At 45.9% G+C, this 72,089-nt stretch overlaps 1 pseudogene; it reads right to left on the bottom strand.

The window, feature by feature from the left end:
* Positions 1-28,147: 28,147 nt before the first annotated feature.
* Positions 28,148-47,754, bottom strand: LOC121547855 (annotated as a pseudogene).
* Positions 47,755-72,089: the final 24,335 nt, after the last annotated feature.

The raw sequence follows: 72,089 nt of genomic DNA, 5'->3' as shown, positions 1-72,089 counted from the left end.
ACCCTGAACCCTGTTAGGCCCTTTCTCGTGCATAGTATTGCTTCTATCATCCCTTGGTGTAGGATGATCCAGTCATACTGTTATCCAGTCTCTGCCACTCTATCTCTCTCTAGCTCTCTCTAACTCTCTCTCTCTCTCTTTCACATGCAGCAACTGAAAGGGCCTTTTTAGTATTCCATAAGGCAAACAGCTTCTGGGAAGGAAGGGGTTGAAGAGTCAAGAACAACATTCCAGACTAGACAGAAAACAAGTGCCTTTGAGATGACAGGCCTTTGGGTGAACGGGTGTCCGGCAAAAGAAAACAGGGGGGAAACATCCCAGGGACACAAGAGAAGAGAGAGAAGGGAGAGGAGAGAGAAAGCTTTCAGAGGGGCAGAGAGAGCACGGTGCCCCAAAGTGCTTCATATACTTGAAAGGCTTTGTCTGGCGGAGCCCTGGGGTAACCAATCCCCACTCAGGATGAGGGCCATTGGTCCAGGAAGTAAACAAGGCCCTGGAAACAGAGGGAAGTGTTTAAGTCAGTGGAGGATGGGATGGATGGATAAAAGAGGAGGGTTGTGGGAGATGAGGGGCGTTAATCAAGTGATGAAAAAGTTTGGCGGAGCAATGTGGAAGAAGAACGAGGGGGAGGAGGGGTAGGAAGTGGGGAAGGAGAAGGAGGGGTGGAGAGGATGTGAAAGCTGAAGGACAGATAATTGATAACAGATTACATAGTCGTTAGTATCAGGTGCAAGCTGAGCAACTCACCAGGATGTTGAAATCCTGAGCTAATTGCACCATGGGTAGCATAGGCCCTGGCTGGGGATCTTTGTTACTCCAAGCCTGCATCCCAAATGACACCCTATGCCCTATATAGTACACTACTTTTGAAACAGGGCCCATAGGATTCTACGTAAGGAAATAGGGTGCCATTTGGGACACAAGCCGGGGTTCCATCTCCAGACAGCCTGGCCATTAGACAAGTCATTATAATCCAATTGTAAGGACTGGGAGACAAAGACAAAGACAGGCAGTTTCTGAGAATGGGCTTTGGTCATTTGTCAAAGTCCAGTGCATAGATTAATATTTAAATATCTAGCTCGAACATGAGGGTGAAAGGCTTTGCTTTGTAGAAGTTTTGAAGCTGGATTCTGCTGGAATACACATGCACAAACACACACACACACACTTTTTACATCTGTCAGAGCAGCAAGAGAGTGAAGCGCAGAACAGTTGATCATGAAGCCTCTTCATCAGAGCTGAACAGCTGTCTGGAGGAAACAGCAAATCACTGGTAACTGGGAGGAGCTAGGATCATTATGGCCTCTTCAGAGAGAGAGAGAGAGAGAGAGAGAGAGAGAGAGAGAGAGAGAGAGAGAGAGAGAGAGAGAGAGAGAGAGAGAGAGAGAGAGAGAGAGAGAGAGAGAGAGAGATGAGGATGTTTTTCAAGTGCCAGTGGGTGCCTAATTGTTAGATCTAATAAGTTCCATATTAGCAGCTGCATGTTGCAGTCTGAGGTAGAGCAAGGGAGCCAACCCATATGTGAAAGGCTGCGTTGAGTACAGTATATTATGTGGTCAAGCCTGGGGTGCAGACTTTCAGAGTAATTCAAAACAAAACAAACGTGTATATGATGAATTGGTGACAGACTTTAATTAATACACTATATTTGTTATTGTCGCTTTTCACATGAATATATTTCCAGATTATTTTCTACTCCCATCCTAAATCCGCTCTATCCCTCCAGCCTTCTCTCCTCTCTGTCCACTCCAGGGAGAACAGGACGTTTCCAGATGGTTTAGCACTTGTCAGCGTGACCCCGTGACCCCAGATGCTGTCCAGATGCGGGTCAGTGGTGGGGTGCGGGCCTCTGTCCAACTGACTTATGGCCCGTCGTAAAAACTCTCAATGGAAAGAAAGGAGAGAGCCGAACTCTAGACCCCACCTAGCAGAATGAGCCGCATGAAATCGCATAAAGATTGAATTCCGGAGTTCTGAAGTTCAGCCTTTGCTTCGTAGGTTGTGCTTGGTCTGTTTTTTATGATGTCACCAGTGGTAAACTCAACACGTTAGTCTGAGACAAGCCATGTCACAAGGTGTTCTTAGTCAATGTATGGTTAAGAAGTGAGGGGCAAGTTAGAGTTTCCAAAAGTTTCCAAAGAGAACAAGAAAACACTGCACTTTACTATGGTATGACTGTGAATAAGAATTGCCATGTTCTAGCACATCTCTTGGAAAAAACATAAGATTTCAAACAATTGACTAGTTGAGATTGGATTGGCTTTATGCAGACATCAAAAAGGACCACAGTGTCACCTTTATCCTGCATAACATAACCAAAGCAGACTCTATCCAGTTATTGTTAATCAATACAGATATACTGCTGACTCTCCCAATGGACACATTCCACTCCATGAATTGGCCTACATAGCAGAAGCGACCGTACCATCTGTCAAGTGAACAAGTGCTGCTGTATAAATGTATAAGGTGCAGCGTCGAGTCGAGTCAGACTGCTCGTTTAAAGACATGTAACGTGGTTCTGTTTTTCTTTCGTAATTAACCACCGTGGTTTCAATGGTCCCCGAGCGGCGGATGACTGGGCTAATAGAAATAAAGTGTGTTTAATGGCCAACAGTGACAGGCTATATTCTTTACCTCTTCAGACCCCTGCCGGAACACCCCTTCACCGCCAGCGCCCATTTTCTAAGCAACAGCTATAAAAGCCAATGAACCATAGGAATATGTTTGCCATATGGCCTTTTATTGTTAAGCGGAGAAATAGGAGAGAAGGAGAGAGAAGGTATAAAGGGGTGTGGAGTTTGGGGGGCCCGAATTCCCCTGATGCCGGGGCCATGCCGGGATCCTGTAAATGGCAGCGGTGTGAACATTATCCAGATGGACAGACGGAGTGTGTGTGTGAGTGAGTGAGTGAGTGAGTGAGTGAGTGAGTGAGTGAGTGAGTGAGCGAGTGTGTGTGTGAGCGTGTGTGTGTGTGTGTGTGTGTGTGTGTGTGTGTGTGTGTGTGTGAACTGCAGCTGCAACAGTTCCTGTGAAGAGGAGATCTCTTTATGTAGCCTCTGAGGGCTCGGCCAACGGGGGGTTAAACAAACCAATAGCTCAGTACCATAGAAAAACAATCCACCCATTATGGTATCATTGAATCTGAAATCCCGTTCTAGTGATTCGATTTCTATGCTCTGTACACCATTGTTCTAACCAATCAGACTAATCACACAGGGACACACATCTGACCACTGCCTATCAACATCTGTGATTTTGACTTATGGTCTACCTTTAACCATTGAGTATGTGAGGCTATGCATTTGGGTGTGTGGGTGTGTATTCACATATACTCATGTTTGTAAGTACATGTAAGTGGTGTGTGTGTGTGTTCTTTTGGTTTTACTATACTTGTGAGGACCAGAAGTCAAAAACAAGGAAAGTTCAGACAAGTGGGGACATCCCAGGTAACAACAAATGTTCCCACAAATGTAGAGAACATTCTCATTAGGTCATTAACTAACATTTTCATAGGAATGTTCCGGTGATGTGCAAGGGATGTTTCCAAGAGACCATTCCCTTAATGTCAAATAGAACTTACCCAGAACATGGTTACCATGTTCTCAGAACATAATATATTAATGTTCTAGACAGGTTTCATGGGAACTTGGCTAAAACATTCATGTGCCCAGTTTATAATTGTATTTATTAAGGATCCCCATTAGCTGCTGCCAAGGCAGCAGCTACTCTTCCTGGGGTCCAAACACATTAAGACACTTATATTACACATAAAACAAAAGATAAAACAGTACATCATATAACACTGTCACACCACCACATATTCACAACACAAAATGTATGACACCATTATACAACAATATTACAATGTACGTGTGTGTAGAGTGCGTGTGCTAGTGCCCGTGTGTGTATGCGTGTGTCAGGGTTGGTAACAGGCTGATTGGTTGGCTATTTGCGCCAGTAAAGGGGGCTTTACTATTCTTGGGTAGCGGAATTACTTTTGCTTCCTTCCAAGCCTTTGGGCACACACTTTCTAGTAGGCTTAGATTTAGGTTTAGGCAAATAGGAGTGGCAATATCGTCCGATATTATCCTCAGTAATTTTCCATCCAAGTTGTCAGACCCCAGTGACTTGTCATTGTTGACAGACAACAATAATTTGTTCACTTCTTCCACACTCACTTTACGGATTTCAAAATTACAATGCTTGTCTTTCATAATTTGATCAGTTATACTTGTTGTGTAGTGTCAGCGTTTGTTTGTTGCTGGCATGTCATGCCTAAGTTTGCTAATCTTGCCAATGAAAAAACCATTAAAGTAATTGGCAATATCAGTGGGTTTTGTGATGAATGAGCCATCTGATTCAATGAATGATAGAGCTGAGTTTGCCTTTTTGCCCATCATTTCATTTAAGGTGCTCCAAATCTTTTTACTATCATTCTTTGTCCTTTATCTTTGTTTCATAGTGTGACGAGTACTGAGGATATGAAGAGGCAGGACGCAGACACAGGAATCAACAATGTAAAGGTTTACTTAACACTGAGCAAGAGAACAACAAAGAGTGAGTACACGACAAGACACTAACAATCACACACAACACAACACTGAACACTGTCCAGGGCTATATAGGGGTGGTGATGAGATGATGAGGTGCAGGTGCACTGGAGGTGGTTAGGGTGCGTTGGGTTTCCATTCTGGTGTTGCCGAGATGGTGCGCTCAGACCGGTGGCTCAGTAGACCGGCGAATCAGAGCGCCGGAGGGGAGCAACAGGAGGAGACGTGACACATAGTGTACTTTCTTCTTCTTTTTATTCAGTTTAGTCACATGATTTCTCAATTTGCAGTACGTTTGCCAATCAGTTGTGCAGCCAGACTTATTTGCCATTCCTTTTGCCTCATCCCTCTCAACCATACCATTTTTCAATTCATCATCCATCCACAGGGTTTTAACAGTTTTTACATTCATTTTCTTAATGGGTGCATGCTTATTAGTAACTGGGATAAGCAATTTCATAACTGTGTCAGTTTTCTGTGGGTTAGGAGAATATTCCATCAACGTTCTCAGAATTTAAGATGTTAATCCACTAGACATGTTTCATGGGAGCGTTGCATGTTATGTTACTGTTGCCATGCCAATTGAGGCCCTGATTGGTGAACCACTGATCCATTCATAGCTCTTTGTCTGTTGGCAATGTTAAGGATACTCACACACACACACACACACACACACAGTGCTTTTAACGTAAAGTGTTTTAAAATTACATGTTTGACACACACATGATTACATTGTGTATGTTCAATTATACAGTAATTATTATTCAATACGTCCTCACCTGGGGCTTGGGCTTGATTCAGGGAATGCCAATCAGTTAATCTGACTATTCTCTCATCGTTGATTTTATTTACTTATTTCAGCATTTTAAGGACTTTCTGTAGATGTGTAATGTTTCAATTTTCAATTTTATTTTATATAGCCCTTCGTACATCAGCTAATATCTCGAAGTGCTGTACAGAAACCCAGCCTAAAACCCCAAACAGCTAGTAATGCAGGTGTAGAAGCACGGTGGCTAGGAAAAACTCCCTAGAAAGGCCAAAACCTAGGAAGAAACCTAGAGAGGAACCAGGCTATGAGGGGTGGCCAGTCCTCTTCTGGCTGTGCCGGGTGGAGATTATAACAGAACCATGCCAAGATGTTCAAAAATGTTCATAAGTGACAAGCATGGTCAAATAATAATCAGGAATAAATCTCAGTTGGCTTTTCATAGCCGATCATTAAGAGTTGAAAACAGCCGGTCTGGGACAGGTAGGGGTTCCATAACCGCAGGCAGAACAGTTGAAACTGGAATAGCAGCAAGGCCAGGCGGACTGGGGACAGCAAGGAGTCACCACGGCCGGTAGTCCCGACGTATGGTCCTAGGTGCTCAGGTCTCTCAGTTGGCTTTTCATAGCCGATCATTAAGAGTTGAAAACAGCAGGTCTGGGACAGGTAGGGGTTTCGTGAACGCAGGCAGAACAGTTGAAACTGGAATAGCAGCAAGGCCAGGCGGACTGGGGACAGCAAGGTGTCATCATGCCCGGTAGTCCTGACGTATGGTCCTAGGGCTCAGGTTCTCAGAGAGAAAGAGAGAACGAGAGAATTAGAGAGAGCATACTTAAATTCACACAGGACACTGGATAAGACAGGAGAAGTACTCCAGGTATAACCAACTAACCCCAGCCCCCCGACACATAAACTACTGCAGCATAAATACTGGAGGCTGAGACAGGAGCGGTCCGGAGACACTGTGGCCCCATCCGAAGAAACCCCCGGACAGGGCCAAACAGGAAGGATATAACCCCACCCACTCTGCCAAAGCACAGCCCCCGCACCACTAGAGGGATATCCTCAACCACCAACTTACAATCCTGAGACAAGGCCGAGTATAGCCCACAGAGGTCTCCACCACAGCACAAACCAAGGGGGGGGGCGCCAACCCAGTTGTTGGGGTATAATACCCTGTTTTAATTATACTCCTGAATCACTATGATAAATAAATTATTGTTTTAAGTGTACTTTTAACAGAGCTGAGATTTACTTCAAAGTGCATTCACCATATTGCTTACACCTATATGCCATTTAGCAGATGCTTTTACCCAAAGCGACTTACAGTCATGCGTGCATACATGTTTAGGTATGGGTGGTCCCGGGGATCGAACCCACTACCCTGGCGTTACAAGCGCCATGCTCTACCAATTGAGCTACAGAGGACCAAGTTGTTTCAGATCTACACAAGTGCCTAGGGCCTAACTATACTGGCCCAATAAGCACATGCCCAAAGCATTCCTAGTCGATCAGCAAACATTTTTGTGAAAAACCCAACGATAAAGCATTGCGTTCCTATTTTGTTGGCAGTAGGTACACTTGATCTAGCAGCTCTAATGCCGGGAAGGCAAAGTATTCCCATTTTGAATCATTTCATGTGTCTGAAGGTAAAACTCTGCCTACCCGGCAGGCCCAGAGAGCAAATCAAGTGCACCTATAGGCCTACCGCTGGCCAATCAGATGGCTCAGATCACCGTGTCTGCACAGTTTCCTCCTAATCATCATGGCCACCTAATCATCCCAGATTCCAATTGGCTCATTCATCCCCCCTCCTCTCCCCTGTAACTATTCTCCAGGTCATTGCTGTAAATCAGAATGTTTTCTCAGTCAACTTACCTGGTAAAATAAGGGTACAAAAATGTATAAAAATCCTCGAGCCATAGACTGTAAAAAGAAACGTTGAGTGCACAGCAAAGTTGATACTGTGAGATTTCAAAATGTTTAAAACCATGACTAGAGAGAGACTCAATGAATACAGCAAAGAGCTGCTGTTTTTATGAGTAAGTTCATGTTTAAGTTGTTATTCAGCACTGTCAGTCAACACTTTGTTCAACATCTTTATAAGCCACTCATGCTACAATATCGAGGAATATTTCACTTTCTCTGGTCATAGGAGTAACATACTGAAGAGTATTAGGGCCAAGTGAAGAGAAAGAAAGAAAGAAAGAAACAGTGATGGGTGGTAGTACTTGGATTTATTTATTTTGCATGGATAGGACTTTTAAAAAAGTGGCAATATTTATCGAGAATAAAGTCAAAATAAAAGTACTTTACCCCACTGGTTTCCGTTTTTACGTCATGTAAAAAAAAAATCGGAGAGGTAGATCTCGGCTTGTATTTTGACTCAGAAACTGATCTTGGTTGGTGACCACTGCCCTAGAGATATCCCTGATTGGGAAAGTGGTTAGGGCGTTCATCATTGGTGCTGCGAGACACGCTTGGGGAGTCACCCTACTCTCACATTCTTAGTAATATATGTTAATGTCATTTTGGTACTGGTATTCCCTGTATATGGCTTAATTATTGTGTATTTTATTCCTCTTGTGTTACAATTTTATTTTTTTAAATTATTTTTTTTACTCTGCAAGCATTTCACAGTGAAGACTACACCCGTTGTATTTGGCGCATGTGAGAAATAACATTTGATTTGAGGATTTGATTTGATATGTGGTGTGGATTTCAAAAAGATGATAGAGAGTTCTCTTTGAGATACTCAGCTATCTAGAAATCTACCGATTCCCATCATTCAATGAGAAACTAGTTTTTATTAGATCAAACAGGTGTTGACAAATCAAACTTGCCAAATAATGACATTAACATATATTACTAAGAATGTGAGAGTAGGATGACTCTACAGCAGGTCTCAAACCCAGGCCACTTGTGACAAACACCCTAACCACTGTCCCAATATGGAATATCTCTAGAGCATGTGCTTATTGGGCCAGTGACTTTGGAAAGTATTCAAACCACATTTTGTTATGTTACAGCTTTGTTCTAAAATGTATAAAATATTTTTTTTCCCTTATCAATCTACACAAAATACCCCATAATGACAAAGTGAAAACAGGTTTTTAGACATTTTTGCACATTTATAAAAAATAAAAAACAGAAATACCTTATTTACATAAGTATTCAGACCCTTTGCTATGAGACAAAAAAAAAAGCTCAGGTGCGGCTTCCATTGATCATCCTTGAGATGTTTCAACTTGATTGTAGTCCACCTGTGGTAAATTATATTCATTGGACATGATTTGGAAAGGCACACACATGTCTATATAAGGTCCCACAGTTGACAGTGCATGTCAGACCAAAAACCAAGCCATGAGGTCAAAGGAATTGTCCGTAGAGCTCCAAGACAGGATTGTGTCGAGGCACAGATCTGGGGAAGGGTACCAAAAAATGTATGCAGCATTGAAGGTCCCCAAGAACACAGTGGCCTCCATCATTCTTAAATGGAAGAAGTTTAGAATCACCAAGACTCTTCCTAGAGCTGGCCACCCAGCCAAACTGAGCAATCAGGGGAAAAGGGCCTTGGTCAGGGAGGTGACCAAGAACCCGATGGTCACACTGACAGAGCTCCAGAGTTCCTCTGTGGAGATGGGAGAACCTTCTAGAAGGACAACCATTTCTGCAGCACTCCACCAATCAGGCCTTTATGGTAGAGTGGCCAGACAGAAGCCACTCCTCAGTAAAAGGCACATGACAGCCCACTTGGAGTTTGCCAAAAGGCACCTAAAGACCCTCAGACCATAAAAAACAATATGCTCTGGTCTGATGAAACCAAGATTGAACTCTTTGGCCTGAATGCCAAGCGTCACATCTGGAGGAAACCTGGCACCATCCCTATGGTGTAGCATGGTGGTGGCAGCATCATGATGTGGGGATGTTTTTCAGGGGCAGGGACTGGGAGACTAGTCAGGATCAAGGGAAAGATGAACGGAGCAAAGTACCGAGAGATCCTTGATGAAAACCTGCTCCAGAGCGCTCAGGACCTCAGACTGGGGTGAAGGTTCACCTTCCAACAGGGCAACGACCCTAAACACACAGCCAAGACAATGCAGGAGTGCCTTCGGGACAAGTTTTTGAAGGTCCTTGAGTGGCGCAGCCAGAGCCCAGACTTGAACCCGATCTAACATCTCTGGAGAGACCTGAAAATAGCTGTGCAGCGACGCTCCCCATCCAACCTGACAGTGCTTGAGAGGATCTGCAGAGAAGAATGGGAGAAACTCCCCAAATATGGGTGTTGCAAGCTTGTAGTGTCATACCCAATAAGATTTGAGGCTGTAATCGCTGCCAAATGTGCTTCAACAAAGTACTGAGTAAATCATCTGAATAATACTTATGTAAATATGATATTTGTAAACATTTCAAAAAACCAGTTTTTGCTTTGTCATTATGGGGTATTGTGTGTAGGTTGATGAGATGTTTTATTTATTTAATCAATTTTAGAATACGGCTGTAACGGGAAAAAATGTGGAAAAAGTCAAGGGGTCTGAATACTTTTCGAATGCACTGTAGTTAGGCCCTGTCCAGAAGAAACTCTAACCCCTAGGCACTTGTTTAGATCTGAAACAACTTGATAGGTGTAAGCAATAGGGTGAATGCACTTTGAAGTAAATATCAGCTATGTTTAAAGTACACTCAAGTAAAACTTTTATTGATCACAGTGATTCAGGAGTGCCATTTAAACAGGTTAATATGCTACACCAACATAAGACAACTATACAGAAATCCCTTAAATTGTTGAAAAATGTCAATCAAATCAGTGATGAGGGAATAGTCAAATTAACAGAAAGCTGACACAGACGTGGTGGCGTAGCAGGATGAACTGAATGCTGTGAACCAAGAGGTTGTGAGTTCAAATCCAGGGTGACGACATGTTGAATTGTAATTTACTATATAAATGAACATGCACAATGTAATTTGAGAACACTGTGTGTTAAAATAAATGGTGTGTGAGTATCCCTAACCTTGCTAACAGACAAAAAGAGCTCTGAATGGATTAGTGGTTCACCAATCAGGGCCTTAATGGACTTAGCAACGGTATCAAGGCATGATGTGTAATGATATTTTTTGGGCCGGTAGACCGTTTCTTAGGGACCATCAGGCAACTGATACACAGAAATGTTCTTGCAACGTTCACATAGAACATTAATATCTTACATTATGAGAACATGCCATTCTGAGAACATGCCAACCATGTTCTGTGTATGTTTGATGGAATGTTGATTTAATATTCTCCTAACCCTCTGAAAACTGGACACATTAATGTTCTTGCAACATCCCATGGAATGTGTCTAGAAAATCAATCAAATAAAATCAAACTTTATATGTAACATGCGCCGAATACAACAGGTGTAGACCTACCATGAAATGCTTACTTACAAGCCTTTAACCAACAATGCAGTTCAAAAAAGAGTTAATTTAAATAGTCCGGGTGGCCAGTTGATTAATTGTTTAGCAGTCTTATGGCTTGGGGGTAGAAGCTGTTAAGGAGCCTTTTGGTTCTAGACTTGGCTCTCCGGTACCGCTTGCCGTGCGGTAGCAGAGAAAACAGTCTATGACCTGGGTGAATGGAGTCTTTGACAATTTTTTGGGCTTTCCTCTGACACCGCCTAGTATATACAGTGGGTAGAACAAGTATTTGATACACTGCCAATTTTGCAGGTTTTCCTACTTACAAAGCATGTAGAGGTCACATTGTATGATTTTTAAGTAATTAATTTGCATTTTATTACATGACATAAGTATTTGATCACCTACCAACCAGAAAGAATTCCGGCTCTCACAGACCTGTTAGTTTTTCTTTAAGAAGCCCTCCTGTTCTCCACTCATTACCTGTATTAACTGCACCTGTTTGAACTCGTTACCTGTATAAAAGACACCTGTCCATACACTCAATCAAACAGACTCCAACCTCTCCACAATGGCCAAGACCAGAGAGCTGTGTAAGGACATCAGGGATAAAATTGTAGACCTGCACAAGGCTGGGATGGGCTACAGGACAATAGGCAAGCAGCTTGGTGAGAAGGCAACAACTGTTGGCGCAATTATTAAAAAATGGAAGAAGTTCAAGATGACGGCCAATCACCCTCGGTCTGGGGCTCCATGCAAGATCTCACCTCGTGGGGCATCAATGATCATGAGGAAGGTGAGGGATCAGCCCAGAACTACACGGCAGCACCTGGTCAATGACCTGAAGAGAGCTGGGACCACAGTCTCAAAGAAAACTATTAGTAACACACTACGCCGTCATGGATTAAAATCCTGCAGCGCACGCAAGGTCTCCCTGCTCAAGCCAGCGCATGTCCAGGCCTGTCTGAAGTTTGCCAATGACCATCTGGATGATCCAGAGGAGGAATGGGAGAAGGTAATGTGGTCTGATGAGACAAAAATATAGCTTTTTGGTCTAAACTCCACTCGCCGTGTTTGGAGGAAGAAGAAGGAGGAGTACAACCCCAAGAACACCATCCCAACCGTGAAGCATGGAGGTGGAAACATCATTCTTTGGGGATGCTTTTCTGCAAAGGGGACAGGACGACTGCACCATATTGAGGGGAGGATGGATGGGGCCATGTATCGCGAGATCTTGGCCAACAACCTCCTTCCCTCAGTAAGAGCATTGAAGATGGGTCGTGGCTGGGTCTACCAGCATGACAACGACTCGAAACACACAGCCAGGGCAACTAAGGAGTGGCTCGGTAAGAAGCATCTCAAGGTCCTGGAGTGGCCTAGCCAGTCTCCAGACCTGAACCCAATAGAAAATCTTTGGAGGGAGCTGAAAGTCCGTATTGCCCAGCGACAGCCCCGAAACCTGAAGGATCTGGAGAAGGTCTGTATGGAGGAGTGGGCCAAAATCCCTGCAGCAGTGTGTGCAAACCTGGTCAAGACCTACAGGAAACGTATGATCTCTGTAATTGCAAACAAAGGTTTCTGTACCAAATATTAAGTTCAATTTTTCTGATGTATCAAATACTTATGTCATGCAATAAAATGCAAATGAATTACTTAAAAATCATACAATGTGATTTTCTGGATGTTTGTTTTAGATTCCGTCTCTCACAGTTGAAGTGTAGCTATGATAAAAATTACAGACCTCTACATGCTTTGTAAGTAGGAAAACCTGCAAAATCGGCAGTGTATCAAATACTTGTTCTCCCCACTGTAGGTCCTGGATGGCAGGAAGCTTGGCCCCAGTGATGTACTGGGCCATACGCACTACCCTCTGTAGTGCCTTACGGTCAGATGCTGAGCAGTTGCCATACCAGGCGGTGATGCAACCGGTCAGGATGCTCTCGATGGTGCAGCTGTAGAACTTTTTGAGGATTTGGGGACCCATGCCAAATCTTTTCAGTCTCCTGAACTTGAAACTCTCGACCCGCTCCACTACAGCCCTGTCGATGTTAATGTGGGTCTGTGAGGCCCCGCCATTTCCTGTAGTCCACGATCATCTCCTTTGTCTTGCTCACATTGAGGGAGAGGTTGTTGTCCTGGCACCACACTGCCAGGTCTCTGACCTCCTCCCTTTAGTCTGTCTCATCGTTGTTGGTGATCAGGCCTACCAATGTTGTGTCGTCAGCTAACTTAATGATGGTGTTGGAGATGTGTTTGTCCAAGCAGTCGTAGGTGAACAGGGAGTACAGCAGGGGACTAAGCACGCACCCCTAAGGGGCCCCGTGTTGAGGATCAGCGTGGTAGACGTGTTGTTGCCTACCCTTACCACCTGGGGTCGGCCTGTCAGGAAGTCCAAGATCCGGTTGCAGAGGGAGGTATTTAGTCCCAGGGTCCTTAGCTTAGTGTTGAGCTTTGTGGGCACTATGGTGTTGAACGCTGAGCTGTAGTCAATGAACAGCATTCTCACATAAGTATTCCTTTTGTCCAGGTGGGAAAGGGCAGTGTGGAGTGCGATTGAGATTGCGTCATCTGTGGATCTGTTGGGGCGGTATGCGAATTGGAGTGGTCTAGGGTATCCGGGATGATGCTGTTGATGTGAGCCATGACCAGCCTTTCAAATATAATATTGTATATTCTGGCAACCATGTTCTGTGTATGTTTGGTGGAACGTTGAAGGAATATTCTCAGAACCCACAGAAAACTGGACACATTAATGTTCTTGCAACGTCCCATAAAACGTGTCTAGATAAGCTATCATTGCTACGCTGACGATACACAACTAATCTTCTCCTTTCCCCCTTCTGATAACCAGGTGGCGAATCGCATCTCTGCATGTCTGGCAGACATATCAGTATGGATGACGGATCACCACCTCAAGCTGAACCCTGGCAAGACGGAGCTGCTCTTCCTCCCGGGGAAGGACTGCCCGTTCCATGATCTCGCCATCACGGTTGACAACTCCGCTGTGTCCTCCTCCCAGAGTGCGAAGAGCCTAGGCGTGACCCTGGACAACACCCTGTCGTTCTCCGCCAACATCAAGGCGGTGACCCGCTCCTGCAGGTTCATGCTCTACAACATTCGGAGAGTGCGACCCTGCCTTACACAGGAAGCGGCGCAGGTCCTGGTCCAGGCACTTGTCATCTCCCGTCTGGACTACTGCAACTCGCTGTTGGCTGGCCTCCCTGCCTGTGCCATTAAACCCCTACAACTCATCCAGAATGCCGCAGCCCGTCTGGTGTTCAACCTTCCCAAGTTCTCTCATGTCACCCCCCTCCTCCGCACACTCCACTGGCTTCCAGTTGAAGCTCGCATCCGCTACAAGACCATGGTGCTTGCCTATGGAGCAGTGAGGGGAACGGCACCTCTGTACCTTCAGGCTCTGATCAGTCCCTACACCCAAACGAGGGCATTGCGTTCATCCACCTCTGGCCTGCTGGCTCCCTTCCTCTGCGGAAGCATAGCTCCCGCTCAGCCCAGTCAAAACTGTTCGCTGCTCTGGCACCCCAATGGTGGAACAAGCTCCCTCACGACGCCAGGACAGCGGAGTCACTCACCACCTTCCGGAGACATTTGAAACCCCACCTCTTTAAGGAATACCTGGGATAGGATAAAGTATTCCTTCTAACCCCCCCAAATTGTAAAGTGGTTATCCCACTGGCTATAGGGTGAACGCACCAATTTGTGAGTCGCTCTGGCTAAGAGCGTCTGCTAAATGACGTTAATGTGCCCTTGAGCAAGGCACTTAACCCTAATTGCTCCTGTAAGTCGCTCTGGATAAGAGCGTCTGCTAAATGACTAAAATGTAAATGTAAATAAGTTCTGCTTGACATTAAGGGAATGTTCTCTTAACGTTAACACCAAAACATGCTAAAAATGTTCTCAGAAGGTATTTTCTAACATAAATAGAATGTTCCCCTAACTAGCGGAAAACTGGACACTCAAACATTTTGGGAACATTACTGGTAATATTACAAAAACGTTCTCTCTCCCTAGAATTGTTAGCTGGGATTTCGCCGGTACCCTCAAGGAAAAAGGCAATTTTGGGGTTTAGGGTTTTGGTTACAATTAGGGTTAGGGTTAGAATTAGGGTTAGGGTTGGGAGTTAGGGTTAGGTTTTGGGTTAGGGATTTGGGGTTAAGGTTAGGGTTAGGTTAAGGGTTAGGATTAGGGTTAGGGGTTAAGGTTACTACAAGCTTCACTCCATTGATCTACTGTATGTGCATGCATGTAGGTGGAGTGTGAGTAGCGGACACCTTTTGGTAACATGATATCTTCGCCAGTCCTACTCCCATTCACAAGGGAGCGATAGGAGACATTTTCATTTTTGTATTTTTATTTTGTGAAAACAAGGAAAAGTCACCTTCCCTTGCTAGTAGTAGCTAGCAAAAATTGTTGGTAGTAGCTAGCTGGCAGCCTGGCTAGCTGGATTTAGCCTTTCTAAAAACAAAACAAGCTAGCTAGCCTTTTTATCTTCCTACATCTCCATGTGAAATAATCAGATGTATAATACAAAAATATGTTTATTATTATACTTTCCAGTGCAACCTAAAACATTATCCCAGTTTGTTATGTTGCTTGTGTGTTCATTGCCATATCAGCAAAAAATATAATGTCATCATGTTTTGGTCATAAAGAAAAAAGCACATGGTTAGCTAGTTGGCTACATCAGGTTCTACCATTTCACAATAGCCTGTAATCACTATTTATTACTTCTAAACAAAATACATTTTTGGGTGGATTCTTGTTGATGGTTTACTGTTTGAACAGTCGCTGAGATTATATTTGGTTCAATATGAAATAGGCTACTTTGATGAACCAACACTGCCCCCACAGCTGCGGCGTAATTATATGGCATGTCTCAATTTCCAGGTAGTAAAAAAGTACTTTGAATGGTGGAGCGCATTACAAGGAGCCGCCCCTTTTGTGACGAAAAACGACATTGCAACATTCCAAATCCTGCGTCTACGTAGAGGTTGTAGTAGATTTTAGGGAAAATAGGATTTTGAGTGGGAATTAATTGCTTGGTCCCCACAAGGATAGTGAAACAAACGTGTGCGTGTGTGTGTGTGTGTGTGTGTGTGTGTGTGTGTGTGTGTGTGTGTGTGTGTGTGTGTGTGTGTACCCTTGAGTGTCAATACAAACAGGGACTTGAAATGTTTGGATCCTTTTTTAATGTAAATTTGATTGGTGGATTCAAATAAAGTATTTAAAATGAATGTGTGTGTGTGTGTGTGTGAGTGAGTGTGTGTCTCATGTGCTTTGTGTCAGATATGTTTAGTATGTCTGCATGCATGTGTGCCCTCTCCCTCTCTACTCCCTCGGCCATGCTGGGCTCTTTGTCCAGGGAGGGATTCCACAGCATGCCAGCTATGTGGGCTCTGAAGGGTAGTGTACCAGTGGGAAGGCTGATTACCCTTGTCATACTAACCATTAGAGCCAATGCTATCCTACCATCAGCCCAGTGTGTGTCCTAAATAGCACCCTATTCCCTAGTGCACTACTTTTGACCAAGGCCCATAGGGCTCTCGTCAAAAGTAGTGCACTATGTAGGGAATAGGGTGCCATTTGGGATGCAATCCCAGCCTGCATACCAACTCCTGATGGCCATGAGAGAGAATAAGAGAAAACCATTGAGAGGATATTACAGCATTTGTCTTTGTTCCCCTAATCACTGTCTACACCATGTAGATTAATGGTGATTGGCTTTTCTATTTTTTATTCAGTCAGAGGCATCCACCATCCCATCCAAAAGGCTTTTGAATGAAGATACAGGAGATAATTAGGTTTACTAATCAGTGTTTCATTAGCCTTTAGGGCTGCGTCCAAATGGCACCCTATTCCCTATATAGTACAGAGCCATATGGACCTTGGTCAAAAGTAGCGCACTACATAGGGAGCCGTCTGGGACACAAGCCTTGGTCCAGCCTCTTTCTGTCTCTGACTTTGTGTATGGCTGTAACATCGCCTGTCTGTCATTTCTCTTATCGAGCATATTTACTGTAGCTCTGTTGTTCAAAGGAGAATGATCTGGTAATTATGAGTTCTGTATGGGCATTTTAGCACAGTAAATAAATCACAGGGATACTCATCTGAGTGTGTATGTCCTACAGTACCCTCTCCAGGGGTCTAGGGCATTGGGCTCTTTGTTTTGCTTTGAACTAGTTGTGGTTTCACCAACTGGCCAGATAGTGGCAGTATAACCCATATGATCATTTGGCTTTGGAATGGGGTACTTGCAATGCGGTCTTTACTGTGTCCTGTACACAATTTCCCCCTTTATTCTCCTCTAGGCTTTAGCTCAGTGGACTAACAATATTGTGGCACGCTGACAACCTAGGTTAAAACCCAGACGGTCCCTCTTGCTTTAATTCGATTTTTAAGGGGAAACCTGATGATGCATTATATAAGTTAGTCCTATATTTTTACAGAATCAGTGGCAGTGGCTGAGTGATGGAGTGATGGAGTGAGGCGTGCAAAAAACAATTCATATTAGCTCCCTTTTATTGCTTAAAATGCGATAAAAAACAAACACTGACCTAAAATGTCAATACTCGAGTAGTAAAAGAACATACCCAAATACATTTCTCAAAGAAAAGCGGCATTGGTGCGAGAATCAGCACCAAACAATCAGAGAGAATGCCGACACCAGGAACACGACTGAGCTATCTACAATGTTCGAGTAGGAGATGGAAAAATAAAAGAGGCAATCACGAAAGCAGTCGAAGCGGAACTAAACAAGTCAATTCAGGGGCTGAACAAATATTTTTTCCAAACTCAAAATTGATGGGAAAGCCCAGGGAGCACGGGTTACAGAATTGGAAAAGTCAGCAACTGCTATATCGGTCTGCTAATACAGGACTAGTAAAGGCCCAGTGCACAACTAAGAAATTAGTTAAAATATACAATTCTCATTTAGGTTGATGTAATGACATATGCAATGTCTGAGGTGTACTTGTTGACATTCTAAAAATACATAAACAACTTATTTTATGGTGCAAGGCCAACAGTTCACCAAGATATAACATGATACAGACATCAGTAGGCTGCAATGCAGTACATCATCTTTTCATTACCAAATCATGCGTCATTACATTATAGACAGGTTGGTTTTTTAGCAACAAAACAGACACGTAAGCAACTATGGGGCAAAACAGACGGGGTTGGCTTAGATTGTTAACAACATGTAGACTATATTTAGTCTCCAAATGTTTATTGAAAACATATATACACATTTGCACAATGAGCACTTGTTGTCTCTTAAATACATCGTTACAGTTGTTGGTTAGTTAGGTAGCGAATGTTTGCCATATTAGCATTGACATGAAATCAGTCAAAACACCTCAAAACAAGACATGGTATCAAGAACAAGATGAAACGAGCTGAAACGAGCCACCTATGATTCCCCACATGGCAGCTTCTTGTCATTGTTGCAAGTTATCTGACCATTCAGAATCATGACAAAATATGCCTTCCGCCAACATCGAAGTGCGCACATCATGTTTCATGACATTTGTTTAGATCCTGAGGCTGTTCATTTTGGTTGTTCAATAAGAATAGTTCATTACAAAGGAGATGAAAGCATGTCAATTTATGTTCATGTAATGTAAATGAAATGCCTTTGATTGATAACGCCTACATTCTGTATACTGAATATATACACAAAATGTTTAAGTGGTCTAGTTGGAACTATTTTACGATTGGTCTACAACACACTGATCATTTCAATACATATTGGAGAAATACAGTGCATTCGGAACGTTTTCAGACCCCTTGACCTTTTCCACATTGTAACGTTACAGCCTTATTCGAAAAAATTGATTAAATTGTTTTTTTCCCCCTCATCAATGCGTCTTGACGATGGCGCTGGAGGGGATGGCTGCCGTTTTATGGACTCTTAACCAACCGTGCTATTTTGTGTGTTTTTTCGTATTGTTTGTAACTTATTTTGTACTTTTACATTTACATTTTCGTCATTTAGCAGACGCTCTTATCCAGAGCGACTTACATAATGTTGCTACTACCGTCTCTTATGACCGAAAAGAGCTTCTGGACATCAGAACAGAGATTACTCACCTTGAACTGGACAAATACTTTTTCTTTAATGAGTCGGACGAGAGGGATTTGCTCCAGACACCCAACAGGGCCCTCATCCCCGTCATTCGCAGTAGAAAGAAAAGGAGATATCGCGGAAGGAGATCGGGGTGCTTGCTAAGGAGCCGGCGACGAATGGCTAATCTGCCTTTGCCATCGATACTATTGGCCAATTTACAATCGCTTGATACTAAAGTGGACGAACTACAGGCACGAATATCCTACCAACAGGACATTAAAAACAGTAATATCTTATGTTTCACAGAGTCGTGGCTGAACGAAGACATGAATAACATACAGCTGGCGGGTTATACACTGTATCGGCAGGATAGAACAGCAGCCTCTGGTAAGACAAGGGGTGGCAGTCTATGTATATTTGTAAACAAAAGCTGGTGCACGATATCTAAGGAAGTCTCATAGTTTTGCTCGGCTGAGGTAGAGTATCTCATGATAAGCTGTAGACCACACTATCTACCAAGAGAGTTTTCATCTATATTCTTCGTAGCTGTTTATTTACAACCACAAACCGATGCTGGTACTAAGACCGCACTCAATGAACTGTATACGGCCATAAGCAAACAGGAAAACGCTCATCCAGTGCCCGGGGACTTTAATGCAGGGAAACTTAAATCTGTTTTACCTCATTTCAACCAGCATGTTTAATGTCCAACCAGACGGAAAAATACTCTAGACCACCTTTACTCCACACACAGAGAAGTTCTCCCTCGCCCTCCATTTGGCAGATCTGATCATAACTCTATCCTCCTCATTCCTGCTTACAAGCAAAAAGTAAAGCAGGAAGCACCAGTGACACGGTCAATAAAAAAGTGGTCAGATGAAGCAGATGCTAAGCTACAGGACTGTTTTGCTAGCACACACTGGAATATGTTCCGGGATTCTTCCGATGGCATTGAGGAGTACACCACATCAGTCACTGGCTTTATCAATAAGTGCATCGATGACGTCGTCCCCACAATGACTGTACGTACATACCCCAACCAGAAGCCATGGATTACAGGCAACATCCGCACTGAGCTAAAGGGTAGAGCTGCCGCTTTCAAGGAGTGGGACTCTAACCCGGAAGCTTATAAGAAATCCCGCTATGCCCTCCGACGAACCATCAAACAGGCAAAGCGTCAATACAGGACGAAGATCGAATCGTACTACACCGGCTCCGACGCTCGCCGGATGTGGCGCAGTGGTCTAAGGCACTGCATCGCAGTGCTAGCTGTGCCACTAGAGATCCTTGGGGCGGTGCACAATTGGCCCAGCGTCGTCCAAGGTAGGGGAGGGAATGGCCGGCAGGGAAGTAGCTCAGTTGGTAGAGCATGGCATTTGCAACAACAGGGTTGTGGGTTTGATTCCCACGGGGGGCCAGTATGAAAAAAAGAAATGTATGCACTCACTAACTGTAAATTGCTCTGAATAAGAGCGTCTGCTAAATGACTAAAATGTAAATGTGGCAGGGCTTGCAAACTATTATAGACTACAAAGGTAAGCACAGCCGCGAGCTGCCCAGTGACACGAGCCTACCAGACGAGCTAAATTACTTCTGTGCTCGCTTCGAGGCAACTAACACTGAAACATGCACGAGAGCATCAGCTGTTCCGGACGACTGTGTGATCACGCTCTCCGTAGCCGATGTGAGTAAGACCTTCAACCAGGTCAACATTCACAAGGCCGCAGGGCCAGACGGATTACCAGGACGTGTACTCCGAGCATGCGTTGACAAGTGTATTCACTGACATTTTCAACCTCTCCCTGTCTGAGTCTGTAATACCAACATGTTTCAAGCAGACCACCATAGTCCCTGTGCCCAAGAATACTAAGGTAACCTGCCTAAATGACTACCGACCCATAGCACTCACATCTGTAGCCATGAAGTGCTTTGAAAGGCTGGTCATGGCTCACATCAACACCATTATCCCAGAAACCCTAGACCCACTTCTAGACCCGCCCTAATAGATCCACAGATGATGCAATCTCTATTGCGCTCCACACTGCCCTTTCCCACCTGGACAAAAGGAACACCTATGTGAGAATGCTGTTCATTGACTACAGCTCAGCGTTCAACACCATAGTGCCCTCAAAGCTCATCACTAAACTAAGGACCCTGGGACTAAACACCTCCCTCTGCAACTGGATCCTGGACTTCCTAATGGGCCGACCCTAGGTGGTAAGGGTAGGTAACAACACATCCGCCACGCTGATCCTCAACACGGGGGCCCCTCAGGGGTGCGTGCTCAGTCCCCTCCTGTACTCCCCTTTCACTCATGACTGCATCTCCAGGCACGACTCCAACACCATCATTAAGTTTGCCAATGACACAACAGTGGTAGGCCTGATCACTGACAACGACGAGACAGCCTATAGGGAGGAGGTCAGAGACCTGGGAGTGTGGTGCCAGGACAACAACCTCTCCCTCAACATGATCAAGACAAAGGAGATGATTGTGGACTACAGGAAAAAGAAGAGGACCGAGCACGCCCCCATTCTCATCGCCCCCAGTAACATTGACGGGGCTGTAGTGGAGCAGGTTGAAAGCTTCAAGTTCCTTGGTGTCCACATCACCAACAAACTAACATGGTCCAAGCACACCAAGACAGTCAAATTAATAGTGGAACAGTCAGTCAGTCTGTAGATGATTGCTGAATGTCTTCTCATTGTCAGTAACACGGTTCAGAGCATAGAGACCTGCCATCTCCTTCTTCATCATGGGAAGGTATCTGCTGGCCGACATATCACCTGGAGGCGCTGGGGAAGCAAAGCGGTATCAATATAAGTATGATCAATTTGCAGTGAAAGTATTCTTCAAACGTTATCTCAGAATAGTTAAGAAACTCAGAGACAGGCCCAGATTAAATGTCACAGCCTTATTGATCGGATTGTCATAATTCATTTTATTTTATTTAGCAACAATAAGAATTCTCTTTCACACGAGTGCTACATATTCAACAGAAAATCTAAAATGCTATTGACCTGCCTGAAAGTCCCATTGCCTCGGTACAGTTTGTAGACCATAGTGATGGGATGAGAGAGAGGGAAGACATAGCCAGGAACCAGCCCAGCCCGTAGGCCCACCACGGGTACACATAGGTGTTGTTGAACTTCAGAGGGTTGTACTTCAGCAGCGAGAACACAAAGGTTCCCTGGAAGAGAAAATAGATGTCCAAAATATGTTGTTTCGTTCTTATCTCGTCTTATTTATATTAACAGCATATGGTATTGTAAGCAACTGCACTTGTGAAATGATATCCATAAATGTAAGTAAAATAATGATAAAAAATGGACTTACTGTGCACATTGTAGGGGTGAAGTATAGCCAACAGTACTTCACCAGAGATGAGGGCCTGTAGCCAATCATATCCTCAATGTTGTCACAGAAACATTCACCACCTTGGCCAGAGACAGATAGGGGTACTCATGAACAGTTTACTTGTTTTTAAAGGGATAGTTAAAGGAACTATAACTATGAATTATAACAAAATACTTTCAATAATTTTAATGAGAATAAATCTGGTGATGAAGCTAGTTTTTCCATATTGGTCTGTTTATGCTTACATAGTGTCATTAACGTGAGCTGCTGTAGATGTGTAGAATTCTACAGCTGCACCATCGAGAGCATCCTGACTGGTTGCATCACCGCCTGGTATGGCAACTGCTTGGCCTCTGACCGCAAGGCACTACAGAGGGTAGTGCGTACGGCCCAGTACATCACTGGGGCAAAGCTCCCTGCCATCCAGGACCTCTATACCAGGCGGTGTCAGAGGAAGGCCCTCAAAATTGTCAAAGACTCCAGCCACCCTAGTCATAGACTGTTCTCTCTGCTACCGCACGGCCAAGCGGTACCGGAGTGCCAAGTCTAGGTCCAAAAGACTTCTCAACAGCTTCTACCCCCAAGCCATAAGACTCCTGAACAGCTAATCATGGCTACCCGGACTATTTGCACTGCCCCCCCACCCCCCCCCTTTTACGCTGCTGCTACTCTGTTAAGTATTTATGCATAGTCACTTTAACTCTACCCACATGTACATATTACCTCAACTACCTCAACTAGCCGGTGCCCCCGCACATTGACTCTGCAACGGTACCCCCCTGTATATATAGCCTCCCTACTGTCACTTTATTTTACTGTATATATAGCCTCCCTACTGTCACTTTATTTTACTTCTGCTCTTTTTTTCTCAACACTTTTGTTGTTGTTGTTTTATTCTTACTTTTTTTGTTTAAAATAAATGCACTGTTGGTTAAGGGCTGTAAGTAAGCATTTCACTGTAATGTCTGCACCTGTTGTATTCGGCGCATGTGACCAATACAATTTGATTTGATTTGATTTGATTTGATGTGTAGATAATCCTTGCTACCACAGATTTGTTGAAAGATATAATGTTAGCCATGGAGAACAGCAAAAGCATTGATACTGCTCTCAACAACATTGCTGCCCTGAATTTAGAAGGCGCTATCGACAAAGATCAATGGGAAAAAATTGATGGAGTACATTTTTATTTGTATCTCAGAAAGGCATTTGCATTGCCAGTTACAGCCTAATGTTAGCTAGCTACAGTGCCTTGCAAAAGTATTCATCCCCCTTGGCGTTTTTCCTATTTTGTTGCATTACAACCTGTAATTTAAATGGAGTTTTATTTGGATTTAATTTAATGGACATACACAAAATAGTCCAAATTGGTGAAGTGAAATGAAAAAAATAACTTGTTTCCAAAAATGCAAAACAATAAATAACGGAAAAGTGGTGCGTGCATATGTATTCAACCCCTTTGCTATGAAGCCCCTAAATAAGATCTGGTGTAAGCAATTACCTTCAGAAGTCACATAATTAGTTAAATAAAGTCCACCTGTGTGCAATCTAAGTGTCACATGATCTGTCACATGATCTGTCACATGATCTCAGTATATATATACACCTGTTCTGAAAGGCCCCAGAGTCTGCAACACCACTAAGCAAGGGGGACCACACAGCAAGCGGCACCATGAAGACCAAGGAGCTCTGCAAACAGGTCAGGGACAAAGTTGTGGAGATGTACAGATCAGGGTTGGGTTATAAAAAAATATCAGAAACATTGAACATCCCACGGAGCACCGTTAAATCCATTATTAAAAAATGGAAAGAATATGGCACCACAACAAGTGAGGGCCGCCCACCAAAACTCATGGACCAGGCAAGGAGGGCATTAATCAGATAGGCAACAAAGAGACCAAAGATAACCATGAAGGAGCTGCAAAGCTCCACAGCAGAGATTGGAGTATCTGTCCATAGGACCACTTTAAGCCGTACACTCCACAGAGCTGGGCTTTACGGAAGAGTGGCCAGAAAAAAGCCATTGCTTAAAGAAAACAATAAGCAAACATGTTTGGCTTTCACCAAAAGCAATGTGGGAGACTCCCCAAACATATGGAAGAATGTACTCTGGTCAGATGAGACTAAAATTGAGCTTTTTGGCCATCAAGGAAAACGATATGTCTGGCGCTAACCCAACACCTCTCATCATCCCGAGAACACCATCCCCACAGTGAAGCATGGTGGTGGCAGCATCATGCTGTGGGGATGTTTTTCATCGGCAGGGACTGGGAAACTGGTCAGAATAGAAGCAATGATGGATGGCGCTAAATACAGGGAAATCCTTGACGGAAACCTGTTTCAGTCTTCCAGAGATTTGAGACTGGGACGGAGGTTCACCTTCCAGCAGGACAATGACCCTAAGCATACTGCTAAAGCAACACTCGAGTGGTTTAAGGGGAAACATTTAAATGTCTTGGAATGGCCTAGTCAAAGCCCAGACCTCAATCCAATTGAGAATCTGTGGTATGACTTAAAGATTGCTGTACACCAGCGGAACCCATCCAACTTGAAAGAGCTGGAGCAGTTTTGCCTTGAAGAATGGGCAAAAATCCCAGTGGCTAGATGTGCCAAGCTTATAGAGACATACCCCAAGAGACTTGCAGCTGTAATTGCTGCAAAAGGTGGCTCTACAAAGTATTGACTTTGGGGGGGGTGAATAGTTATGCACGCTCAAGTTTTCTTTTTTTTTGTCTTATTTCTTGTTTGTTTCACAATAAAAAATATTTTGCATCTTCGAAGTGGTAGGCATGTTGTGTAAATCAAATGATACACCCCCAAAAAATCCATTTTAATTCCAGGTTGTAAGGCAACAAAATAGGAAAAATGCCAAGGGGGGTGAATACTTTCGCAAGCCACGGTAGCTAACATCGAACCTAGTTGGTTAGCTTTAGCTACCTGCAGGTTCATACTAGCTACAGCATTTCATGCATGGTGGCTACCTATGACAATCTGTTTGTCTCTATAGGTTGAGATTATGGTTAATTGTCTAAACAAAAGACTCCTCTTCACCAGATGATTACATGACCAATCAAGTTAGCCAAGTGTGTCTGGGGGTGATTATGCCCATCTATTGTATTTCATTAACATGTGTCCTGTAACACATCTAACATTATGAAGCAGCGCTACAGTCCTGTAACACCTCTAACATTATGACGCAGCGCTACAGTCCTGTAACACGTCTAACATCATGAGGCAGCGCTACAGTCCTGTAACACATCTAACATTATGACGCAGCGCTACAGTCCTGTAACACATCTAACATTATGACGCAGCGCTACAGTCCTGTAACACGTCTAACATTATGACGCAGCGCTACAGTCCTGTAACACGTCTAACATTATGACGCAGCGCTACAGTCCTGTAACACCTCTAACATTATGACGCAGCGCTACAGTCCTGTAACACGTCTAGCATTATGACGCAGCGCTACAGCCCTGTAACACGTCTAACATTATGACGCAGCGCTAGAGTCCTTTAACATGTCTTACATTATGACACAGCGCTACAGTCCTGTAACGTCTAATATTATGACGCAGCGTTACAGTCCTGTAACACGTCTAACATTATGACGCAGCGCTACAGTCCTGTAACACGTCTAACATCATGACGCAGCGCTACAGTCCTGTAACACGTCTAACATCATGACGCAGCGCTACAGTCCTGTAACACGTCTAACATTATGACGCAGCGCTACAGTCCTGTAACACGTCTAACATTATGACGCAGCGCTACAGTCCTGTAACACGTCTAACATTATGACGCAGCGCTACAGTCCTGTAACACGTCTAACATTATGACGTAGCGCTACAGTCCTGTAACACGTCTAACATTATGACGCAGCGCTACAGTCCTGTAACACGTCTAACATTATGACGCAGCGCTACAGCCCTGTAACACATCTAACATTATGACGCTAGCGCTACAGTCCTGTAACACGTCCTAACATTATGACGCTAGCGCTACAGTCCTGTAACACGTCTAACATCATGACGCAGCGCTACAGTCCTGTAACACGTCTAACATTATGACGCAGGGCTACAGTCCTGTAACACGTCTAACATTATGACGCAGCGCGACAGTCCTGTAACACGTCTAACATTATGACGCAGCGCTACAGTCCTGTAACACGTCTAACATTATGACGCAGCGCTACAGTCCTGTAACACGTCTAACATTATGACGCAGCGCTACAGTCCTGTAACACGTCTAGCATTATGACGCAGCGCTACAGCCCTGTAACACGTCTAACATTATGACGCAGCGCTAGAGTCCTTTAACATGTCTTACATTATGACATAGCGCTACAGTCCTGTAACGTCTAATATTATGACGCAGCGTTACAGTCCTGTAACACGTCTAACATTATGACGCAGCGCTACAGTCCTGTAACACGTCTAACATCATGACGCAGCGCTACAGTCCTGTAACACGTCTAACATTATGACGCAGCGCTACAGTCCTGTAACACGTCTAACATTATGACGCAGCGCTACAGTCCTGTAACACGTCTAACATTATGACGCAGCGCTACAGTCCTGTAACACGTCTAACATTATGACGCAGCGCTACAGTCCTGTAACACGTCTAACATTATGACGCAGCGCTACAGCCCTGTAACACATCTAACATTATGACGCAGCGCTACAGTCCTGTAACACGTCTAACATTATGACGCAGCGCTACAGTCCTGTAACACGTCTAAAAAATACATAAAAAGTGTCCCATCCACTTAGCCAGATGTGGCTGGAGGGTGGTTATAACATTTCCTTTTCATGACCCATCAATTTAGACAATTGTATCTGGGTATGCATCATCTAATAATTATAAAATATTTTCTATTTTTGATATTGCTATGGCAAGTAACTATTTCACTGTGCCATTTACACCTTCTGTATCCTGTGCATGTGACAAATAAACTTATTTGATATAGTGTGTGTTTACCAGAGACGGTAATGTGAAGAACAACATGACCTGCACCGAAGTCAGATTAGCATATAGGCCAAAGACTAGATAAAGTGTATTTTACTAAGAGTTTTTCTTTATTGTCGGCTACTGCTTTCACCACTTTTAGTCTTGAAATCTTTGGTTGTTTACTCACTCTGTTTAGCACATAGCCTCACATGTGAATCCTTAAAGAGATGGGTGGGGCTAAGATTTAAGAGGGTGTGAACGATGCTGAATAGGTGTAGACAAAGAAGAGCTCTCCAGTAGGTCTACCAAAACATTCAACAGCCATGGCCAGTATGAAAATGTATGCCCTCACTAACTGTAAGTCGCTCTGGATAAGAGCGTCTGCTAAATGACATAAATGTAATGTAATGTAACATTTTCTCAAAAGTGGGGTTACAGGTTTATCACCTTTCAAAGCAGAATTATTTTCCCATTGTTCCTCAACTGCAGTGTATGATATACCATTTTGTAGCTATGAGTCTCTACTTTTATCCAATGTAAAAAACACAATTTCAAATGTTGCTACATAAAAACAAATCGAGGCGGTCGGTCATATATGAACACTTGAGATAAAGGTTTAACGCTATGGGGCATATTTTTCAAATCTGTTTTGCATAGGCTTATTTAGTAGGCCTGTTTACTTTTTAAATTAGAATACATTTGAATAAACTTTTAATTTAATCTGAACACATTTTAAAGAGGTCTGATGACAAGGTGAAAACATTGATGTGGAGTGTATGAGACAGGGGAATGGCAGTGAAAGGTAGAAGACAGCCTGCAGCGGACTGCGACCATACTATTCTCACTGTCTTGTCTTCTTCAGTATTGCTCATGATCTCCCCACATTGAACAACCATACCTGCAAGCGGTTTGAATTTTCTGTGTTTGAATTGCAGTGATGGATGTTATTTATTAGCAGCACTGTGTGCTTCTTAACATAACTAAACTACAGAGGTAGTAGCTCCTGCCAGGATTATTGTAACCCAGCAGCCTCCACTATACTGTGTTCCAGGTGTTGTGGCAGTTGGCCCATGGCAGGCCAACAGTGAAGGATGAGAACAAGTAGAGGAAAGCCCAGGCCAGGATCACAATGTAGGTGGTACATCCATATATAATGATCACCTGGGTTGCGTAGCCCGTTCCTGATGAAGATAAGAAGAGAAACATAGCTACATGCACATAAAACCTAACATTACATAATTTAAAAAAATGAATGGGGCCCTATGTAACTACACAGAAATGTTAATGAATTAAGAGCACTCACGCATTGTTTGTTTCACAGGATTCATATAGAAATGAATAGATGTGTCTCAGCACTGATAAGGAACAAACACCCTTAGGTCTTATAAGGTGAGGTGCTGACTAATGGAAAAGTCTAAACTTTGAAGAAGAACTGAAAGTCTCACTCTAGTCTTCATTGCAGAGTGATTTATTTGACTTCACCAACATTTCAACTATACGTTCTGATGAAGCTAGCATAATCCTTAGCAAGACCATGCTACCCAACATCTACATGAAAACATTTGACAGATAAGACATGTGGGAAGCGGATAATAAAGGTTCATTCTGCGAGAGTTTGTCACAATAACAATGTACCTGTGCTGCAGAAAAGGCATTTGAAAAGTAACTTTTTAGTGCACAGAACTCACCGCAGAGATCCTATTAAATTACTATAGTAATTTAATGATCCTCACCCTCAAACAGCGGGCAGATCTTCCTCCAGCAGGTGATGCCCCCCAGGCTGGTGAACTGACCCAGAGCCATCTCCAGGATGAACAGAGGGATGCCACAGGTCACCAGGTACAGGATGTGTGGAATGAAGAAGGCACCTGCAGAACAGGCAGGAGTCACACATATTAGGCCTCTGTTCACTTTAACCATTAGTTGACAGCACATAAATAAAAGGGTTAGGTTTTTGGTTAGAGTGCACCTACTGTACATGCAGGCAGGGCCGTAGCTACCATTGAGGACACGGAGGTCATGACCGAAGGTTTTACATATACAGTGCTATGAAAAAGTATTTGCCCCCTTTCTAATTGTCTCTACTTTTGCATATTTGTGATACTGAATGTTATCAGATTGTCACGTTCGTTTAAGGACGGGTCAGACCAAGGCGCAGCGTGAAATGCGTACATGTTTATTTAACCGATAAACATACAACAAAACAACAAACCAAACCAAACGTGAAGTCCTAAGGCTGAACACAAAACAAGCCTACACACGGAACAAGATCCCACAACTAATGTATGCCAACGGGCTGCCTAAGTATGATCCCCAATCAGAGACAACGAGCGACAGCTGTCTCTGATTGGGAATCACACCCGGCCAAACATAGACATACAACACCTAGAATATAAACATAGAAAACACAACATAGAACACCACACCCTGACTCAACATACCAGAGTCCCATAAGTCAGGGTGTGACAGTACCCCCCCTCCCCCAAAGGTGCGGACTCGGACCGCACAACCTTTACATAACAGGGTAGGGACCGGGCGTGACGACCACATACTCGCCGCCTCCCTTTTGCGCCCCTGGTCTGGTCTGGACCTCGGCGCGCTGCTTCCCCTCTCCTTCCTCCCACGATACTCCAAGCCCTGTCTGGACCCTGGTGTGGGAGACCCCGAACCTGGAGAGGGGCTGACGTCTGGGTCTGGACTGGAGCCGCTGACCGGAGCTGGACTGGGCACCGGTGGAGCGGACTACTCTGGCTCCGGAGTGGAGCCGCTGACCGGAGCTGGACTGTGCACCGGTGGAGCGGACTGCTCTGGCTCCGGAGTGGAGCAGCTGACCGGAGCTGGACTGGACCCCGGCGGAACGGACTGCTCTGGCTCCGGAGTGGAGCAGCTGACCGGAGCTGGATCAGGCACCGGTGGAGCGGACTGCTCTGGCTCCGGAGTGGAGCAGCTTACCGGTGCCGGACCAGGCACCGGTGGAACGGGCACGGCCCGTGCCGGACTGGACACACGCACCACTGGTCTGGTGCGAGGAGCAGGCACGGGCCGGACCGGACTAGGAACACGCACCACTGGCTTGGTGCGAGAAGCAGGAACGGGCCAGGCCGGACTGGCGACACGCACCACTGGCTTGGTGCGAGGAGCAGGAACAGGCTGGGCCGGACTGGCGACACGCACCACTGGCTTGGTGCGAGGAGCAGGAACGGGCCGGGCCGGACTGGGAACACGCACCACTGGCTTGGTGCGAGGAGCAGGAACGGGCCGGACTGGCGACACGCACCACTGGCTTGGTGCGAGGAGCAGGAACAGGTCGGGCCGAACTGGGAACACGCACCACTGGCTTGGTGCGAGGAGCAGGAACAGGCCGGGCCGGACTGGTGACACGCACCACTGGCTTGGTGCGAGGAACAGGAACAGGCCGGGCCGGACTGGGAACACGCACCACTGGCTTGGTGCGAGGAGCAGGAACGGGCCGGGCCGGACTGGGAACACGCACCACTGGCTTAGTGCGAGGAGCAGGAACGGGCCGGGTCGGACTGGCGACACGCACCACTGGCTTGGTGCGAGGACCAGGGCGTATCTCCGTATACCTGGGTTCCTTTATTAACCCCCACTCCTTATGCTGCCTAACCAACTCCTCTCTCCATGCCTCTACTTCCTCCTTTTCCCTACGAGCCTCCTGCAGTGCCTCCTCTTGAATGGATCTCTCCCGCTCTTTCTAGCTATCAGCCCCCGTAATATGGTGTCTCCTACTGTTACCCTGCAGATCCGATCCTTCTCTCTCTCTCGGCACTCCTCCGGGAGCCCCCACGAGTTAGGGAACAGAAACTCATCGTCGTCATCATCCTCCGACTCCTCAGTATAATACTGTTCCCACTCTTCTTCCCATGGTCGTAGGGACTCAATCTGGAAACCCACCGGGTGCAGTGGTCGGGGCTCTTCTCTCTCGCTCCCCGACCACCCCTTTAGCCCCCCAAAAAAATGTTATTGGGGCTGCTTCTCGGGCTTCCTCCTCGGCCAGCTTCTGTGTTGCTGTTGCTCCTCTCCTGCCTGGGCTTCCTTCTTCGCCCAGGGTCCTTTTCCCACAAATATCTCCTCCCAAGACCAAATCTTCCCCACCTGTGTCCAGGGTGTTCGGTCCTCCTGGGCACGCTGATTGGTCCGTGTTTGGTGGAATCTTCTGTCACGTTCGTTTAAGGACGGGTCAGACCAAGGCGCAGCGTGATATGATCATTGTCTTGCTGTATGACCCAGCTGTGCTTCAGCTTCAGCTCACAGACGGATGGTCTGACATTCTCCTGTAGAATTCTCTGATACAGAGCAGAATTCATGGTTCCTTCTATTATGGCAAATCGTCCAGGTCCTGAAGCAGCAAAGCATCCCCAAACCATCACACCACCACCATGCTTGACCTTTGGTATGATGTTCTTACTGTGGAATGCAGTGTTTGGTTTTCGCCAGGCATAATGGGACCCATCTCTTCCAAAAAGTTGACTCAAGTTTGCCAAAAAGCACCTGGATGATCATCAAGACTCTTGGAAGAACGTTCTATGGACAGATTATTCAAAAGTATAACTTCTTGGACGACATGGTTCCAGTAATGCCTGGCGAAAACCAAACTCTGCATTCCACAGTAAGAACATCATACCAAAGGTCAAGCATGGTGGTGGTGGTGTGATGGTTTGGGGATGCTTTGCTGCCTCAGGACCTGGACGACTTGCCTTAATAGAAGGAACCATGAATTATGCTCTGTATCAGAGAATTCTACAGGAGAATATCAGACCATCCGTCTGTGAGCTGAAGCTGAAGTGCAGCTGGGTCATGCAGCAAGACAATGATCCAAAACACACAATCAAGTCTACATGAAAATAGCTAAAAAGCAACAAATTTGAAGTTTTGGAATGACCTAGTCAAAGTCCAGACCTAATCCCAATTGAGACGTTGTGGCAGGACTTGAAACGAGCAGTTCATGTTTGAAAACCCACACGCCACTGAGTTAAAGTAGTTCTGCATGGAAGAGTGGGCCAAAATTCCTTCACAGCGACGTAAGAGACTGATCAACAACTACAGGAAGCATTTGGTTGGAGTCATTGCAGATAAAGGTGGCACAACCAGTTATTGAGTGTAAGGGGGCAATTACTTTTTCACACAGGGGAATTGGGTGTTGCATAACTTTGTTTATGAAATAAATATGTAATTGTTGTGTTATTTGTTCACTTATGTTCCCTTTATCTAATATTAGGTTTGGTTGAAGATCTGATAACATTCAGTATCACAAATATGCAAAAGTAGAGAAAATTAGAAAGGGGGCAAATACTTTTTCATAGCACTGTATATAATTTTTAAATACAATTAGAAACTATAAAGAAAATCAATTACGGGTTTGGTTTTTTAAGAGACATGTTCTTTGAGTCGACCCATTGAGTTCAAATTTAGCTTTGATTAACCTTCATATCTTATGATAGGATATGATCCAATTTTGAGCTTGATTTAGTAATTATATTCCCATTGCGTATACCAGATGACTCCTCAGCCAGGCTTTCCATCCATCAGTAACGAAAGGCTCACGCCACTGATACACTCAACTATCTCTGTCTGAAACCAAACCAGTATATTTATTAGTTGTAAATACACACCGAAAAACGACATTTTCAAAGGAACCAGCACAATGACCATGTGGTCATCTGACGTCACACAGTTTTCAGGGGATCCAACTAAACTATCAGAAAACAAAGGTACCAAATTGTACTTAAAGTGGTACAAACACTTGTCACTGTAGTGGTACCCTGTAAGGTAGGTCCATTGTACCATAAGTTATAGGTACATAATTGTACCCTTGCAGTTTGTACCTTAAAAGAGCCAAAAAGGTACAAATTTGCCTTTTTAGGGTACCACCACAGTGACAAAGCCGTTAGTACCTTTTAAGTGGCAAAAATGTACCTCTTCTCTATACCATGTCCCTCATGTGTACACGCCTCTCTGCCATCCCACTTCTGACACCAATGTAGCAAATTCGGGGGGTACCCCAGACTGGGACTCGAACGTGGGTCCAGCAACACCTTCACAATTACGCCAAGAGGTCTGTACCTCTTGTAAGGTCGCTCAGTGTTCGGTTAAGGTCGCTACAATATTAATGGCATGCTTTTATATAAGCCTTTATAAAGACTTCAGAACTGGCAGCGGACATGCTCAAGCTTTAATTAACATAACCATAGACCACTGAAACCCAGGATAGTCGATGTCCACACCCACATGGACATTTAATTAGCATAATAAAAAAATCCCTATCAAGTGAAAGATATCTGTTTTTTTGCATGGGCTGCGTCTCAATCCACCACATCCGCCGATGTCGGCCTTCCACATCTGCAGTGGAAGTTGGCAGAGCTACAGCTGTGTTTGTCAAACCAGGAGACAACAAACTAATATGACCCCACTATGGAAAGATGAGACTGCCATGATGGTGTTCTCCATCTTGCTGTACGACCCCCACCATTTGAAGTCGGTACCACCGATGTGCCAACTTCTGTCTGTAGAATCCAAACGATTTGGGCTACAAACAAATAAATAAAAAGCAGAGACTCTCACGAACACGTACATGTCAGTTGTTTTGCTCTACGACGCCCACAAACCTCATAAGATTCGTCTGAAGGTAACCCGGCACCAGGCCAAAAAAAGAATGAAAGTGAATAGGGCATTTCCACGTCAAAAGGTATACGGATCATTCCATGGTAAACAAATAATCATCTTTACCCTAACCATACCCTTATTTTCTGAGAGTGTAAAGTATTTGGATACAGCTTTGTTTCTTTGTTTTCTTATCTTCTTTGTTTCTTCAAAGACCTCTAGATCAGCTAAACAACAAACCAAACCAATCCTTTTGGTTCCTCTTTTTGCCTGACCTCACCTTTGACCAGGGGTAAAATCATCCATTAATTAATAAACAAGAGAGAGAGAACTGGGATAAAAGTGTGACATGCATCACCTAACTGCCACCGCCCCCGTCCTCCCGAGGCACACCAACCTTTGGTTGAATGGTTCATTTTACCCTGTAGGCACCTGCAACTTACCACAGGTGAGCTAAATAACAAAGTAAACGAGAATCTCCTGCCTCCAACCGAATATATGTGAATTTGGAATAATGTAGTTCAGGCCATTTTCTGACTTTGAAGTAAAACATCTCAATTTCAGTTTAGATCTTTCTTTGTCCTTTGCAGTCGTAAATCAAACAAATACAACTTATTTTAGAAGAAATAGTGAATTGTGCAAGGGTTCCCATATATTTGAGCGCAACTGTACCTATTTCTTATTTTTACTAAACCGACCCATAAATATATTTTGGAAGTTCAAAATAATATTTTGGAAGTTATAAAGAACCTTTACAGGGACTGAACCGAAAAAAGAGATCAAACTCACCCAGTCTAAAGAAAATACTTTCAAAGGTTTACAAATGTATGCACATATTTGACCAACAAGCAAAAAGGAGAATGTTGATTCACCCCCACCGTTCTTGTAACAAAGATATGGAAACCTTCATATATTTCTAAAGTCCAACATTAGCACCAGCCACAGTTAGAATAAACTCAATTTTGTTATCCCACTGGCGCGCTCCTTGACCATCTGTGTTATGATTTAACTGGATAGAACCCAAATGCAGACAAGTACACCAAGCCAGAGAAGTTTTAACAGGTTTATTATAATGTTCAATAGTCCAGGTTTCCAATAAATGGGGAAGAGCAAGTCCAGGTTACAGGGAGGGTACAGATCCAGGTCAGGGCAGGTGTGGTACCGTAATGTCCTAGTGTCCGTGGTGAGTCCAAAGGAGAGGCCCGATAGTGGAGAGCAGGATGGTGGTGGCAGGAGTGAAGCGGAGGCAGGAGTCAGGTTCCAAATATCTGTGGCACAGGAGAAAAGTAAATAAACAGTCCAAAAAACACAAGAGCGAAAACAGACAGGTTGAGTCGGCAGCGAGACTAACATGGTTGTCTTGACTATGATCTGACGATGAGTGGAAAGTTTGACCGGGTCTTAAAGGCTGAGGTGATTATGGTGAATGAGCTGCAGCTGGAACCCTGACTCCCGCACACCAGACTTCACTCCTGCAATCAAGGACAGACAGAGGGGAGGGGGAGAGCAGAGAGAGAGCTACCTAGCAGCAGTAGGCCTAACAGTACCCCCTCTACGGACGCCACCTGGCGGCCGACAGGGTTTACCAGGATGTAACCTATGAAACTCACGAACCAGAGCAGGATCCACAATGAAGCTCCTGGGCACCCAGGAACGTTCCTCAGGACCATAACCCTCCCAATCCACCAGGTACTGGAAACCCCGACCCCGGCGGCGAACATCCAGAAGTCGCCGGACAGTGTAGACCGGACCCCCACCCACGATCTTGGGCGGAGGAGGGGGACGAGAGGGCGGGCACAAAGGGCTAACCGACACAGGCTTAATCTGGGAAACATGAAAGGTGGAATGAACCCGTAGGGAGGCAGGAAGCTGTAGCTTAACCGCGCAGGGGTTAACAATAGACAGTATCTTGAACGGTCCTATAAAACGAGGCGCCATCTTCTTCGACTCCACCTTCAATGGAAGGTCCCGTGACTTCAGCCATACCTCTTGACCAGGAGAGTAACCGGGAGCCTGGGACCGGTGACGGTTGGCTTGCCTCTGCATGTACGCCGAAGCTCGGGACAGAGCTACCCTGGCCTTCCTCCAGACCTTGCAGCAGCGGCGCATGTGGGACTGCACCGAGGGTACCGCAAGTTCCCTCTCTTGGGAAGGGAACAGGGGAGGTTGATAACCCAGAGCACACAGAAAAGGAGACAAACCAGAGGAAGCGTTAGTCAAGGTGTTATGAGCATATTCCACCCAGGGGAGCATGGAGCTCCATGACCCAGGGTTAGACCCAGTGACACAGCGAAGTGCGGTCTCCATCTCCTGGTTCGCTCTCTCGGCTTGCCCGTTGGTCTGGGGGTGATATCCAGAGGACAGGCTGGATGTAATGCCCAAAGCTTTACAGAAAGCTTTCCACACCTGGGAGACAAACTGGGGACCCCTGTCAGAGACAATATCCGTGGGTAGACCATGAGAGCGGAACACATGTTCAACCAAAATATCAGCCGTCTCTCTGGCAGTGGGCAGTTTAAAAAAAATGAGCGAACTTAGAAAAACGATCAATCACCGTAAGAATGACAGTCTTACCAGATGAGGGGGGAAGTCCAGTGACAAAATCCATAGCGATATGCAACCAGGGCCGGCTGGGTATAGGTAGAGGTCGTAGATGACCAGCGCTGGCCTGGGTGGAGTTTTTACTTCGTGCACATACCGCATAGCAGCAATGAAGGCTCGAGTGTCCGCCTCCATCGTGGCCCACCAGAACTTCCGTCGCACAAAGTCAAGGGTCCGCGAAACTCCAGGGTGACAGGTAAGGGGAGACGAGTGAGCCCACTGAAGTACCTGGGAGCGAGCAGACTCAGGGACAAACATCCGGTTAGGAGGACCCCTCCCAGGGTCAGCTTGATGATGTTGAGCCTGTCTAACAATCCCCTCGATGTCACATGTGATGACTGCAATACTGCAGGTAGGAGGCAAAATGGGTTCAGGGTTACTACCAGTATCAACAGCCGAATGAACACGAGACAGGGCGTCAGGCTTGACGTTGCGTGACCCAGGACGGTAAGACAGAGAAAAATTGAATCTCCCAAAAAATAGTGCCCACCTGGCTTGACGGGGGTTGAGCTGCTTCGCTGACTGGAGGTAAGCCAGATTCTTATGATCCGTCCAAACGATGAAGGGTTGTTCCGCCCCTCCAACCAATGTCGCCACTCCTCGAGAGCCAGCTTAACGGCCGAGCAGTTCACGATTTCCAACATCATAATTCCTCTCTGCCTGAGAAAGTTTCCTTGAGAGAAAAGCACAGGGATGCAGTTTGTTATCTTCAGGAGAACGTTGTGACAACACTGCACCTACCCCAGTGTCGGATGCATCCACCTCCACGACAAACTGGCGGTCGGGGTCCGGCTGCATCAGAATGGGAGCCGAGGCGAAGCGATGTTTCAGTTCTTCGAACGCTGATTCGGCCCCCTTCATTCCAAGCGTAACGGTCGTGAGATGGAGGTGAGAGCGGTGAGTGGCGCCGCAATGCGGCTGTAGTCCTTGATGAACCTCCTATAGAAGTTCGCAAACCCCAGGAATCGTTGAAGTTGTTTGCGGGTAGAGGGAGCTGGCCAGTCCGTGACAGCAGAGATCTTAGCTGGGTCCATCCGCAGCTCCCCTGAGCTATGATGTAACCCAAAAAGAGGTCTCAGACACATGAAATTCACATTTCTCCATCTTCACAAACAGTTTGTTCTCCAACAACCTTTGCAACACCTGGCGCACATGCAGTTCATGTTCCTGGGAGGACTCTGAGAAAATCAAGATATCATCCAGATAGACAAAAACAAACCGATTCAACATGTCCCGAAGGACATCATTGACTAGTGCCTGAAAAACAGCAGGGGCATTAGACAACCCAAAAGGCATAACCCGATACTCAAAATGTCCCAAGGGTGTGTTGAAGGCAGTCTTCCATTCATCACCCTTACGAATGCGCACCAGGTGATACGCATTTCGTAGATCCAGTTTCGTAAAGATGGTAGCACCATGAAGGAGGGGAAAAGCAGAATTAATCAAAGGCAGAGAATACTTGTTCTTAATGGTGATGTTGTTAAGTCCACGGTAATCAATACAGGGTCTGAGGGTCTTATCCTTCTTAGCAACAAAAAAGAATCCCGCTCCTACAGGTGATGAGGAAGGACGCATAATACCTGCCGCCAAGGAGTCCCGAATGTAGTTCTCCATAGCCTCCGTCTCCGGCCGGGAGAGATTGTACAGGCGACTGCTGGGGAGCGGGCTCCTGGCTGGAGGTCAATGGCGCAGTCGTAAGGCCGGTGAGGAGGAAGAGAAGTAGCTCTGTGTTTGCAGAAAACGGATGCCAGGTCATGATACACGTCAGGAACAGCAGAAAGATCCATGGACTCCAGTGGAGGTTGAGGCACAGTACTGGCAGGAGTCTGAGCAGAACACAAACAATTCACATGACAAAATGTGCTCCATGAAACAATGCTACCTGTCACCCAATCAATGTGTGGATTGTGTTTTATGAGCCAGGGGATACCAAGGACCAGGGGAGTCTGTGGGCAGTCGATAATATGGAATTGAATGTTCTCCTGATGATTTCCCGACACTCTAAGACAAACAGGAACAGTCTGATGGGTAATGCGGGTCAACAATTGTCCATTTAGACCCTTAGCCTGCAGCGGACAGTCCATAGGAACAGTCTCCAAATCCATTTGTTGAGCCCACTCTCTATCCAAAAAGCTTTGTCGGCACCAGAGTCAATCAGCGCACTAACAGAGAAATTCTGGGACTGCCACTGGAGGGATGCCTGGAGCAGAATGCGGGAGAAGAGGAAGAATCCGCTGCTCGGCTCACCAAAACTTCTCCCATAAATGATGAGCCGGCCCCTTTTCCCGGACGAACTGGGCAGGAAGGAACGAAAATGACCAGCTTCTCCACAATACAGGCAGACCCGAGCCTGAATACGACGTGCACGCTCCTCTGAGGACAACCGTGCACGACCCACCTCCATGGCTTCGGGTTCAGTGCTCCTCGTATCGACTCGGGGAAGACACGGCTCTCTCCGTAGGGGACGATGCAGGGGAGGAGTTTGTTGATGACAGACAGGTTGCTTGGAACTAACACTCCCTCCCGGCGGCGCTCCCGAATCCGATTATCCAACCTGATAGTGAGTGAAATAAGATTATCCAGCGTAGGCGATTCATCATATGACACCAATTCATCTTTTAAAGTCTCAGACAAAGCATTGATGAACACTCCTTGTAATGCCTCGTCATTCCAACCACTCACTGCTGCTAAAGTCCGAAACTCCACTGCCATCTCCGCCACACTACGAGCCCCCTGCCGAAGAGAAAACAACCGTTTCGCAGCCTCCTTGCCTCGTACGGGGTGGTCAAAAACCTTCCTCATCTCCGTGGTGAAGGCCACGTAAGCGTTGCAAATGTCCGACTGACTCTCCCAGACCGCGGATCCCCAGGCACGAGCGGAACCGCTTAGTAGAGTTGATAAGGTAGGCACACGGGCTCTTTCTGAGGCGTAGGTGAGGGGCTGTTGTTCAAACACTAACGAGCATTGAGTCAAAAAAATCGCCACAGGTTCCCATGTTCCCGTCATAGCGCTCTGGAGCAGGAACAAAAGGCTCTCTGATCTGGGCTGAAGGGGTAGTAAGGACAGACACTTGATTGGTGAGTAATTGAACCTGATTAAGCAGCACCTGACTGTCCTCAGCAATCGTCTTAAACAGGGTATCATGTTGGCCAAGTAGAATGCCCTGATTGGCTATGGCAGTCCAAATTTGAGTGCACTCTGGGGTGGTATCCGAGCTACTGTCTGCTGGGTTCATGTTGGTCAGATCATACTGTTATGATTTAACTGGATAGAACCCAAATGCAGACAAGTACACCAAGCCAGAGAAGTTTTAACAGGTTTATTATAATGTTCAATAGTCCAGGTTTCCAATAAATGGGGAAGAGCAAGTCCAGGTTACAGGGGAGGGTACAGATCCAGGTCAGGGCAGGTGTGGTACCGTAATGTCCTAGTGTCCGTGGTGAGTCCAAAGGAGAGGCCCGATAGTGGAGAGCAGGATGGTGGTGGCAGGAGTGAAGCGGAGGCAGGAGTCAGGGTTCCAAATATCTGTGGCACAGGAGAAAAAGTAAATAAACAGTCCAAAAACACAAGAGCGAAAACAGACAGGTTGAGTCGGCAGCGAGACTAACATGGTTGTCTTGACTATGATCTGACGATGAGTGGAAAGTTTGACCGGGTCTTAAAGGCTGAGGTGATTATGGTGAATGAGCTGCAGCTGGAACCCTGACTCCCGCACACCAGACTTCACTCCTGCAATCAAGGACAGACAGAGGGGAGGGGGAGAGCAGAGAGAGAGCTACCTAGCAGCAGTAGGCCTAACAATCTGTTGGGCATCCTGCGGTGGCCCTGGTAAAACCTAATGCCTGCCTGTAGAGAGAGGAGCTGCCATACTGCATGTGAGAGAGAGAGGGTCCGGACCCAAGAGCTGGTGGTGGAGTCTGTTGAGTTCCTGCTTGGAGATCAGTGGTTGTCTGCTGCTGCTGCTGAAGCTTTTATGAATAACATCATTGTCAAGATGGGGTGGTGGTAGCCTTGAGGTTAGAGAGGCGGGATGCCTGTGGAGCAATCAGCAGGGAGTGATCTGACAACTGGAGGGTTACCTGCTTCAATATCCCGTATTGTATAATACTGTGGTGCCCTTGAGCAAGGCACATTAGCATAAACAAAAACACAACAAAGGCTTCTCACCAGTGAAAACACTGTGAAAACAACAGGCTGGTCACCAGAAGGGACCATTTCTCTAGAATTTGTTGGATGTTGGTAACACCGCTGTGGGGTAGTAAGCCTCATATTGAGAAGAGGGTGCTTACAGTAATACTGTTTATGACTTTGGTGATTGGAGTCTTTGACAATTTTTTGGGCTTTCCTCTGACATCGCCTAGTGTATAGGTCCTGGATGGCAGGAAGCTTGGCCCCAGTGATGTACTGGGCCGTACGCACTACCCTCTGCCGAGCAGTTGTCATATCAGGTGGTGATGCAACCAGTTAGGATGCTCTCGATGGTGCAACTGTATAACTTTTTGAGGATCTGGGGACCCATGCCAAATCTTTTCAGTCTCCTGAGGGGGAAAGGTGTTGTCATGCCCTCTTCACGACTGTGTTGGTGTGTTTGGACCATGATAGTTTGTTGATGATGTGGACACCAAGAAACTTGAAACTCTCGACCCGCTCCACTCCGCCTATTCGGCCCGCCTTTCCCTGTAGTCCACGATCAGCTCCTTTGTATGGTTCACATTGAGGGAGAGGTTGTTGTCCTGGCAGCACACTGCCAGGTCTCTGACCTCCTCCTTATAGGCTGTCTCATTGTTGTCGGTGATCAGGCCTACCACTGTTGTCTTGTCAGCAAACTTTATGATGGTGTTGGAGTCGTGTTTGGCCACACAGTCGTAGGTGAACAGGGAGTACAGGAGGGTACTAAGCACGCACCCCTGAGGGGCCCCAGTGTTGAGGATCAGCGTGGCAGACGTGTTGTTGCCTACCCTTACCACATGGGGGCGGCCCGTCAGGAAGTCCAGGATCCAGTTGCAGAGGGAGGTGTTTAGTCCCAGGGTCCTTAGCTTTGTGATGAGCTTTGTGGGCACAATGGTGTTGAACGCTGAGCTGTAGTCAATGAACAGCATTCTCACATAAATGTTCCTTTTGTCCAGGTGGGAAAGAGCAGTGTGGAGTGTGATTGAGATTGCGTCATCTGTGGATCTGTTGGGGCGGTATGCGAATTGGAGTGGGTCTAGGTTATCCGGTATGATGCTGTTGATGTGAGCAATGACCAGCCTTTCAAAGCACTTCATGGCTACCGACGTAACTGCTACGGGGCGGTAATCATTTAGGCAGGTTACCTTCGCTTCCTTGGGCACAGGGACTATGGGGGTCTGCTTGAAACATGTAGGTATTACAGACTCGGTCAGGGAGAGGTTGACAATGTCAGTGAAGACACTTGCCAGTTGGTCCGCGCATGCTTTGAGTACACGTCCTGGTAATCCGTCTGGCCCTGCGGCTTTGTGAATGTTGACCTGTTTAAAGGTCTTGCTCACATCGGCTACCGAGAGCGTTATCACACAGTCGTCCAGAACAACTGGTGCTCTCATGCATGCTTCGGTGTTGCTTGCCTCGAAGAGTCCTTCTGGAAATCAGACTTTTAAAATCTAGACTAGGGCAAGTCTGAGACTATTTTAAACCATGTCTGAGAAATGCCATTTCAGTTAGTCCAGTTTAACAGTGCAATTTTGTCTAGGATTAAGCTTAATCTGTGTCTGCGAAACCACCCCTCAGTGTTGATTTAACACTCGAGAATTTGCTTTGCAAGGATGAACCACAATGTTTCATGCATGTCACCTGTCCTTTTAATGGAAAACTTCTAGGAGTGCTGGTCTAAGATCAGGTCCCCACTGTCAATGTAATTTATTTATTTTGATCTAAAAGGCAAAACTGATCGTAAATCAGCACTCCTACTATGAGACACTTGATACATATGGACCCTGGTCTTTGACAGACTAAGAGCAAGTGCATGTGAAAACTCCACATGGTCCCATAAGGTTTCACAAGGATCCATTTTCACTCACAAGTGATGTTGCAACATCATTCATCCAAAATGACTCAAACACGTCTTATAAATACTTTAATATATACTATAGTAATTCCTCTCTAAGGATAAATCGTAACTCAAAACAGGAATTGAACAGACGCTTGAGGCAAATAACTAACTCTTGAAGAGACACATTACTTAATTGACATGCATTTGTTATCACCAAAGAATCTGAGGACTTACCATAAATCGAACCAATAGCTATCAATTGGCCAATGCACACATAATGATCAAGAAGTTGGAGAAAATACAACCTTTTCTGCGACAGAGAACAGACATTACCATACAGTGTGAAACAATGAATAATACTTCGGAAAGTATTCAGACCCCATGACTTTTTCCACATTTTCTTACATTACAGCCTTATTCTAAAATGGATAAAAAAAACATTTTCGTTATCAATCTACACACAATACCCTATAATGACAAAGCGAAAACAGGTTTTTAGAAATGTTTGCACATTTATAAAACATTAAAAACAGAAACACCTTATTCACATAAGTATTCAGACCCTTCGCTATGAGACTCGAAATTCAGCTCAGGTGCATCCTGTTTCCATTGATAAACCATGTGATGTTTCTACAACTTGATTGGAGTCCACCAGTGGTAAATTCAATTGATTGGAAATGATTTGGAAAGGCACACACCTGTCTATATAAGGTCCCACAGTTGACAGTGCATGTCAAAGCAAAAACCAAGCCATGAGGTCGAAGGAATTGTCCGTCATTCTTAAATGGAAGAAGTTTGGAACCACCAAGAATCTTCCTAGAGCTGGTGCCCGGCCAAGCTGAGCAATCGGGGGAGAAGGGCCTTGGTCAGGAAGGTGACCAAGAACCCGATGGTCACTCTGACAGAGCTCCAGAGTTCCTCTGTGGAGATGGGAGAACCTTCCAGAAGGACAACCATATCTGCAGCACTCTACCAATCAGGCCTTTATGGTAGGGTGGCCAGACGGAAGCCACTCCTCAGTAAAAAGCACATGACAGCCTGCTTGGAGTTTGCCAAAAGACACCTAAAGGACTCTCAGACCATGATAAATAAGATTCTCTGGTCTGATGAAACCAAGATTGAACTCTTTGGCCTGAATGCCAAGGTTCACGTCGGGAGGAAATGTGGCACCATCCCTACGGTGAAGCATGGTGGTGGCAGCATCATGCTGTGGGGATGTTTTTCAGTGGCAGGCACTGGGAGACTAAATGTCTAAAAACCAGTTTTTGCTTTGTCATTATGAGGTATTGTGTGTAGATTGATGAGGTTAAAAAACAATTTAAACAATTTTTGAATAAGAATGTAACGTACAGTGGGGAAAAAAAGTATTTAGTCAGCCACCAATTGTGCAAGTTCTCCCACTTAAAAAGATGAGAGAGGCCTGTAATTTTCATCATAGGTACACGTCAACTATGACAGACAAAATGAGAAAATAAATCCAGAAAATCACATTGTAGGATTTTTTATGAATTTATTTGCAAATTATGGTGGAAAATAAGTATTTGGTCAATAACAAAAGTTTCTCAATACTTTGTTATATACCCTTTGTTGGCAATGACACAGGTCAAACGTTTTCTGTAAGTCTTCACAAGGTTTTCACACACTGTTGCTGGTATTTTGGCCCATTCCTCCATGCAGATCTCCTCTAGAGCAGTGATGTTTTGGGGCTGTCGCTGGGCAACACGGACTTTCAACTCCCTCCAAAGATTTTCTATGGGGTTGAGATCTGGAGACTGGCTAGGCCACTCCAGGACCTTGAAATGCTTCTTACGAAGCCACTCCTTCGTTGCCCGGGCGGTGTGTTTGGGATCATTGTCATGCTGAAAGACCCAGCCACGTTTCATCTTCAATGCCCTTGCTGATGGAAGGAGGTTTTCACTCAAAATCTCACGATACATGGCCCCATTCATTCTTTCCTTTACACAGATCAGTCGTCCTGGTCCCTTTGCAGAAAAACAGCCCCAAAGCATGATGTTTCCACCCCCATGCTTCACTGTAGGTATGGTGTTCTTTGGATGCAACTCAGCATTATTTGTCCTCCAAACACGACGAGTTGAGTTTTTACCAAAAAGTTATATTTTGGTTTCATCTGACCATATGACATTCTCCCAATCCTCTTCTGGATCATCCAAATGCACTCTAGCAAACTTCAGACGGGCCTGGACATGTACTGGCTTAAGTAGGGGGACACGTCTGGCACTGCAGGATTTGAGTCCCTGGCGGCGTAGTGTGTTACTGATGGTAGGCTTTGTTACTTTGGTCCCAGCTCTCTGCAGGTCATTCACTAGGTCCCCCGTGTGGTTCTGGGATTTTTGCTCACCGTTCTTGTGATCATTTTGACCCCACGGGGTGAGATCTTGCGTGGAGCCCCAGATCGAGGGAGATTATCAGTGGTCTTGTATGTCTTCCATTTCCTAATAATTGCTCCCACAGTTGACTTCTTCAAACCAAGCTGCTTACCTATTGCAGATTCAGTCTTCCCAGCCTGGTGCAGGTCTACAATTTTGTTTCTGGTGTCCTTTGTCAGCTCTTTGGTCTTGGCCATAGTGGAGTTTGGAGTGTAACTGTTTGAGGTTGTGGACAGGTGTCTTTTATACTGATAACAAGTTCAAACAGGTGCCATTAATACAGGTAACGAGTGGAGGACAGAGGAGCCTCTTAAAGAAGAAGTTACAGGTCTGTGAGAGCCAGAAATCTTGCTTGTTTGTAGGTGACCAAATACTTATTTTCCACCATAATTTGCAAATAAATTCATAATAAATCCTACAATGTGATTTTCTGGAATTCTTTTTCTCAATTTGTCTGTCATAGTTGACGTGTACCTATGATGAAAATTACAGGCCTCTCTCATCTTTTTAAGTGGGAGAACTTGCACAATTGGTGGCTGACTAAATACTTTTTTTCCCCACTGTAACAAAATGTGGAAAAAGTCAAGGGGTCTGAATACATTCCGAATGCACTGTATATGCTAATACACTGGTAACTTATGATCAACTATATGCAAATACACTGGTAACTTATGATTTAAAAAATGTTTTATGAAATGTTTAAGTGGGTAGACAAGTGCGTATATAGTGTGTTCCCCCCAGGCATCCTAGACCCAGACACTGTCTGTAAGGTAATCTGCTATGCTGGGAAGATGACTGATAGGGTTGTGCAATCACAGGAAGCCATATGAAATCTAATACCCTCTTCACCAGCTAAAGTGTCTCTAGAAAGACATGCCTTATCTGAAAGAGAGCAGGGGTCAGCCCAGAAACAAAAAATACATTAAGGGCAGACACAGCTTGATATACACTGCTTAAAAAAAATAAAGGGAACACTTAAACAACACAATGTAACTCCAAGTCAATCACACTTCTGTGAAATCAAACTGTCCACTTAGGAAGCAACACTGATTGACAATACATTTCACATACTGTTGTGCAAATGGAATAGACAACAGGTGGACATTATAGGCAATTAGCAAGACACCCCCAATAAAGAAGTGGTTCTGCAGGTGGTGACCTCAGACCACTTCTCAGTTCCTATGCTTCCTGGCTGATGTTTTGGTCACTTTTGAATGCTGGCGGTGCTTTCAATCTAGTGGTAGCATGAGACGGAGTCTACAACCCACACAAGTGGCTCAGGTAGTGCAGCTCATCCAGGATGGCACATCAATGCGAGCTGTGGCAAGAAGGTTTGGCCGGCCGCGACCGGGAGACCCATGGGGCGGCGCACAATTGGCCCAGCGTCGTCCAGGGTAGGGGAGGGAATGGCCGGCAGGGGATGTAGCTCAGTTGGTAGAGCATGGCGTTTGCAACGCCAGGGTTGTGGGTTCGATAAAATAATGTATGCGCTAACTGTAAGTCGCTCTGGATAAGAGCGTCTGCTAAATGACGTAAATGTAAATGTAAATGTAGTGTCCAGAGCATGGAGGCGCTACCAGGAGACAGGCCAGTACATCAGGAGACGTGGAGGAGGCCGTAGGAGGGTAACAACCCAGCAGCAGGACCGCTACCTCCGACTTTGTGCAAGAAGGAGCAGGAGGAGCACTGCCAGAGCCCTGCAAAATGACCTCCAGCAGGCCACAAATGTGCATGTGTCTGCTCAAACGGTCAGAAACAGACTCCATGAGGGTGGTATGAGGGCCCGACGTCCACAGGTGGGGGTTGTGCTTACAGCCCAACACCGTGCAGGACGTTTGGCATTTGCCAGAGAACACCAAGATTGGCAAATTCGCCACTGGCGCCCTGTGCTCTTCACAGATGAAAGCAGGTTCACACTGAGCACGTGACAGAGTCTGGAGACGCCGTGGAGAAAGTTCTGCTGCCTGCAACATCCTCCAGCATGACCGGTTTGGCGGTGGGTCAGTCATGGTGTGGGGTGGCATTTCTTTGGGGGGCCGCACAGCCCTCCATGTGCTCGCCAGAGGTAGCCTGACTGCCATTAGGTACCGAGATGAGATCCTCAGACCCCTTGTGAGACCATATGCTGGTGCGGTTGGCCCTGGGTTCCTCCTAATGCAAGACAATGCTAGACCTCATGTGGCTGGAGTGTGTCAGCAGTTCCTGCAAGAGGAAGGCATTGATGCTATGGACTGGCCCCGCCCGTTCCCCAGACCTGAATCCAATTGAGCACATCTGGGACATCATGTCTCGCTCCATCCACCAACGCCACGTTGCACCACAGACTGTCCAGCAGTTGGCGGATGCATTAGTCCAGGTCTGGGAGGAGATCCCTCAGGAGACCATCCGCCACCTCATCAGGAGCATGCCCAGGCGTTGTAGGGAGGTCATACAGGCACGTGGAGGACACACACACTACTGAGCCTCATTTTGACTTGTTTTAAGGACATTACATCAAAGTTGGATCAGCCTGAAGTGTGGTTTTTCACTTTAATTTTGAGGGTGACTCCAAATCCAGACCTCCATGGGTTGATACATTTGATTTCCATTGATAATTTTTGTGTGATTTTGTTGTCAGCACATTCAACTATGTAAAGAAAAAAGTATTTAATAAGATTATTTCATTCATTCAGATCTAGGATGTATTGTTTAAGTGTTCTCTTTGTTTTTGTTGAGCAGTGTATAAAGAAATGGCCCTGATGAAAAATTATTCAGTGAGAGGTTGATATTTTAATAGAGAACAGTGCACAGTGGAGTGGTAGGGCCTTTGAGGATGACAGTGATGGGGTGTTACAGTAACTGTGACATCTGGGGCTTCAGGACACGTGTCTGCAGGGGGTGAGGGGTGTGTGAGGCGTACCCAAGGCGGGCAGTGGGGTGAGCCTGGGGGCCAGCTCGTCGAACTTGGAAAGGTAGGTGACCATGCTGGTCTCGTCTGGTTCTTGACCAGCAGCCATCACTTCTCCAGTGAAGAAGGGCCGCATCCCAAACTCCTGGTCAACCAGGTCAAATGCCAGCTGGAGGTTGCCCTAGATTTATTTTATTAAACTTTATTTAAACAGGGAGTCACATTGAGATAAAACTATTTCACAAGAGAGCCCTGTATAAGTTTACAAATAAAACCCAAGAGATAAGGAATGTGAAATGTAATAGGCCTACATGGTTATGGTGTCCAAACTCTCCCCTTCACATACTTCAACATTTCTCTAAAAGCAGTTGTGTTAAAGGTCCTGCACAGTCAAAATCATGTTTTTCATGAAATAGGATATTTGGAGGAAACCAGATCAAAGTAGGATGACCAAAGTACGAAAAATGTATGTTGCTTCTACATTGATCATAAATGTAGTTTGATCATAAAGTTACTGGTTTTCTTCCCTGTGTCAGACACTTGGATTCAGGAGGCGGGATTAGTAAGGGGATTTTGTGACATCACAAAATCCTCTCATTTGAATATACCAATGGTAACGTCTTATTCTCTGACCTCATTTAAATAACTACCATCTTTTAACCAACATCGCAGAAGGCGTGTTCGCAGAGGGGCGTGGTTTACATAACAAATCAAATCAAGCTTTATTTAGACAGCACATTTCAGGCATGGAATGCAACACAATGTGCTTCACAGGAAAAAAATGTAAAAAACTATTAAAATAAACACTGAAATATGTACTACACAACAAATGTAAGATAAAAAACTAAAGAATGACAAAAACAACACAGAGTTACATATGGGATAAAGAAAACGTACAGTCAAAAACACAATAGAAAATCTATATACAGTGTGTGCAAATGTAGTAAGTTATGGAGGTAAGGCAATAAATTGTCCATAGTGCAAAATAATTACAATTTAGTATTAACACTGGAGTGATAGATGTGCAAAAGATGATGTGCAAATAGAGATACTGGGGTGCAAATTAGCAAAATAAATAACAATATGGGGATGAGGTAGTTGGGTGGGCTAATTACAGATGGGCTGTGTACAGGTGCAGTGATCGGTAAGCTGCTCTGACAACTGATGCTTAAAGTTAGTGAGGGAGATAAGAGTCTACAGCTTCAGAGATTTTTGCAGTTTGTTCCAGTCATTTGCAGCAGAGAACTGGAAGGAATGGTGGCCAAAGGAGGTGTTGGCTTTGGGGATGACCAGTGAGATATACCTGCTGGAGCGCATACTACGGGTGGGTGTTGCTATGGTGACCAATGAGCTAAGATAAGGCAGGGATTTGCCAAGCAGTGTTTTATAGATTACCTGGAGCCAGCGGGTTTGGAGACGAATATGTAGTGAGGGTCAGCCAACGAGAGCGTACAGGTCACAATGGTGGGTAGTATATGAGGCTTTGGTGACAAAACGGATGGCACTGTGATAGACTTCATCCAATTTGCTGAGTCGTGTTGGAGGCTATTTTGTAAATGACATCGCTGAAGTCAAGGATCGGTAGGATAGTCAGTTTTACGAGAGAATGTTTGGCAGCATGAGTGAAGGAGGCTTTGTTGCGAAATAGGAAGCCGATTCTAGATTTAACTTTGGATTGGAGATGCTTAATGTGATTCTGGAAGGAGAGTTTACAGTCTAACCAGACACCTAGGTATTTGTAGGTGTCCACATATTCTAAGTCAGACCCGCCGAGAGTAGTGATTATAGTCGGGCGGGCGGGTGCAAGCAGCGTTCGGTTGAAGAGCATGCATTTAGTTTTACTGGTGTTTAAGAGCAGTTGGAGGCTACTGAAGGAGTGTTGTATGGCATTGAAGCTCGTTTGGAGGTTTATTAACACAGTGTCCAATGAAGGGCCAGATGTATACAAAATGGTGTTGTCTGCGTAGAGGTGGATCTGAGAGTCACCAGCAGCAAGAGCGACATCATTGATACACACGGAGAATAGAGTCGGCCCAAGAATTGAACCCTGTGGCACCCCCATAGAGACTGCCATAGGTCCAGACAACAAGCCCTCCGATTTGACACATTGAACTCTATCTGAGAAGTAGTTGGTGAACCAGGCGAGGCAGTCATTTGAGAAACCAAGGCTATTTAGTCTGCCAATAAGAATGCGGTGGTTGACAGAGTCGAAAGCCTTGGCCAGGTCGATGAAGACGGCTGCACAGTACTGTCTATTATTGATCGCGGTTATAATATCGTTTAGGACCTTGAGCGTGGCTGAAGTGCACCCATGACCAGCTCGAAACCGGATTGCATAGCGGAGAAGGTACGGTGGGATTCGAAATGGTCAGTGATCTGTTTGTTAACCTGGCTTTCAAATACTTTCGAAAGGCAGGGGCAGGATGGATATAGGTCTGTAACAGTTTGGATCTAGAGTGTCACCCCCCTTTGAAGAGGGGGATGACCGCGGCAGCTTTCCGATCTCTGGGGATCTCAGAGCGTTACGAAAGAGAGGTTGAACAGGCTAGTAATAGGGGTTGCGACAATTTCGGCGGCTAGTTTTAGAAAGAAAGGGTCCAGATTGTCTAGCCCAGCTGATTTGTAGGGGTCCAGATTTTGCAGCTCTTTCAGAACATCAGCTGTCTGAATTTGTGTGAAGGAAAAGCGGGGGGGCATGGGCAGGGTGCAGCGGAGGGTGCAGAGTTGGTGGCCGGGGTAGTGGTAGCCAGGTGGAAAGCATGGCCAGCCGTAGCAAAATGCTTGTTGAAATTCTCGATTATTGTAGATTTATCGGTGGTGATAGTGTTTCCTAGCCTCAGTGCAGTGGGCAGCTGGGAGGAAGTGCTCTTATTCTCCATGGACTTTACAGTGTCCCAAAACATTTTGGAGTTAGTGCTACAGGATGCACATTTTAAGTTAAAGTTAGCCTTTGCTTTCCTGACTGCTTGTGTATATTGGTTCCTAACTTACCTGAAAAGTTGCATATCGCGGGGGCTATTTGATGCTAATGCAGTACGCCACAGGATGTTTTTGTGCTGGTCAAGGGCAGTCAAGTCTGAGGAGAACCAGGTGCTATATCTGTTCTTAGTTCTGTATTTTTTGAATGGGGCATGTTTATTTAAGATTGAGAGGAAATTACTTTTAAAGAACAACCAGGCATCCTCTACTGACGGAATGAGATCTATATGCATCCAGGATACCTGGGCAAGGTCAATTAGGAAGGCCTGCTCGCTAAAGTGTTTTAGGGAGCGTTTGACAGTGATGAGGGGTGGTCGCTGAGATCCTGGTTGAAGACAGCGGAGGTGTATTTAGAGGGTAAGTTAGTCAGGATGATATCTATGAGGGTACCCATGTTTACGGATTTAGGGTTGTACCTGGTAGGTTCGTTGATAATTTGTGTGAGATTGAGGGCATCTAGTTTGGATTGTAGGATGGCCGGGGTGTTAAGCATATCCCAATTTAGGTCACCAAGCAGTACAAACTCTGAGGATAAATGGGGGCCAATCAATTCACATATGGGGTCCAGGGCACAGCTGGGGGCTGAGGGGGGTCTGTAGCAAGCGGCAACAGTGAGAGACTTATTTCTGGAAAGGTGGATTTTTAGAAGTAGAAGCTCAAACTGTTTGGACACAGACCTGGATAGTATGATAGAGCTCTGCAGGCTATCTCTACAGTAGATTGCAACTCCACCCCCTTTGGCAGTTCTATCTATACGGAAAATGTTATAGTTGGGGATGGAAATTTCAGAATTTTTGGTGGCCTTCCTAAGCCAGGATTCAGACACTGCTAGAACATCAGGGTTGGCGGAGTGTGCTAACGCAGTGAATAGCTCAAACTTAGGAAGTAGACTTCTGATATTAACATGCAAGAAACCAAGGCTTTTGCGATTACAGAAGTCAACAAATGATAGCGCCTGGGGAGTAGGAGTGATACTGAGGGCTGCAGGGCCTGGGTTAGCCTCTACATCACCAGAGGAACAGAGGAGGACTAGAATAAGGATACGGCTAAAGGCTTTAAGAACTGGTCTTCTAGTGCGTTGGGTACATAGAATAAAGGGGACAGATTTCCGGCCGTTGTAGAAAAGATTCAGGGCATTATGTACAGACAAGGATATGGAAGTATATGAGTAAAGTGGAGGTAAACCTAAGCGTTGGGTAACAATGAAAGAGATAGCATCACTGGAGGCACCGATTGAGTCGGTCTCCGCGTGTATGGGGGGTGGGACAAAGGAGCTATCTAAGGCAGGTTTAGCTGGGCTGGGGAATCCACAGTGAAATAGTACAATTAGAAATAACCGAAACGGCAATAAGCAAACCATATTGACATGGGAGAGAGGCATAACGCAATCACAGGTGTAATTTGAGAGAGCTAAGACAACAGCTGGTAATGACGACACAGTTTGGGCTGAGGCTAAACATAAACAGGATGCGGTATCGTAAAAAGGAACAGTCCAGCAGGCATCAGCTGTATAGCTGAATTATCATAAGGTCCGGTGAACAGCAATAGGATAGTTCGGAGGTAGTTAAGGGGCTGCTAAAGCACTAGCGAGCAAGAGGCCATGGCTAGCGTGTGCTAGCGGGCCGGGGCTAGCAGATGGAATCTTCATGGTCGACGTCGTAACGGAAAGCCTGTTGTAACCACATCAGACGATTTCGTCGGCAGTACAGTCGTGTAGGATCGGCGGGGCGCCGTGTCAACACTAGGTGGTCCCGCCCTGTTGACAGAGAGGTAGATAGCCGGGAGATGGGCCTAGCTCAGGATGATTAGCCAAACCACAACGTCCATTTTGTTGCAGCTAGCTGGTAGCGATGAATCCGGAGTTAAAGGTCCAGTGATTCAGTGATTCCGGCAGAAAAACTGATATGTTCTGGGTCGATAACGCGCTGTGCAGACTGGCCGAATAATAGTCCAGGCTAGAGCTGGTTGGTAGGTGGTGCAGGCCACGGACAATGGTGAAAAACCGCTAATAGCAAGTAGCTAGTTAGCTGGCTACTCCCGTCCGGTAGACCGAGAGGTAGATAGCTGGGATATGGGCCTGGCTCTAGGCTAGCTCGAGGCTAACTGGTGCTTGCATTTGGAGCAGTGGTGATTAGCCAAACAGCAACATCCATTCGGTTGTGGCTAGCTAGTTGCGATCCGGTGATTAATGTCCAGTGATTAAATTATTCCGGCAGAAAAATCCAATGTTCTGGGTGAAATACCGCTAACTGTGGCTAATAGCAAGTAGCTAGTTAGCTGGCTAGCTAGTTTCAACTGGAGATTCTAGATAAAAGGTAAGTCAATAATAGAATCTGTTCCACTTTGACTGAGGCGGGTTGCAGGAAAGTATATTTTGTAGAAGGATCAAAAGTCTGATAGGGAAATATTTTTCGAAAAATACAAAAAAAACTGGGTATATACAGGCTATTTACAGACACACGACAAAAACAGGACTGCACTACTACGCCATCTTGGATTGGATTGACATTAGTCAGGATGATATCTATGAGGGAGCCCATGTTTACGGATTTAGGGTTGTACCTGGTAGGTTCCTTGATAATTTGTGTGAGATTGAGAGCATCTAGTTTAGATTGTAGGTCACCAAGCAGTACGAACTCTGAGGATAGATGGGGGGCAATCAATTCACATATGGTGTCCAGGGCACAGCTGGGGGCTGAGGGGGGTCTGTAGCAAGCGGCAACAGTGAGAGACTTATTTCTGGAAAGGTGGATTTTTAGAAGTAGAAGCTCAAACTGTTTGGGCACAGACTTGGATAGTATGATAGAGCTCTGCAGGCTATCTCTACAGTAGATTGCAACTCCGCCCCCTTTGGCAGTTCTATCTAGACGGAAAATGTTGTAGTTGGGGATGGACATTTCTGAATTTTTGGTGGCCTTCCCAAACCAGGATTCAGACAGTGCTAGAACATCAGGGTTGGCGGAGTGTGCTAACGCAGTGAATAACTCAAACTTAGGGAGGAGGCTTCTGATGTTAACATGCAAGAAACCAAGGCTTTTACAGTTACAGAAGTCAACAAATGATAGCGCCTGGGAAGTAGGAGTGATACTGGGGGCTACAGGGCCTGGGTTAACCTCTACATCACCAGAGGAACAGAGAAGGAATAGAATAAGGATACGGCTAAAGGCTTTAAGAACTGGTCTTCTAGTGCGTTGGGTACAGAGAATAAAAGGGGCAGATATCCGGGCGTTGTAGAATAGATTCAGGGCATTATGTACAGACAAGGATATGGAAGGATATGAGTACAGTGGAGGTAAACCTAAGCGTTGGGTAACGATGAAAGAGATAGCATCACTGGAGGCACCGATTGAGCCGGGACAAAGGAGCTATCTGAGGCAGGTTGAGCGGGACTGGGGGCTCTACAGTGAAATAGTACAATAAGAACTAACCGAAACAGCAATAGGCAAGGCATATTGACATGGGAGAGAGGCATAAAGCAATCACAGGTGTTAATCGAGAGAGCTAAGACAACAGCTGGTAATGGCGACGAAAGTTTGGGCTGAGGCTAAACAGATAAACAGGATGGGGTACCGTATAAAGGAACAGTCCAGCAGGCATCAGCTGTGTAGCTGAGTGATCATAAGGTCCAGTGAACAGCAATAGGTGAGTCCGGGAGAAGTTCGGTGGCTGTTACGGCACAGACGAGCTGGAGGCACGGCTGTTGATTGCGTGTGCTAGCGGGCCGGGGCTAGCAGATGGATCTTCATGGTCGTCGCAACGGGAAGCCTGTAGAAACCACATCAGACGATTACGTCGGCAGACCAGTCGTGATGGATCGGCGGGGCTCCGTGTCAACACTAGGAGGTCCCATCTGGTTGACATAGAGGTAGATAGCCGGCTCAAGGCTAACTGGTGCTTGCTACTGGGCACATGTATGCCAAATATGTAAGTTGGAAACGCTGTATGTTTAAAGCACGGCGTGTATCTTAACAACACATTTTTATTTGCAGGCATCACCTGTGAAATCTCATGTGACATTTTTTAATCCACATAACGTGAGCATGTGAAAATCCATATGTGAAACTTCATGTGAAATATCATCACATCTGAAGTGTTCCAAAAACACATGGTTTCAAATGTGGAACTGGAAATGTCACATGTGAAATCAAATGATTTTCCACATGTGAAATCATGTGTTTTTTCTGTAAGGGATGCACTGCTGCTATGGCTCCCTTTCACCTCAGAATAACATCTGAAAGGAAGCTGTCTTAAAGGGGCAATCCGGGTTTGGTACATCCATTTTTGGACTTTTAAGTTAATTATATATTGATTGATTCTTGAAGAATATAACTTATAGTGCCTCATGAGCTTGCCCCTTTAAAATCCAAGCAAAGCAAGTGTGACCATCTGGGTTTTAACCTAGGTTGTCAGCGTGCCACAAGACTGTTAGTCCGCTGAGCTAAAGCCCAGAGGAGAATAAAGGGGGAAATTGTGAACAGTACTGTCAGAGTGCTGCGTGTGGATGTGGTGCAGGGAATCAAGCGCAGGAACAAGGGTGTTCTTCAACAGACTTTAGTAACTCCAAAACAGGAATGAGTCGCCAACCCAACCGGGCGGCACGAACAAATTACGCACAACACACAGTGCGCAAAAAACAAGAAAAAGCGCACGCAGTGCGAACTCTCGAAATACAAACAAACGAGAGAGGAAACTCCTCGAAGGCAACAGCTGACAATAATAATCACACATAACACCTGACCCAACACACGATAACTAAATAGGAAACAAAATCAAACACTAACAAGGGACAGGTGTACAACCAGACAAAACCTAACAAACATGAAACATCGAACGGTGGTAGCTAGTACTCCGGGGACGACGACCGCCGAAGCCTGTCCGAACAAGGAGAAGGAGCAGCCTTGGCCGAAACCGTGACAGTACCCCCCCCTTGACGCGCGGCTCCAGCCGTGCGCCGATCCCGGCCTCGGGGACGACCAGGACAACGCGGAGCAGGGCGCGTAGGATGACCCCGATGGAACTCGGTCAGCAGGGACAGGTCTAATATGTCCCTCCTCGGCACCCAGCACCGCTCCTCCGGGCCGTACCCCTCCCACTCCACGAGATATTGGAGACCCCCCATCCGGCGTCTCGAATCAAGGATGGACCTCACTGTGTACGCCGGAGCCCCCTCGATGTCCAACGGGGCCGGAGGAATCTCCTCTATCTCATAATCCTGGAGTGGACCAGCTACCACCGGCCTGAGGAGGGACACATGAAACGAGGGGTTAATATTCCTGTAATCAATAGGCAGTTCTAACCTGTAACACACCTCGTTCAACCTCCCCAGGACTTTAAATAGCCCCACAAACCGCCGACCCAGCTTCCGGCAGGGCAGGCGGAGGGGCAGGTTTCTGGTCGAGAGCCAGACTCGATCTCCAGGTGCGTACACTGGCCCCTCACTGCGGTGGAGATCTGCGCTCGTCTTATGCCGACGGATGGCCCGCTGCAGATGGACGTGGGCAGCGTTCCATGTCTCTTCCGAGCGCCGCACCCACTCATCCACCGCAGGGGCCTCGATCTGGCTCTCGTGCCAAGGTGCCAGAACCGGCTGGTACCCTAACACACACTGGAAAGGGGTTAGTTGGGTGGAGGAGTGGCGGAGAGAGTTCTGCGCCATCTCGGCCCAAGGAACGTATCTCGCCCACTCCTCCGGCCGGCCCTGGCAATAAGACCTCAGAAACCTCCCCACATCCTGGTTGACACGTTCAACCTGCCCATTACTCTCCGGGTGGTAACCCGAGGTAAGGCTCACCGAAACCCCCAACCTTTCCATAAATGCTCTCCACACTCTGGAGGTGAACTGGGGGCCTCGATCAGACACTATATCCTCGGGTACCCCGTAATGCCGGAAGACATGGGTAAACAGAGCCTCAGCGGTCTGTAGGGCAGTAGGGAGACCCGGCATGGGAAGGAGACGACAGGCCTTCGAGAACCGATCCACAACGACCAGGATGGTAGTATTCCCCTGTGAGAGGGGAAGGTCTGTAACAAAATCCACCGAGAGGTGGGACCAGGGTCGTTGTGGAACGGGCAGGGGTTGTAGCTTACCCCTGGGCAAATGTCTGGGCGCCTTACACTGGGCACACACCGAACAGGAGGAGACATAAATCCTCACATCCCTGGCTAACGTTGGCCACCAGTACTTCGTGCTAAGGCAGTGAACTGTCCGGCCGATACCTGGATGTCCAGAGGAGGGGGACGTATGAGCCCAATAAATGAGACGATCGCGTACCTCGAGCGGAACGTACGTCCGACCCACTGGACACTGGGGAGGACTTGGGTCGGTGCGTAACGCCCGCTCGATCTCGGCATCGACCTCCCATACCACCGGTGCAACCAGACAAGACTTCGGTAGTATGGGAGTGGGCTCAACGGACCTCTCCTCCGTGTCATACCGCCGAGACAGGGCATCTGCCTTCCCGTTCTGGGACCCAGGGATGTAAGTGATTTTAAACACAAACCGGGCTAGAAACATAGTCCAGCGGGCCTGGCGAGGATTCAGTCTCCTAGCTGCCCGGATGTATTCCAGGTTACGGTAGTCAGTTAGAATGAGGAAAGGGTGTTGAGCCCCCTCAAGCCAATGCCTCCACACCTTTAGGGCCTGGACCACGGCTAACAGCTCCCTGTCCCCTACGTCATAATTCCGCTCCGCCGGACTGAGCTTCTTAGAATAAAAAGCACAGGGGCGGAGTTTAGGTGGTGTGCCAGACCGTTGTGAGAGAACGGCCCCAACACCAGCCTCGGACGCGTCTACTTCTACCTGGAAAGGTAAAGCGGGATCCGGATGCGCCAACACCGGTGCTGAGGTAAACAGGTCCTTCAGTTTCCCAAAAGCCCTGTCCGCCTCAGCTGACCACTGCAAGCGCACCGGACCCCCCTTCAACAGAGACGTTATGGGAGCTGCCACCTGTCCAAAACCCCGGATAAACCTCCGGTAATAATTCGCAAAGCCCAAGAACTGTTGCACCTCTTTCACAGTGGTTGGGGTTTGCCAATTACGCACAGCTGACACCCGGTCAACCTCCATCTTCACCCCTGACGCAGACAACTGATAACCCAAAAAGGAGACCGACTTCTGAAAGAACAGACATTTCTCTGCCTTGACATATAAGTCATGCTCCAACAGCCTCCTCAACACTCGGCGCACCAGGGCTACATGCTCAGCTCGGGTAGAACTGTACACCAGAATATCGTCTATGTACACGACTACTCCCTGCCCCTGCATGTCCCAGAAAATCTCATCTACAAAGGATTGGAAGACTGAGGGAGCATTCATTAACCCATATGGCATGACGAGATACTCGTAATGACCGGAGGTCGTGCTAAATGCTGTCTTCCATTCATCGCCCTCTCTAATGCGCACCAAGTTATATGCGCTCCTAAGATCCAATTTTGTGAAGAACTGAGCACCGTGTAATGACTCCGTCATAGTCGCAATCAGAGGAAGTGGGTAGCTGTACTTCACTGTAATCTGATTGAGACCGCGGTAATCAATACACGGGCGCAGACCTCCATCCTTTTTCTTCACAAAAAAGAAGCTTGAGGAAGCGGGTGAAGTGGAGGCCCGTATGTATCCCTGTCTCAGAGACTCGGCGATGTAAGTTTCCATTGCCTTCCTCTCCTCTTGGGACAAGGGATACACATGGCTCCGCGGGAGGGCTGCTCCTGACTGGAGATCTATCGCACAATCCCCCCGTCTATGAGGCGGCAGCTGCGCCGCCCTGGTCTTACTAAACGCCAGTTTCAAATCCTCATAGTCGGGGGGAATCTGCAGTGCTGGCATTAGATTCGGACTCTCCACCGAGGTCGCCCCTACGGAAACACCCAGACACAGCCCCACACACTGAGCAGACCACCCTTTAAGAGCTTTCTCTCGCCACGAAATAGTAGGGTCATGGGTAATCAACCAGGGAAGCCCCAGCACCACCGGATACGCAGGAGAGTCAATCAGATAGAGCTGAATCGTCTCCTCATGACCCCCCTGCGTTACCATCCTAAGGGGCGCTGTGACCTCCCCAATTAACCCAGATCCTAACGGACGGCTATCTAGGGCATGTACAGGGAAAGGCTTATCAACGGGAAGGAGGGGAATCCCTAACTTTACACAGAACTGGCGATCTACAAAATTCCCAGCTGCGCCTGAATCTACCAGCGCCTTATGCTGGGAACGAGGTGCAACCTGTGGAAAACAAACAGGCAAGGTTAGGTGAACGACAGAAAGCTCTGGGTAAGTGGGGCGCCTACTCACCTGGGATGACTCCCCAATGCCTGGCCTGACCTCACCTCCACCAGGGGACCTTCCCCAACACCTAGCCGCGGTGTGCCCTCCACGGCCACAGTTGGTGCAGGGAACGGCCCCCCTCGGGTTCCTACTCCTCCGTTCCCTAGCGCCAGCACCTCCGAGCTCCATAGGGCTCGGCTCGGAGGTGCCGGAAGGTGGAATGGGCAACCCCCACCCGGGACGTCCACGGGTAGCGAGCAGGGTGTCCAGCCGAATGGCCATGTCGACCAGTTGGTCAAACGACAATGTGGTATCCCTGCACGCCAACTCTCTCTGGACGTCCTCCCGGAGGCTGCAGCGGAAGTGGTCTATAAGGGCCCGCTCATTCCACCCTGCATCTGCCGCTAGAGTCCGGAACTCCAATGCAAAAGCCTGTGCGCTCCTCATCCCCTGTCGGAGGTAGAACAGACGCTCCCCCGCCGCCTTCCCTTCTGGTGGATGGTCAAACACGGCACGGAAGCGGCGGGAGAACTCCGCATAGGTAACAGTAGCGGCGTCTATTTTCCTCCATTCGGCGTTGGCCCACTCCAACGCCTTGCCGGTGAGACAGGAGATGAGGGCGGAGACGCTCTCGTGTCCCGAGGGAGCCGGGTGTACGGTGGCGAGGTAGAGCTCCACTTGCAGCAAGAACCCTTGACACCCGGCAGCGGAGCCGTCGTACGCCCTCGGGAGTGAGAGCCGAATCCCGCTGGGTTCCGGAAGGGGGACAGGAGGACTGACCGATGGGGATGGTCCGGTAGGTGGGGCGTGGGTACCCGCTGGTCTCCCATCGGTGGAGAGTGTTCATCACCTGATCCAGGGCGTGACCGATCTGGTTGATCCTGTCCTCCTGCCCACGAAGACGGTCCTCCATAATGTCCGTTGCGCGGCTGCTCCTGCTGATTCCATAGTGTGATGTGTGATTCTGTCAGAGTGCTGCGTGTGGATGTGGTGCAGGAATCAAGCGCAGGAACAAGGGTGTTCTTCAACAGACTTTAGTAACTCCAAAACAGGAATGAGTCGCCAACCCAACCGGGCGGCACGAACAAATTACGCACAACACACAGTGCGCAAAAAACAAGAAAAAGCGCACGCAGTGCGAACTCTCGAAATACAAACAAACGAGAGAGGAAACTCCTCGAAGGCAACAGCTGACAATAATAATCACACATAACACCTGACCCAACACACGATAACTAAATAGGAAACAAAATCAAACACTAACAAGGGACAGGTGTACAACCAGACAAAACCTAACAAACATGAAACATCGAACGGTGGTAGCTAGTACTCCGGGGACGACGACCGCCGAAGCCTGCCCGAACAAGGAGAAGGAGCAGCCTCGGCCGAAACCGTGACAAGTACACATTAAAGACAACATTGCAAGTACCCCCACTCCAAAGCCAATCAATCATGTGGGTTATGCTGCCACTATCTGGCCAGTTGGTGAAACCACAACACATCTATGTTGTTTTTGTTGTGATTTCAAACACTCTCAAAACAAAGAGCCCAATGTTCTAAACCAATGGAGAGGAAAGGACAGACACACTCAGATGAGTATCTATTTGATTTATTTACAGTGTGTGTGTGTGTGTGTGTGTGTGTGCGTACATGCGTGCACGCGCGTGCGTGCTTCCATGCTTGCGTGTCTCACCTGCGTGTGTGTCTTCCGAGAGAGGGGATGGTATAGGCCTATATCATAAAAGCTTCTTAGTATCTATTTCCAATAGAAGGCTATATGTATTATTGGCCAGGGAGTTTATGAGGCTTCATAGCCTTTCAGTGTGTTTTACGACCGAGCGTCTGTCTGTCCATCCGGGGGGGCCGAATCAGGCTTTTACTGGGCCCATAGAGGACTAGGGATGCGTCTCTAATGGCACCTGATTACCTATATAGTACCTTTGATCAGAGCCCTATGGATCCTGATCAAAAGTAGTGCACTATATAGGGAATAGGGTCTGATTCTGCATGCCTGGCCTAGAGGCATTAGGAACAACACTGTTCTATTCAACCAGCTCAATGCCAGCCCTATTCAACCAGCTCAATGCCAGCCCTCTCACTGTATGTCAATCTCAACCCTCTCTCTCTGCCTGTGCTTGTCTGTCTATTCCCGCAAGGCATAATATAAATGTCTGCTAGGTCCCGTGTATCTCAGTTGGTAGAGCATGGTATTTGCAACGCCAGGGTTGTGGGTTCAATTCCCACCGGGGGCCAGTACGAAAGAAAAAAAATTTATGCCCTCACTAACTGTAAGTCGCTCTGGATAAGAGTGTCTGCTAAAATGACCAAAATGTTTTTAAAAAATGCTATTAATGAATTAATATTTGCCCCAGACTTGTTCATCTCAAGAATGCAACTCTCCAAATGGTCAAATCTATCATGTGTGTGTTTCTGTCTATAATTACATTGGCACAATGCCAGTGTTATTTGCTTCATATGGACCGGACAGATTCCTACCAGTCCTTGAGCAACGCCGGTCTCCATTGAAATCTAAAAATAGCTGCTCGCTGGCTATTGCTTGCCTCTGCTTTTCTCATTATATATGAGTTATCATCGTTTACACTACAACACGTACAGTATGTAAGATCACTCAGACAGCAATACAGATGTTCTTGTGTCAAAGGGGGGGGGTGGGGGGTTCAGCTTTAGAACCATTGATATTTTTAACGACCCCGATGGTAAGTATGTGCTTGTCAATATTAGTGCTACAAGGGTCTGCTTTATTTTTCACTAGAAGGACAGCAACCCAGTTGTTAGATATCATGTAAACACTGATGTTCCCCATCTCTTTCGAGGTATGTTGAAGCCATGTTGAAGTCATAGATTTGACCGTATATTTAAATAGAGTATTTAGAGGCCTATATTTCTGCACCACTACACACAGTCAAAATCAGGCTAAAAGCTGCTCTCCATCTAGCTCTCCAATTGTGTTGTAAACCATTCAGTCCCATGTCTTCCTCTTTCACTGCCAATAAAATGATTAGAACTTGAGAGTGAGTGTGTGTTTGCATAAGTGAAGTTGATGGATGAAGGAGGAGAAGGGGTTAGAGTTGGTTTAGTTCGGGGACTGCATCTGCCCTGAGTTGCCTTTATGGCCGGGACATGATGAACGCCCTAAAGGGTAGAGGTCAGATATGTGTGACGATGACGGGCTCAGTCTTGAGCTTGGGGAACCTTGGGGACGATCTGGAGAGCCTGAGGCTCCAGAAAGGGGGTTCAATGTCCAGGGGGGTTCAATAAGGCGTGGGCCACTGGGCCTTTCCTCCTCATGATGAATCAATGTCTCTGCCACTGGGGAGAGGGAGAAAAAACACAGTTTGTCCACTTTGACCTCTTAGCACAGCGCTCAGGGGAGAAGCAGGCAGGGTTAGGTCTATCAGGCCCAGTCTAGTAACCTGTTCCTGAGTTGCAGGTTATGACTAGAGCCACAGCGGACAGGGATCATGTTCTTAAACAACCACTGCCCTCAGACGCCCGCCCTTAGGGATTTATAGACCCTTTAGGAAAGAGGTGCACCTTGAGCCAGGGTCACCTTTGAAGAGGACGGTGATGTGAAAGCACAACAACTGTGTACGTGTGTTATGCCGCTGCATGTCTCTGTGTGTGTGTGTGTGTGTGTGTGTGTGTGTGTGTGTGTGTGTGTGTGTGTGTGTGTGTGTGTGTAAAGCAAGCAAGGTCAAATCTCAGATCACAGAGACACTGTTTTAATCTCACCCAGCTGCAAATCCAGCCAGGTCACACCAGATCAACTACAGTATTCAACTCTTTGTCCAGGTCCCCAGGATGTCGGGAGATGCCTTCAATACTGTGCCTTAGGGGCAACGTGAGCACCTATTACTGAACAATCTAGTAGGCTCGCGACTTAGTCGGGCACTGTGGATGGGGATATAGGAAAGACTTAAACCGTGCGCTCTGGCTCCAAGGATCGCAGGTTCAATCCAAGTGAGACCTTGTTGGCACGTCTTTGACCTCTTCTCCCCTTCAGCCCTCTCCTTCCCAATTTAATTAAGAGAGAAAATGATTAAAGCTACAAATTACCCCCGTCCCGAGGAGCCTTTACTGTGGTGATAGCAAAAGCAGATGGTGACAGGGCCAGATGAGCCCCCCCCCCACCCCCCCCACGTGACAGAAAACTACATTTGCATTTCATGAGTGTTAATTGCGTCTGTTGTCCTCTACCCCATCGGCCAGCGATTTTGAGCCTGTCACACACACACACACACACACACACACACACACACACACACACACACACACACACACACACACACACACACACACACAATGAGGTGCCTGTCACTCTGCACCCAGGCACCCTCTGAAGGAGCGTTGATAGATTAAGGTGGACCTTCTGCTTGCATCTACTCTCATTGTGTTTCAGAAATTAAAAAATATTATCTCCCCATAGACCCTAAGCAAAAGGGGGCAGCAGGGCAATAATGATATTGGATGGGGTAGCATGGAAAGGGGGTTGGATGGGGAGGTTTGGGGAGGTTTGTGGACAATGAATAGAAAAAAGCGATTATTTCACAGTCTTGTCCTTGAACCCATGAATGAGACAACCAGACCAATTGATATGGAGTGTTGTTGGACACTCCAGTGTAGCACAAGTGTTGACAAAATATTGTCAATCAATAACATGAGTATCAATCATCAATGACCTCAGTGTTTTGATTTTCTTTACAAATCAATTTGTTGATGTTCAGATATAATGGCTGTTCAAGAGTACGATATTAGAAAGATAAACAAGTTTATAGAAGTTATCGAGGGGACTGGGAAAAGGTCATTTAAAACAAACAAACAAGTGAGGCCTATTGAACCAGCATAGTTTTGGAAAGAGTATAAGTCTAATGATTTCAATAGAACCATATGCTTCATCTGAAGGCCATGTATCTGATGTGGCCGACCCCCAACAAAGTGTTTGTTTATTATGAAATGATAAATCTGTCTAATCTCTGTCTCGTCTGTCCTCACACACATCTGTAGTAACTGTGTCCTGGCGCTTGAGCAATGGATGGCCTGGGGACCGGGTGGATGTGTGCATGTAAATGTGTGAGTGGGTGTGAGTGGGTGTTGGGGTTGGAGGTTCACTCAATAAAATCACCCCCAGATTGTGGAGGGGGGTGGGGGTTAAGGGGGTGGAAGGGGAGAGGCGTAGCATATCAGATTACAGTGACAGGAGGGAAATTTGGGGGTCACCCCTACACCCCTGCTACTGGCGTCAATCACCCCCCAGAGTGAGGAAGACATTGGGGATACTTATTTTGGGGTCCCTGTGTTGCTTCAATTCACCAGATCCCCCCTTTTACCTCTTTTGTCCTCATGTTGTCCTCTATGCTTATCCTACAGAATCCTTCACCACTGATCCACTAGGCCTAATTCAGGTTTCATAATTTAGGTCCTAAACATCCTAACATAACAATACGGAGAACACCCTAAGGAACCTCCCAACAAAGGAAAAGGCAATATGAAACATGTCCCAAATGTTGCCAAAATTGCATCCCATTTGTCTTGTCACCTATTCCTGACTCTACTCAATGATAATCTGTTGTGCCATAAAACCTCCATAAAGCTATATAATGGGACAATAGAGGAGGATACTTCATTACTTTGATTGAAGGGTAATGGAGAGCAGAAACACAGACAAAACACTGGACACATTAATGTTCTTTATCACGGCAAGCGACCCAGCTACACACCCACACACAATGCATGTAAATGACTGTGGGGTTTCTTTCCTTTCTCGCAAACAAGCTGTGATGGAAATAAACCTTAATGATCGCATGGCACACAGACAGTTAATGACCCCTCACATAGTTCAATAAGACAAAATGATCACTCAGTGAAGGTCTGGGGAGAGATTTATATTTATATTTAGAACCTCCATCCCCCCACCACGCCCTTCCTAATCTTCTGTCTGTCTTGGGATAAACATTTATTTGACTGAGGTGGATTTCTGAGGCTGTATGCATTAAGAATCTTAGAGTAGGAGTGCTGATCTAGGATCAATTTTGCCTGACCTTGGATCAAAACAGATCGTAGGTCAGGCTTACCATTCTGAGCCGCTTTATGAAGGCAGGCCCTGATAGACAAGCATTCACCTGTCATACTCAGATCTCACCACATGGCTCCAGTGTTAGCTAGTAAACTTTTAGCTAGAGCGCCAAGCTTCTTGGGCATAATTTTGCATGTGTCATTACATCATATCACCACAAGATGGCATTATAATACATGTGTGCTGCTAGCCTATACCTAGAGTGCACTGTACATTTTAAGTGGATTTCCTGCATAGAATCAAATCATCCAGAAATGCACTTATCATTTCAGGTATAATGAGCATTATTTGGTCAGTCAGTTACTCTAATGTCTCAGACTGGCCTATAGTACCAACCTAGTCTGATGGGTCTACTGCTGCTTTTAGCTGTAAAAGACCTAGGGGAGCGGCCTGTGTGGTCCAATGTCAAGAGTGTGCAAAGCTGTCATCAAGGTAAAGGGTGGCTATTTGAAGAATCTCAAATAACACTTTTTTGGTTACTCCATATGTGTTATTTCATAGTTTTGATGTCTTCACTATTATTCTACAATGTAAAAAATAGTCAAAATATAGAAAAACCCTTGAATGAGTAAGTGTATCCAAACTTTTGACTGGTAGTGTATATATACACATCTCCCGTTTGGCATACCTCTTATGATGCGGGTTACAGCAGCACTGACAGACGTGTTGACTTGTCAACTGCTTTGGAGTTTTGAACAACCTTTACCCCCCTTTTGTTCCATGCTGGCTGAAGACCTAGCTAGCCAGTAACTAGCTAACACCAGAGGCAGATGAAAGGGGAAACATATAAGTATATTTGCCATAGATTAATAGGGTAAACATTAAATTATATTTGCTGACACCCAACAGTCAAATGTTGGCACCAGTAGAGTAGCTATCGAGGTATATAAACCACCCCCCTCTGCAAACACGCCTTCTCAATTGTTGTTTACAAGGCAGTACATTTTTAGTTACCATTGGCATATTAAAATGAGCGTTAAGGTGATCACCTTAAGGGTCACCTTGTCCCCTTAATAATGAATCCAAGTGTTTGATATTGGGGACAAGTAACTCTAAACTATTTGTATTTTTTATCAAATTTGGCCTTGTTTGGGGGCGGAGGTCATTAGAATAATACCCAGCAGTGTGCTTTGCAAGTATTCATTTTTACATTTACATTTTAGTCATTTAGCAGACGCTCTTATCCAGAGCCACTTACAGTCAGTGTATTAAACTAAGGTAAACAAGATTATACCACAGTCATAGCAAGTAAAAATATTATGTTACCGTTACCGAGAATGTTGTAGTTAAGTGGACTACTTGCAAGTATGTACGTATCAGAAAATACAAAATATGTGTATTCTAATTAAACTATTACAAAATAGGCTACATGAATTGTTGTTCTGGCCAGTGAAATACAAATTACAAAATAGGTATTGAAATACCTATATCAAATACAGTGCATTCGGAAAGTATTCAGACCCCTTGACTTTTTCCACCTTTTGTTAAATTGCAGCGTTATACTAAAATTGAATAAATAAATAAAAATCCACATTAATCTACACAATACCCCATAATGACAAAGTGAAAACAGGTTTTTAGAAATGTTTGCAAATTTATAAAAATTAAAAACAGAAATACCTTATTTACATAAGTATTCAGACCCTTTCCTATGAGACTCGAAATTGATCTCAGGTGTATACTGTTTCCATTGATCATCCTTGAGATGTTTCTACAACTTGATTGGAGTCCACCTGTGGTAAATTCAATTGATTGGACATGGTTTGGAAAGGCACACACCTGTCTATATAAGATCCCACAGTTGACAGTGCATGTCAGCGCAAAAACCAAGTCATGAGGTCGAAGGAATTGTCCGTAGAGCTCCAAGACACGATTGTGTCGAGGCACAGATCTGGGGAAGGGTACCAAAAATTGTCTGCAGCATTGAAAGTAACCAAGAACACAGTGGCCTCTATCATTCTTAAATGGAAGAAGTTTGGAACCATCAAGACCCCTCCTAGAGCTGGCCGCCCAGCCAAACTGAGCAATCGGGGTAGAAGGGCCTTGGTCAGGGAGGTGACCAAGAACCCAATGGTCACTCTGACAGAGCTCCAGAGTTCCTCTGTGGAGATGGGAGAACCTTCCAGAAGGACAACAATCTCTGTAGCACTCCACCAATCAGGTCTTTATGCTAAAGTGGCCAGACGGAAGCCACTCCTCAGTAAAAGGCACAAGACAGCCCGCTTGGAGTTTGAAAAAAGGCACCTAAAGGACTTTCATTCAATGAGAAACAAGATTCTCTGTTCTGATGAAACCAAGATTGAACTCTTTGGCCTGAATACCAAGCATCAAATCAGGAGGAAACCTGACACCATCCCTATGGTGAAGCATGGTGGTGGCAGCATCATGCTGTGGGGATGTTTTTCAGCGGCAGGGACTGGGAGACTAGTCAGGATCGAGAGAAAGATGAACGGCGCAAAGTACAGAGAGATCCTTGAGGAAAACCTGCTCCAGAGTGCTCTGGACCTCAGACTGGGGCGAAGGTTCACCTTCCAACAGGACAACAACCCTAAGCACACAACCAAGACAACGCAGGAGTGGCTTCGGGAGAAGTCTCTGAATGTCCTTGAGTGGTCCAGCGAGAGCCCAGACTTGAAACCGATCAAACATCTTTGGAGAGACCTGGAAATAGCTGTGCAGCGACGCTTCCCATCCAACCTGACAGAGCTTGAGAGCATCTGCAGAGAAGCTCCCCAAATACAGGTGTGCCAAGCTGTAATCATTGCCAAAGGTGCTTCAACAAAGTACTGAGTAAAGGGTCTGAATACTTATGTAAATGTGATATTTCTGTTTTTTATCATTATGGGGTAGACTGATGAGGGGAAAAATTATGTAATCCATTTTAGAATAAGGCTGTAACGTAACAAAATGTGGAAAAAGTCAAGGGGTCTGAATACTTTCCAAATGCACTGTACATGTAACAGAAATACTGCCCATCGTTGGCACTAGCTACTTGCACTGTAAATCTGCAATAGTTTACTGACCACTGTGCTTCCAGTAATGCACTGTAAATTCTAGAAATACAGCATGTTTCTGTAGTCAGTTGTTCCAGTAATATGCTGTAAATTTGTGTTACAATAAAAGTCCTGTAAATCTACAGGAGTTTACTGGCTTCTGTGCTGACAGTACTTTACTGTTACAATTAAAGGAAATGTTTAACAGTGTGTTGTTGGAAACCAAGTTGTTAATCAACACAACAGAGATACTGTGTGGACAGAGTATGAGATGGTTGTTTTGAGGAAAGCAGCGAGCACTGAGCCCCTGGCATGGCCAAGCATCTGGTACAACACTCTTGACACTACACATCCTGTCAGTTGCCATGGAGAAGCAGACCCACCATTCCCTTCATTTGACCTCCCTGGCTTTCCTGCTGTCAGTGGACGGGTCAGTCCGGGTGCAAGGCACCCTCTCCTCCCTCCACTCCCCTATAGGTTTTGACCCCAGCAGGGTGGAGGGGGTTAGCTTCCTTCCCCGTTTAGGGAGCGATGGCGGGATGGAAGGAGGGAGGGAGGGAGGGGGTACATGGCTGTTTCTGGGAGCTATAGCAGCCTGGGGAGGGTGGTGGTGGTGTTGTAGCAGGGGCCACACATTGTTTACAGAAAACAAAGGCGTGTCCACATTCCCTCCCTCTCATTCACTCACGGCCCTGAGAGGAGAGGTGGGGTGGAGATAGATTGTAAAACAAAAAACACAGAGCAAGAGGAGGAAATGGACGGATACCTTGCCACTCCATCATCTGCTCCTCCCTTTCCTCTAACGTGTTTATTGCCAGTATGTGTGTAACTTTCCTAAGGAAGGGCCATGGCTTTGGCTGAGGCTTCAGGCCTGAAAGACTGGGGGCCTTGAGTTCTCTCCCCAGCCCAGCAGAGGCAGTTAGGTCCCATTCTATCAATCAGTCTAGCCTGTTCTATTGTCCACATCCCATTTTCCCAATACTGGAAAATAATATGGGCTCCCGAGTGGAGCAGCGGTCTAAGGCACTGCATCTCAGTGCTAGAGGCATCACTACAGACCCTGGTTCAATTCCAGGCTGTATCACAATCCGGCCATGACTGGGAGTCCCATAGGGCGGTGCACAATTGGCCCAGCGTCATCCAGGTTTGGCTGGGGTAGGCCGTCATTGTAAAGAAGAATTTGTTTCTAACTGACTTGCTTAGTTAAATAAAAATACCAAAAGACAGGCATACACAAGCACTCACACTCCGATGCCTTAACCTCCCTGGTTAATCGAACACATGTGTGACCTGCCTCCTACATTCCAGAATGCAGCCTGGGCTTTGGGTCCTCATCTCTCTGCATACAGAGTTCCCACGAGATGCAGTGTTCTAGAGGGGCTGTAGTGTTTGGCTTAGCTCCAACAGTCATTCCATCTAAGGGGTGGATTGTCATCAAGTGTGGTTGACGAGGCTTATGTTTCATTTCATGTGTTTTCTTTTTCTCCCCACCAATTGGATATGTGTTAACTTCTTCAGTATGTCTGCATTGGAGAAATGGTTGTGTCAGCTTTACTTCAGTATGAGGAGTACAGAGTACAATGCCACATACCGAACCCAATGATGAACCTCTTAAAGGGATAAGTGACACCAAACCACTAATTCCTATGATTAACAGTGTTAAATGGTGTTAAATAACACTAATATGTGAAAACAATTTTGGTGAACAAATGTTTCATTTTGTCGTTATAACAAGGTTGGTAGAAACATGTCAAAACTGTTTTTGGAAATCTGTTGCAGCTCAAATCTACAAAAAAAAAATACAATGCAATACTCTCTCTATCTGGGCTGGCTGGCTGGCTGGCTAGCTACGTAGCAAGCTAGAAAACATAGCTACACAAAATAATACCAAAGTCATTATCAGCATGTAAAGTAGCTAGCTAGCTGTAAAATCGCTTAAACAAACTGCACTATCAATTTAGGAGTCTTACCGCCCAGAGCGAGAGCAGAGTAACATTGCTTTCCCATAGATACTTTTGAGGATATGGGAAACTCCATTAGAATCATATTAACGGCCATTGTGAACATTGTCCATAAGTCATCAATGGGCCGTGCGGTACATTCTAGGTGATTCTGGGACAAGGAGAGCTCTCATTCAAGGAGTGAATGGGAGTCAATTGGGCGCAAGCTCAAAAACCGAACATTAGCATTTATTTTGTGAACGAGAAGTACAGCATTGCAAATATTTTCCAAGATGTGAGATAATTAACTTGTTCTCGGTTATATTGAATTGCTTTGGAATCGTGCCATTACGTACTATTGAGGAAAATAGGCAGGTTTCCCGACGCATACCCTGACTTTCAGAAGGGATTGCGTGACGATTAGCTTAGCAACCGCATGATGCAGCATTACAATGTGAATGGGATAGGTCAGTTGGGTGGGGCGTTTCTCCATTCATTGCCCAATGGGATTCCTATCTCCTCCTTTCTATAATATCTCTGTTTCCCACAGACACAGGGCCCATTGCGACATGGTACTTGAAGGAGAAACAGAGTTGAATAATTTGGTACACTGTTTAGATTGAGCACATCTAAGCTAAATATACAGTGGGGAAACAAAGTATTTAGTCAGCCACCAATTGTGCAAGTTCTCCCACTTAAAAAGATGAGAGAGGCCTGTAATTTTCATCATAGGTACACGTAAACTATGACAGACAAATTGAGAAAAAAAATCCAGAAAATCACATTGTAGGATTTTTTATGAATTGATTTGCAAATTATGGTGGAAAATAAGAATTTGGTCACCTACAAACAAGCAAGATTTCTGGCTCTCACAGACCTGTAACTTCTTCTTTAAGAGGCTCCTCTGTCCTCCACTCGTTACCTGTATTAATGGCACCTGTTTGAACTTGTTATCAGTATAAAAGACACCTGTCCACAACCTCAAACAGTCACACTCCAAACTCCACTATGGCCAAGACCAAAGAGCTGTCAAAGGACACCATAAACAAAATTGTAGACCTGTACCAGGCTGGGAAGACTGAATCTGCAATAGGTAAGCAGCTTGGTTTGAAGAAATCAACTGTGGGAGCAATTATTAGGAAATGGAAGACATACAAGACCACTGATAATCTCCCTCGATCTGGGGCTCCACGCAAGATCTCACCCCGTGGGGTCAAAATGATCACAAGAACGGTGAGCAAAAATCCCAGAACCACACGGGAGACCTAGTGAATGACCTGCAGAGAGCTGGGACCAAAGTAACAAAGCCTACCATCAGTAACACACTACGCCGCCAGGGACTCAAATCCTGCAGTGCCAGACTTGTCCCCCTGCTTAAGCCAGTACATGTCCAGGCCCGTCTGAAGTTTGCTAGAGTGCATTTGGATGATCCAGAAGAGGATTGGGAGAATGTCATATGGTCAGATGAAACCAAAATAGAACTTTTTGGTAAAAACTCAACTTGTTGTGTTTGGAGGACAAAGAATGCTGAGTTGCATCCAAAGAACACCATACCTACTGTGAAGCATGGGGGTGGAAACATCATGCTTTGGGGCTGTTTTTCTGCAAAGGGACCAGGACGACTGATCCGTGTAAAGGTAAGAATGAATGGGGCCATGTATCGTGAGATTTTGAGTGAAAACCTCCTTCCATCAGCAAGGGCATTGAAGATGAAACGTGGCTGGGTCTTTCAGCATGAAAATGATCCCAAACACACCGCCCGGGCAACGAAGGAGTGGCTTCGTAAGAAGCATTTCAAGGTCCTGGAGTGGCCTAGCCAGTCTCCAGATCTCAACCCCATAGAAAATCTTTGGAGGGAGTTGAAAGTCCGTGTTGCCCAGCGACAGCCCCAAAACATCACTGCTCTAGAGGAGATCTGCATGGAGGATTGGGCCAAAATACCAACAACAGTGTGTGAAAACCTTTTGAAGACTTACAGAAAACGTTTGACCTGTGTCATTGCCAACAAAGGGTATATAACAAAGTTTTGAGAAACTTTTGTTATTGACCAAATACTTATTTTCCACCATAATTTGCAAATAAATTCATTAAAAATCCTACAATGTGATTTTCTGGATTTTTTTTCTCATTTTGTCTGTCATAATTGACGTGTACCTATGATGAAAATTACAGGCCTCTCTCATCTTTTTAAGTGGGAGAACTTGC

The sequence above is a fragment of the Coregonus clupeaformis genome, chromosome 31 (genome assembly GCF_020615455.1).
Source record: "Coregonus clupeaformis isolate EN_2021a chromosome 31, ASM2061545v1, whole genome shotgun sequence".
Classification (NCBI taxonomy): domain Eukaryota; kingdom Metazoa; phylum Chordata; class Actinopteri; order Salmoniformes; family Salmonidae; genus Coregonus; species Coregonus clupeaformis.
This window is presented reverse-complemented; position numbering and strand designations above follow the sequence as displayed.